General features: G+C 40.9%; 1 protein-coding gene across 1 annotated transcript; it reads left to right on the top strand.

Moving 5' to 3' along the window:
* The first annotated feature begins 24,699 nt into the window (after positions 1-24,699).
* On the top strand, positions 24,700-35,780 carry LOC121860704. The gene is made up of 3 exons (XM_042358003.1): positions 24,700-24,844; positions 24,963-25,077; positions 35,296-35,780. Exons 1-3 carry the CDS (start codon positions 24,734-24,736, stop codon positions 35,778-35,780), a joined length of 711 nt encoding a protein of 236 aa, XP_042213937.1. The 5' UTR covers positions 24,700-24,733.
* Positions 35,781-52,984: the final 17,204 nt, after the last annotated feature.

Here is a 52,984-nt window from a genome sequence, read left to right as displayed (position 1 = left end):
ATCAAGCTTTCGTTCGGTGCGTATTGCTGGTGAGGTAAGCGAATCGCTGAAGCCTGGTAGGTCTGACCGTATGAACTGTGCACCACGTGTTGAGGAGAGCTAAACTGGGCTCCGCTAGAACCATAGTAGACAAGATGGGTGATGGATGTGACTCTTTGGAGAGTGAGAATCAATTAAATTTACCTTGATGACAATTAGATTGCTCACCCATGTCAACACCTTCATGTTTGAGCCTTACTAGGGAACTTCCATAAAAACATCAAGGCTACCCACTTCCTATACTCTTTAAGTGCACCAAAACACGCGTGACCATAGTTTTTCAGCGAGGTGCCTGAGATTAATCAAAGAATAGATAATACCCTACTGGACTTAGCAATGCTAAAATCATATTTGCTGATGACATTTTTTCTTGTAAATACAAAAACTTCTCTTGAATTTTGATGGCAGATAGAACAGTTCTCGAATTTCAGCAATTAAGTTGACTTAGACCTGATTTTGCCACCAACAAGTCATAATTAAGTACATTACACACCAGAGGGTTAAACACCACCATACAATGTGGAGATAATGGCAGAAAGGATATCACGGGTTATGTCAACAGCTGAGTACTCGTACAAACCTTCACACAAACTTTTTAATGGCCCCTGAGGGTGGATGCCACGACAACGCCAAACCAGCCAAAAGTATCAAAACAGAGGTCATCAAAATCATCAATTGCATATCCTAAAAAAGAACCGCAGACCGCCTCTAGATGTAATGAATTATGGAACTACCAATCTTGACAAGCTCTCTCTGGGGAACCCACGGAGATAAAAGACCTTGCATCCACTGATACAAGAGCTCGATGACTACAAACTAAATTGGTACACAATGACACAGCAATACCCTCCAGAGAGTCGACGATGGGATCGCGAGAAGTCATAAGTCGGGTAAACATGCCACTGGTGACCCGTTCTAGTGCGCCCGTGTAATCACGGTACCCTCACGGGTCTATAGTGTATGAGGGTTCTCACCCAAACCCGGCACCCCTCTCATAAACTCCTTCTTCATTTTAAAAATTCCTTATGGATTTTCCTGTCTAGTCGGTTCCCGCAAGGAAGACACCCAATAAATTTTCTTACCAAAGGCATCAAAACAGTCTTCATGACACACGAGAGCTTTATCTCTGTCAATCATCTCTAAAGCAAAAAGAAAACAACATATCAAAAATAATCTGATGTATGTAATCTTGGCTGGTGTATATCCACCACTCAGTCATTCCACAGCACTGTCACGATGGTGCGCCAACCGCCCTTGGATTAGTATCATCAAACCACCTAACACACTGCGCTGTACCTCGCTTCCACACGAAATTGGCGTGAAGAGCCCTGGCATGGCCGAAAGTGCAGAGACGCTAGTTCTGGTGGGAAGCGTGTCCCAACCATGCCTCCAGCTCTCAAATAAAAGCATCTGTATGTTGCTTCACGCAGAGAATGTACACCCATGCTGGAAGTGCCCTTCCCTCGTCCCAGAGTCTCAGTGTCAGCATCCCAACGTGGACGACTGGCTGTCTGTTAGAATGATAAAATTTTCATTAATTAAAATTTACAGAACTGTAACAAACACACACAACTTCCTGTACAAAAATTATTTACTGTAGACTGCTCTGGTCACCCACCAGGTACAGCTCCTTCTAGTGCCTGAATTTACGCTACTTGTCGGTGGTGTTGGGGCAATGATCCACCTGGTGTGGCTGGTTCTTCACCAGAGTGAGGAATGAGTGGCCTCTACATCCCAAGTTCATTCCCAACTTTTTCGTTCACTTTAATTAATCTTCAGGTGAAAAAGGTTTGGCATCCATTAACTCTATCTGTTACCTTTGAACAACCATGTACATTGTCTCCGTGCTTTGTGTGCCACCTAGAGCTAGTGACTGGCCAGAAAAACAAAGCCTTGGACATTAAACACAACGTTGGAAAGATTAAGAATGTACAAGCACAACATTAAAATAAGAACATAGAATGTGAGGACATTATATGAGACTGATAAGTATACAAATGTTTAGAAAAATGAAAAGATTACAGCAGAACATTCTAGGATTATAGTAGCATCAGTGGTGGAGATTTTTACTATACCTTCAGGTGGTGAAAACATAAAGCCCGCCCACACATAATCGAGCAGGTGCCAGTGGGCTTTGCCCGACACCGGGCAAAGCCTGTGTGTTGTTATAATACACGGTGGTTGGAAGCAGTCATAGTCGGGCGCCGTAGCTAGTAGGTGGTCGACAGTGGCGGTGGTACAATCACCATGGTGTGTCGCAGGAATAATCACGGACAGTTAAAGTGAAGAGCATAGCGTTGTGTACTATAATAATTGCTGCTATGTGCAAAAAAGAAGAACCAAATGCAGAAAAGGAATGGTGCAAAGAGTGGTTAGGTCGAAGAAAAGTATTGGGGAATATAAGGGCCTGTGCCTTATACCAATTTTCTTTTAATACTACAACCATTGGTAGCGTGACGAGAGGAGGCTTGTAGGTATATGTAAGATAGTATCAAGTAATAGGGAAGAAATAACGGTTGATACTGTAGGTAAATAATAGACACAATATACAAATATGGAGGTAGGAGAAGAATATATGTACCAACAGACGAAACCGGATACTATGCCCCTCAGGTTCAACATACTCACACCACTACTGGGTGGACATACTCAACATAAACTCTTATAGTAACTTAGCACCATTAAGACCAGGGCAACTGCCACTACAACACTCAGTCGCAGGAGTGATACTCAAGCAACCGCCATGGGGTCCTGCCACCAGTACTTTCCAACAAACTCTGAAGATCCCCAGTGGAATAACACAACCACACCATAGCCCTACTGAGTTAGACACTCATCCACCAATGATGGGGCTGGTAGTTGTGTGTGGCAGTGATCCGGGGTCACCTCGCCGGGCGAGCCGTTAGGGCCAGACGGCCAGCTATGGGCCCATAGGTGTACTGAAGTGTCTGACGGCTCTCACGAAGATAACTGATCCCTACTGGACCTCGGACATCTCTCCAGACATAGTGGATACAACATCACGCTACAGACACGCTCAGGCTGCGTTAGGGACCTGTATGGGTGAATGGCGGCACTTGCTAACTGTGACAACGACATCACGCTTCAGGACGCAAAGGCGTAAATATGACTTCACTCAGAGCATATCAACTACGTTACTGCAACACTTGCACAATCAACTATTAATTGGGTCAAATCACTTAAAGAAGGGCGAATTACAACACAGAGTGGAACGACCTACCTGTATGGGTGAATGGGCAAGCACTTACTAACGGTTGAAAATGCCTCATGCACCCTCACTCAAAATATGTCAGAGCCCACCTACTTCTATTTCGATGAATTATTTTACTGTACACCCTGGACGTTGAAACTGAGACTATGAACTCAGTTTCATTCCCCATTATCTTCACTAACAATGCTCTGACTCAGCTATCAAAAGCCAAAATTAAATTGATTACAAGGTTGGATGGCAACAGGTCCAGAACATACAGCGCCTTGCTACGAAAACCGCAGATTATATTCCAAAGTTTCCTTCAGACAAAGACGGCTCGATGACATCATCAGGAAACAGAAAACGGGGACGCTTCCACTGGGGACTCAGAAGGTTTTGTGGACGTTGAGCGTAATATGAATCCTATGTTTTTAGGTTAGTCATCAACGCATCATGACAGGAAGTCATGCCACGATTTCGCGAACTGCAAGATGGACATGAGCAAGACTTCACCAATTACATGAGAATGGACCCCAACACCTTTACAAACGTCGAGCGAAAGTGGAACCATTTATAAAAAACAGGATACCAATATGAGGAAGAGTATATCTGCAGAGGCTCGCTCAGAGGCACGCTCATATATCTTTCAACTGGGTGCACCTACGCGTCACTTCAGTATAGAACGAGGATATCAAAACAAAGTTTGTCTCAGATAATACCTGCAACTTGTCAAGCCTTGTATGAAGTACTCAAGGAAGATTACTTGCAGGTGAGATTTGTAGTACATAAAATTCATTGAATAATGTTAGAATTATGATATGCATAGACAGGAAGCTATGGGACTAGAGTGAGGAGCGCAGAACGAACAACAACACACACGAATGGCCTCATATACACAATACATAAACAATCCCCGTTTATTGTCCGCCAATAATGTACATTGCATAAGCTTCTTTGGTTATACGCTGGACATTGACCGAGCGGGGAACATACCGTATCACATTTGGAGTACGTACTTTAAGTCGTCGCTCCATATCGGGCAGCAAACCACCAGGCAGGCGGACCATGTACGCTCAACGACGGGCATGGGCACTCCGGCTTTGCCAGCCAATTTTGCCCGATAACAGGCATTTAACGGTGCCTGCCGGGCACTGCTCTCATCATGTGGACGGCCTTAAGAGAGATGGTATTGTTGTCAACCACAAGTTGAGCAGCAAAGGATACTGGGCAGTGTCAGATAGAGTTTTGTTACTCAACGAATTTTAAATGACCTTTGTGATGATAACAAAAAGTGATAATTGTACAGTCGAGGTCAAAAGTTTGCTCCCTCCCAAAATGAAGCAGTATTGACCCCAAGTGAGATAAAACAGCACACCCACACCAGATAACAGTCAGGGTAAGTAAGTCGAGACCTCCCGTGATTCAGTTTCACCACAGAGAGCGAGCTTTTGTCCACGACTATATACACATGGTTTGAACAACACCCTAAGCATCTCTATACATTGGTCTCGCCCAGTACAATGTAAACAACATAGTCAGGAATATAATAGATTACATTTTAATTCAGGAAAGATTCAGAAATTCAATAACCTCAACCAAGACCTATCCAGGGCAGAGTGTAGGTCAGATCACATGCCAGAACTTGGAACTAAATCAAGATGGGATTTTGGGAAGCTCAAAACAGGGCAGGACAGATTATGATATTGAAACTCAAAATAGATTTTCACTATTGCTGGAGGGTCAATTTAATTATCCTTGTAATATTTGCACCTTGGTCTGGTGTTGTTGTCGTGAACCAAGTAACAGTTAAATCTGATGGACAACATTACATGGTGACTGTTAACGCAGACAGGTGTTCCAGCTGGCCACCATACCCTCCTCGATAGTCGGTGAGGTCCAGTGGCTCACTTTAGATTAATAAATATATACCTGCAGTGCACTCGGTAACCAACAACAGAGAATAAACGCCCAGCCAGAACGACCATGTGCTTGTCATTCTCCCATTAAATAACGCAAGATACTACACTGGCGACGAGGATGGGATTCACAAAGTGTTGGTGAAGTCTTTGAAGAGAAGATAGTGACCACTGAAGGGAAGGCTACTCTGAACCTGGAGAATTTAAGTGAAGAGAGCAACCATGGCTGGCGTCAGTGGATACATCGGACGATTGGGGGAGTATGATGCAGACAAGGAAGATTTCACATCATATTGTGAGAGAATGGACTTCTTCTTTCTGGCAAATGAATTAATGGACGACGGTGGGATGCTCAGAAGAAGAAAGCCCTTCAAGAGAAAAGAAAGCAATCTTTTTGACAGAGGTAGGAGCTAATGTTTATTCTACTCTGGTCAATCTGCTTACTCCAGACAAACCCAAGACTCCTCACTGATTCAGATTACCAAGATTCTGAAGCAACATTTTGATCCTGCTCCACTTGAGATCGCTGAAAGTTACAGATTTGGCACCAGAGATAGAGGTAAAGATGAATCAGTAAGTAATTATATAGTAGCTTTGAAGAAGTTATCCATTCACTGTAACTTTGGACAGTTCTTGAACCGAGCTCTAAGAGACAGGTTTGTAATAGGCCTGAATTATGAAAAAATACAGAATAAGTTAATGAACACCACTAACTTAACTTTTGAAAGTGCATGTCAGATAGCTACAAGCATGGAATTGGCCGAGAAAAACACCAGAGAATTTGTTCCCAATGCTGGTAGTGAAACAGTTAGCAGTAGTGGCTCAGTGTGTAAAGTAACTGTAGCTAAAAGGAATAAGTATACCACAAAACAAGGAACACATGCTGATTTAAAATGTAAGAGGTGCCGAGGGAAACATGAAAGCTTTCAGTGTAAGTTCAAGAATTCAAAATGTTACAATTGTCAACGTATTGGACATATTGCTCCTGCCTGTAGAAGTGATAAAGGTAGAGTATATGCTGTTGAAGGTGGAGAGAAGGAAATGAAAAACAGTATTGAGTGTTAGTAATTTTGGATCTGATAATGATGAGAGTGCCCATATGTTTACTATTTACACCAGTCGTGAAGAGAAAGTTAAACATAGGTATAATGTGGACTTGTGTATTAATGACACACCTGTAACCATGGAAATGGATACTGCAGCTGATTTCTCCATAACGAGTAAACATATGTATGAGAAACTATTTGCGCATGTGCCTTTAGAAGACTCAGGTGTCAAGTTGAGAACTTATACTGGAGAGATTTTGAACACAGAAGGTAAATTAGAGTGTGAGGTAAAGTACAAAAATCAGAATTCAAAGTTGCCATTAATTATAGCTAGTTATGTGAATAGACCAACTTTGTTAGGTAAGAACTGGTTGTGTGAACTTGAGATGGACTGGAAGGAGATTTTTAGTGTTAGAATGTGTAACAGTATTCCAGGTCTTGAGAAATTGCTTGAAAAATACAAGATTTTATTTGTAAAGGGACAGGATGGTATAAAGCAGGGGTTCTCAACCAGGGGGGAATTCCCCCCAGGGGGGGAATTCAGGTTTTCAGGGGGGGGGGGAAACTGATTCGGGAGCAAGAGATATGTTCGATGAGAAATCAATCACAGAATTTTGGCCCTTGATGTGCGATTCCTACCCAAAAGTGGCAGAAAGAGCTATCCGTGCATTGCTTCCGTTTGTGTCGACATATCTTTGTGAGTCAGACTTTTAAACTCTGTTGCAAATTAAAACGAAGCAACGTAGTAGATTAGAGGTAGAAAATGACCTGCGTTGTGCCCTTTCAAGCACTCCTCCGCGTATCCCAGAATTGGCGAAGAAAAAACAATCACAGGTTTCTCATTGACTGTAATCTTCATCTGAATAAAATTAATTATAAATTTACAATATCCTGGTATTCTATTGAACTTTTTGTTTATTGCATTATGCTTCAGTTTGGTCTGTTAAGTAATTCATTATAAAAAAAAAAAAACTATTTTACTTTTATTCAAGTTTTATAAATCCATCAACATTTTCAATTGGCATTTAATTTGTAAAACTCCACTATAAAAATAATCCATGTAAAATTGTAAATGTATATGTACTAATATGGAAAAAATAAAGGATTTTCAGTATTATATGCATATTATTTGGAATGCACTTTTTGAGGCAGACAATCTTGGAAAGGAGGGGGGAATGACATTTTGACATACGGTGAAAGGGGTGCATGGGGCAAACAAGGTTGAGAACCACTGGTATAAAGGGTTATGAAGCTCCGATCACCATTGACAAAGATGTTACACCCATATATGCTAAGTCCAGACCTGTTCCTTAGAAAGGTGAGGCTGAGAAAAAATTAGACAGACTTGTGAGTGAGGGAATTATTGTGAAAACCGCCAAGAGCAATTGGGCTGCTCCAATAGTAATTGTACCTAAAGCTGATAAATCTGTTAGACTATGTGGTGATTATAAAGTCACCATTAATCAAGCTGTTGAGGATGAGCAATATCCCTTACCCACATCTCAAGATTTGTTTGCTGCGCTAACAGGTGGAACCATTTTCACTAAGTTAGACTTGTCCCAAGCATATGCTCAGGTCTCTGTTGATGCTGAAAGTCAACAGTACCGTACTATCAACACTCATAAAGGATTGTATAAGTTCAAAAAGTTGCCTTATGGTGTTAAAGGTGCACCAAAGTTATTTCAGTGCATCATGGACAAAATTCTTGTGGGTCTTCCCAATGTGTTATGTTTTCAGGATGATGTCCTTATTGTTGACAGTGACATCCAAAATCATGTCAAAACCCTAGCCAGAGTATTCGAAAGATTGTTGGCACACAATGTCAGGCTCAACAAGAGCAAATGTTCATTCCTAGCTAAAGAAGTAACTTATCTTGGCTACAAAGTGAATGAAGAAGGGCTGAGACCTGTAGAAGATAAAGTAGGAGCCATAGTAAATTTACCTGCTCCAAAAAATGTCAGTGAATTGAAAGCTTTCCTAGGTGTGATTCAGTATTATTCAAGATTCTTGAGTGGACTTTCATCAGTTTTAGCCCCTCTGCATGAACTATTAAAGAAAGGGATACCATGGAAATGGAACAGTGCAACTCAGAAGTCATTTGAAGATTGTAAAGCTGCTCTGTCTAGTACTGATTTTTTGGTCCACTATGATACCAGTAGAACACTAAAGCTTGCTTGTGATGCATCGGGCTATGGATTAGGTGCTGTCATAAGTCAAATAATGGATGACGGTGAAGAAAGACCCATTGCATATGACTCGAGAACTCTTACCCAAAGCGAGAAAAATTATGCACAAATAGAGAAAGAGGCTTTGTCTATCATATTTGGAGTATTGAAATTTCACCAGTATCTATATGGGAGGAATTTTGTTTTAATAACTGATCACAAGCCTCTCTTGGCAATTTTGGGTCCTAAATCACCTGTTTCTACACTTGCTGCAGCAAGAATGCAGAGATTGGCTTTGATATTGTCGGCATATGACTATGAGATACAGTACAGACGTTCAGATGATCATTCCAATGCAGATGCTTTGTCAAGGTTGCCATGTAGTGGATCAAATGATGGAGTAGAGCCTAAGGTTTATGCTGTAACCATGATAGCAGAAGATTTTCCTGTCACCTCCGGAATGATTGCTCATGATTGATTGATTGATACGTTTATTGAGATACAAAAAAACATTAATACATCTCAAAGGGATGAAGTGACATAAGTCATCCTCACCCCAGTCCAGGAATGTCCCTCTCAGGACTCACATAAATCCCTAATATTTCATATAATTAGTTATAATACATAGTTATATTCTAGATGCAAAATTTCTATATTTCTTTAATATTTCATCTATTTTCCCATTTCCAAACATCCACTCTATTTGCATGGGGACATTATTTATATGGGCATTTCTATATACATTAAGCAATGGGCATTCCAGTATATAATGTGGCAGGGTATGGGATCTGGATGTTCTACAAACTCTACATTCTTTATCCTGTTCACTTCTCTCAGCTCCAAGTTCCCAATAATATTTATATCCTAATCTTAACCTCATATACACTGAATCTTTCCACCTACTCCTATCTTTCCCATATGTAAATTTTGTGTTCATGAGAACATGATGGTAATGTTTCATTGTTTCACTTTTCTCGTATATTTCATTCCTTTTGAAATTATCTTCTATTGATTGTATTTTCCGTAATTTGCTCCTGAATTGCTTCAAGGTTTTAGTACATATTATGTTGATCTCGGCCTTTTCCGTGGCTCTTTTTGCTATTATATCTACTGCTTCATTAAGACCAATCCCCACATGTGAAGGGACCCATACAAATTGAACATTATGGCCATTTTTCCTTATTGTATTTACTAATTTTCTACATGAACCAATAATGTGTCCAAAGACTGGACTCCCACTGTTCAAAGAATCCAAAGCTGCCCTACTATCAACAAAAAAATATGCATCTTTATACCTCTTTACAACATTTTCCAATCCTACTAACATTGCATATAACTCAGCTTGTGTTGATGAAATAAAACTGCTCAACCGAAGTCCAATTTTGATGTCATCATTTCCTTGTTCTGTGTACTGTCTTATAAGGATCCCGCACCCTGCCCTGCCACTTGACATAACTGAACCGTCACAATATACATGCAATGTGTTTATTTTAGGCAAATTACTAATCTTATTCCCATATAAAGCCCTTAACTGTCCTGGTTCATGTAATGATTTCTTCATTGTGAGAGGCACTATGTCTAACTCTACTTCTCGTTCTTCCCAGGGTGGATTCATACAACTTTTCTGAACAGCTGTACACCAGTCTGCCAGATTACATTTTTTAATAATATTTACTAATCCATTCATGTATCCTCTCTTGCCTTGCCTGCAGAAGGTCCTTTTATTTTTTAAACCATCATTTATATCTTGTACAAATTTACCCCCACTGTTCCCTCTCATTAATCGAACTGCTGCAACTGTATTAATTTCATTGACCCTCTGTGAAATGCTCTGTAACCTTAGTTCCATTTTCATTATCTCAATCATTGCATTCTTTTGACACCCTAAAATTATTCTCATTGCTTCATTTTGCATGATCTCAAGCTTCCGTAGCCTTCCTTCACCAGTACAAGAGAGGACAGGTGCTGCATAGTCTAATAGTTTTTGGAGTCCCAGAGAGCCAGGCAGAGGGAACTGTGAGTAAGGAAACACACGACAAGGTGCTGTTTCAAAATATTTGCACAGAGGTTCTGAAGATTCCAGCAACCCCTCAGGATGTGAGGAGACTGGGACAAAAGCAGGGGGCTAAGCCTCGCCCCCTCAGGATCACACTAGGGAGTGAGGAGGAAAAATGGCAAGTTATTCGGCAGGCAAAAAACTTAGCAAGGAGCGAGGAATTTCGGGATGTATTTATTCACCCAGACCGCACGGTAATGCAGAGGGAACAGCACAAGAAGCTCCTGCAGGACTTGAAGCAGAAGAGGGAGGAGTCGAGGAGGAACGGGGACAGGTGCACATGGGTTATACTCAGGGGGAGGGTAGTGGAAACAAGTGTGCCGACACAGGGCCAGGGGGCAGCAGTGCACCCTCCACCCACTCAACCCCCCACCCGGGAGGCGGCACCAGCTCAGCCTACCGGACAGGAGGGAACGAGCGCCGTGTAAACAATGACATTTTTAACCACACCCTGCAAAATACAGTGTACTTAGCAAATGCTGCAGCTTCTGAGAATGTGGGTGGAGCGGGTTTATTACTAAGAGCAGAGACGTTACCGAGAACAAATTCTGGCTTGAATGTCATGTACACTAATACTGACACGTTCCTTGATAAGAGAGAGGAGTTTGAAACACTACTAAGAGTACACCAACCAGATATTGTAGGAGTTGTAGAACTGTTGTACAAGAACAGGAGAATCGACCCAGAGGAATGTGAGTTCAGTATTGCTGGATATGACTCATTTACGAACCTAACTCAAGAATCCTGCAGGAGGGGTGTGGTTATCTACGCTAGGCAAGACCTTAGAGCCAGCCAGGCGAGGGTACAGGGAGAGGATGTTTTTGAAGAGTCCAAGTGGTGTAAAATTAAATTAAAGGGAGGGGACTTACTTATCGTCGGGTGTATCTACAGATCCCCGAACTGTGGCCCACTAAATCAAAGGAACTTAAGAACCTTAATAAACAATGCGGCGATGCTCAACCCCAGCCACCTCCTTATCATGGGGGACTTTAACTATGGCGACATCGACTGGAGAAACGAGTCCACCCCGAATGACTTGAATAATCCTGCTACTCTTTTTGTAGAAACTCTGAGAGATAATTTTCTGTTCCAGCATGTGAGAGACCCGACACATTACAGAGGGGAGCAAACACCCAAGCCACTTGACCTCATCATAACAAACGAGGAGGGTATGGTGGCCAAACTGGAACACCTTGCCCCAGTTGGCACCAGTCACCATACAGTGTTGTCATTCAGATTTAACTGTTACCTAGTTCAAGATAAGGCCAGGCCAAGGTGCAAATATTACAAGGGAAATTACAATGGGATGAGGGAAGAGATGAGGGGTATCAACTGGCCTGACTTATTAAGGTACAAGAACGCAGACACTACGCTGAATATCATAACTAGTAAAATGACCCATTTGATCGATAAATATATACCCAAGACCAAACCCAGTGCTTCTAGGAATACGAGGGGATCCCTACACATGAACCATGCGGCGGTCGACAAAATTAAGAAGAAAACCCAGAAATTCAAGACGTGGGTTGGGTCAAACGATGAGCAAGACAGGAGGATGTATGCAAGAGCCAGAAACCAAGCAAAGATAGAGTGTAGGAGGGCTGAAAAGGAGTTCCAAAGGCTGGTTGCACGCGAGGTCAAGTCAAACCCAAAGGCGTTTTACCGCTATGCAAAGTCGAAATTGAAAACGCGAGTAGGAGTATCAGACCTGAGGCTTGAAGATGGTAGTTACGCAGATTCTGACCAGGATAAAGCTGAGGCATTGAACAGCTTCTTTTCCTCAGTGTTCACAAGAGAGGATGCAACTAACCTTCCTGCGTTTGAGGACAGACGGTTCGACACAGCACTGACCCACATTGTGTTCACAGAAGAGGGTATTAGAAATAAACTGTCCAGGCTAAAGGTCCATAAGAGTCCTGGACCTGACATGGTGCATCCTAGAGTGCTAAGGGAGCTGTGCAACGAGCTTGCAGAGCCCCTGAAGATTCTGTTTTGTAAATGCCTGGATGAACAAATGGTCCCCAGTGAATGGAAAGTGGCTTATGTGAGTCCTATCTTCAAGAAGGGCGATAGTCACTCCACGAACAACTATAGACCGGTGAGCCTGACCAGCATAATATGTAAAGTACTTGAGAGTATTATCAGAGATGCAGCGATGGAACATCTACTACGAAACAACCTTGTAAAAGATTGCCAACACGGTTTTATGCCGGGGCGCTCTTGCTTGACACAATTGCTCAAGGTATTGGATATTTGGACCCATATTCTAGAACGGGGTGGTAATATCGACAATATTTACCTAGATTTTGCCAAGGCTTTCGACAGTGTACCCCACGAAAGGCTGAAAATCAAACTGGAAGGGTACGGAATTCGGGGAAATGTCCTAGCGTGGATAGAAGACTTTCTACATGACCGCAAGCAATGTGTGGTGATTAATGGCACGAAATCGTCATCTGTACCTGTAACAAGTGGGGTACCGCAGGGTAGTGTATTGGGCCCGCTGTTGTTTGTTTGTTTCATAAATGATATGCCTGACGTTGTACACTCCTCCATACAAATGTTTGCCGATGACGCCAAGTTATTTCGGGAAATTAAGAACCAAGCGGACTGTGAAGAGCTGCAGAAGGACCTCTGTGGGCTCCAGGAATGGTCGAAGGAATGGCTGCTGAGATTCAATGTCACGAAGTGTAAGAGGATGCACCTGGGGCGTACCAACGGTAAGGAGGCGTACCATATGTCCCAACGGGATGAAGAAAATGTACTAGTTGAGACTGTGTGTGAGAAGGACCTAGGTGTGTATGTTGACAATGAGCTGAAGTTCTCGGGCCATTGTGAGAAGAAGGTAAATCAGGCAAATAAATTATTGGGTCTTATAAGAAGGTCGTTCAGATATCTAGACGGTCCGTCCCTCGTGACGATCTTCAGGAGTGAAGTGCTTCCCCATCTGGAGTACTGTCACCCCATCTGGTCCCCGAGATATGCTAGGGACTGTCAGTTGGTTGAAAATGTTCAAAGGAGGGCCACCAAACTGGTGCCTGCACTTCGGCACCTCAGCTACCCTGAGAGATTGGAGCGCCTGAACTTGCCTAGCTTATACTACAGACGGGCAAGGGGGGACCTAGTTGAGGTTTATAAGCATCTCAGGGGGCACTACTCAGTTGAGTGTCCTTACTTGGAGCTGGCGGACGCTCGCCCCACAAGGGGTCACAGCTCAAGATTGAAGAAGCCGCAAGTCCAGAAAACCGTGAGGGCAAACTTTTTCGGAGTGAGGGTTGTAAACTCTTGGAACAATCTACCAGAGAGTGTTGTGACGGCACCGAGTGTGAGCTCTTTCAAGAGAAGACTTGACCAACACTGGAGCGGGTTCAGGTACATTCAGGAGCCGGTGCATGCCCAGTATTTGCCAACAGTGCGTGACAGAGACGTGACCGATCGCCCGGGCGGCTAGCGAGCCGACCTTTTGGTGAAGAATATAAAGGAAAAGAGACGTGACCGATCGCCCAAGCGGCTAACAAGCCGATCAGTGGCGAAGAGGATAAAAGTATAAGTGATCTGATGGTAGAAATATACATCATTCTCAGTATGGGTACCCCAGCACCTTTACCACAACATGCTAGAGCCTTCAAGGGCTGTAATCTTGCTCTACATTGAGTGAGGACATGATATATTTCTGCCTCTTTACTTTCACTAGTAAAGCCAATATACATTCCTAAATATTTATACTTTGACACTTTCTCAACAATTTTTCCATTTAGAAAAACGGATTCAGTTCCTCTTCCTTTACATTCACACTTGGTTTTTTCTTCATTGATAACTAAGCCCATCTTTTGAGAAAGAACACTAAAATTATTTAATGCAATCTGCAAATTTTTTACAGAGTTTCCTTGAAATAAGATGTCATCTGCATAAATGATGGTTACAACTCCTTTGGGATATTTGTGTGAGGCTATCTTGTTCATTAACACATTAAATAACATTGGACTCAATACTCCCCCTTGGGGAGTGCCTAGTTCAAGTGCTCTTTCCTCAGACAAACATCCCTGATACCATACACAGATTCTCCTTCCATGCAAGTAGTCACCTATCCAGTGTAACAACTTTCCTGATACCCCTAGAGCAGCCAGTTCATTCATAACTACTTCACTGTGAGCTTTATCAAATGCTCCTTGTAAATCCACAAAAACTCTACATCTGTCTGCATCATTTGATAAACATTTTATAACACAGTCTGAAGTACATTTCCCTTCCAAAAAACCAAATAAATTACAAGATAGATTTTCCCCCACAATATATACAAGCCTATTTAATAATACTCTCTCCATCATCTTGGAAAAACAAGATGTTAAAGACACTGGCCTGTATCCACCAGTTGCCTTAGGGAAAGGAATAACTATCGCTTTCTTCCATTCTGATGGTAATCTGCCCTCTGCATAGCTCATGTTGAATAAATCTAATAATGGACTATTTTCCATACCAACTAAGCAGTTCAAAATTTCATATGTCACACCGTCTTCGCCTGGTGCTGTAGGTTTTCCTTTTTTAACAGCATTTAATAACTCATCTTGAGTAATATCTACACATGTTACATCACAAATATTTAGAGCTGATGAAATAAATCTTCTTCTTTCATTTTGCCACTCTTCTAATGCTTTTATTGTCCTGTTAGGCAGGGAGGCAACACTAGCAGCTTTAGCCCATTTGTCAACCAGTTTATTAGCTTCTTCCTCTGGATGAGGATGGCTAATAAAATTACTCCTTTTTCCTCTAATTTTGTTAATATCCTGCCATATTTCTTTGAGATTTTTACTCTCCCCAATGTGCTGTGAAAAATCTTGCCAATATTTCTCCCCTGCCTCCTTCCTAGCCTGCCCACATATTTTGGCTATATCCATGAAGATTTCCCTATCTTCTTCTCTTCTACCATTCTTTACCCAATCTTTATGTGCTGCCCTTAACATTTGTGTCCATCCCTTCAACATTTTGTCATTGGTATAGCAGTGTTTCCTAGCCCCATGTCTCTTATCATTTATTTTTTTCTGTGTTGACTTAGTTAAATATCTTTCTATCTCCCCAACTAAGTCATTATAAAAGCTATCCATACAGACTGGTGTATAATTTCTGTACCATTTCTCTATATTTTGGGTAAACACTTCTGTGTCATCCTTGTTTAGTTTCAATCTCTTCCTCCTATATCTCACCTGTCTCTTCCCTAATGGTAATTGAACATACACAACAAAATGGTCACTGACTAGCTCCCTTATTATCTCACATTCTCCCTGGACTCCCTGACTGCTTATCATGCAAGCATAGTCTAACCTTCCTCCTTTAATATGAGTCACTTCCTTATTTCCTAACAAGTAAGCATCTGGGTGATCTTGTAAAAATTGCCAAAATTTTATACCATTACTATTAATTCTCCCCATTGTTTCGAGTCTTGGATGTCGAGCATTAAAATCGCCTACAGCCAAAGTTGAGTCCAAAAACATGCAATCTGGTAAGAAGTTGAGGTCAAAACAGCCTCCAGAAATATACAAATTTGCTATGTTCAATTCTCCTTCCTTCAAATATAACTTTATACAGACACTTTCTATTCCTTGTACTCTACTTGGGCTTCCAACTAGTTCTGCTGGTATGGAATTCTTAATGTATGTTGAGACCCCTCTTATACCTTCACCCGAATAGAGATGAAATCCCTTATATCCAGACAGTTTAAGCAGGTCGCCTTTCCTGTCCCCAGTCTCTTGAAGGGTAATTATATCAATATTATTTTTAAGGGTAAAGTAATGTACATCTGTCACTCTATTTTGTAGACCATTAACATTCCAGGACATTATCTTAAGGCTAGCTAGATCCAGGATTAATATTTACACATTTTATATCCTTTCCAATCAGATTCTTTAAGAAGGCCCAATCCTCCTGCACAGATTCCCATTTCCTCAAAAGTTTTTCTTTATCAGCATCTTTACACTTTACCAACACCTTTTTAAAACTTTCAGTTGTTGCTCCCTGCACTACACAATCCTTTATTTTCCTCTCCTTCCCTTTAATACTTATTTTAAGCACTGAATTTTTCAAAGGCTTGAGCTCTTCACTTTCCTCTTTCCCTTTTAATTCTACATTATTCACAGCTTTGTTTTCCCTTTCTTTATTTATCACTGTATCAAGTCTTTTCTCTATCACTTCTATTTTCTGACCTAACTTTTGCAAAAGCTGAAACATCTTAAGCACCTCTTCTCCCAGAATTTCTTGCACAGTTTTATCACTAACCTGGAGGGCTGCACCACTACTCTCACTTGCTACTTGTTTATTTCTCTGTTTGTTCCTGGCATCAACAACGCTTCCGGCCGCAAGCGCAGTCCTGATCCTTCTTGAATCTTCATGCCAGGCATTCTCAGGAATCACTGTCTCCACTGCCTGTGTGTTCTCCTGCTGTCTTGTCACTGTCAAACCACAGCGTACTTCTTCAGTGTTCTCTGAATAATTCCTTTGTTGGTCACTTCTCATACGTGGCCTCATCTCGCATGCAATTGAACTAGCATTGTGAGTTTTACCACAATTACAACAACAAGGCTTCACTTTCTCTCCTGCTTTGATCTTGTCCTTACAGTTGCTAGATTCGTGCCTCTTCCCACAGAATCTACAACGTGGGTCCAGTTGACAGCTCCAGGCCTTATGTCCCCATCTGCAACACTTGAGACACATTATTGGTCCCTCCACATATAGTGCCACCTTCCTATACCCTGCTCCTGTGATGAACACTTTCTCTGGAACCTTTCCTCTCATTAGAGCAATAACCTGGCTTCTCTCTTCGCCCCTTATTAAATGCCTCTTGACCCAAACAAATCTTTCGTCATCCAATAAGTATTCTGGATCTAGTATTACAGGGTACCTGAAGATTATTACCTTTGTAAGTAGTATGTCGCTCTCCTCTGGCAAAACCATCAGTAATCCCTTGTACCCAACAGTTGTCAACATTTCCACAGCCTCCATGGTCCCCACTGTAAGATAAGGCTTGTGTGTGCCTTCTTTCAAAAGAGGCTCAAAGCTGCGATGCTCCCGTCCTAGTTGTACTGCCCATTTTATTTTTTCAAGGAAGGTCATCGGGCATGACTGTGGAAAAATTAATCTCTTCCTGACACGACCAACTTCACCTTGTGTGTGTTCTTGTCTGCTTCCTTCAAATTCCATACTTTGCTCTGTTCTTGATCCATTCTCCACTATCTCCTTTCTGTTATTTCCATTATTATTACCACCCACACACGTTTTTTGTCCTAGATGTTTTTGTCTCTTCTCCTCTCTCACTTCTTTGCTTTCACTGTCCTCATGCCAGCTTGTCTCCCTCATTCTTTTAGAAATTTCTTTCTTTTTCACTACCTCTTGTTGTAGCTGTATTTTCTCACTTTCGAATTTCCCTTGTGCTTCATCACTCGTATTAGACTCATCACTACTCAACTCAAGGTCTTCAAGAACTTCGTCCAATATTTTCTTTTCTTTACTCTTCCATGTAGAGTTCTTAAGCGAAAATTCACTTTCCATGGGGCAATGTTGACATCCCACAACACCCAGCCAGGAGTGATGGGACCCCGAGCAGTTATTTTCGTAAGGTAAACAGTAAGTTCCCAACACCAAAGTTGCTTGACGATACTTATCTTATCCTCAGGTCCTTATACACAAGTAGGTAAGTCTATATATCCTTCAGATAATGTAATAGGCTCGAAAACATCCCAAATTTGGGAGCTAGCACTCACAGCTGTGTTTACCAGACGAAAAAAATGGCCGCTCTGCACAGTGATATTGTAGTGGATTTTTCCCCTACAAACGCTGTTTGTCGCTGAGTAGCCGACCCCGCAAATTCCCCAGTGTATGCCTCGTGGTCTAGGTCAACCAGCGCCGCCTACGGAGCAGGGGTCAACTATCTACCCACACCTACCTCCGCTATAAAAGATCTGACCTCGTGGTGCCCTCCCTCTTCTTCTAGCTACAGCCGCAGCAAGCAACACCTCCTCCTCCTCGCCTCTGCCTGGCGGCCCTCGCTCCCGCCGGCGAGCATGACGACCCACAAGCTGTCCTCGTCTGAGCACCCTCACCACCAGCTCTCTCTACATCACGCTTGTAACCACGCTGCCACTTCCCAGCACCAAGCTGCATTGTACATCCAATACAACATGTACAGTATACAGAGAGCACATTGTGAGTTTCCTTTCTCCATCCCATCCTGAGTGTGAACCCAAATAACTCGTACCGAACAATATAACTCCGGTGATGATAAACAAATTAAATTTTAATTTTAAAGTACATTAATGTTATGTTAAATTTTCTGATTATTATTTTACATATGATTATTTTCTGCCAATGGCATTTCCCGGTGTCTGGTTCGAATCATGGCAGAATCAGTTTTATAAATAATTTATCAAAAATTAGTCGTCTTGGGAAAACTCTTAATTGATCAAAAAATTAATAGCCTTAGGTAAAGTATCTGTGACCTTGAGTGAACACAATATAAACTGCTCAGTAATATTCCTAGGTCGGGTTGAAAATGTTCAAAGGAGGGCCACCAGACTGGTGCCTGCACTTCGGTACCTCAGCTACCCTGAGAGATTGGAGCGCCTAAACTTGCCTAGCTTATATTACAGACAGGCAAGGGGTGACCTAGTTGAGGTGTTTAAGAATCTCAGGGGGAACAACTCAGTTGAGTGTCCTTACTTGGAGGTCACAGCTCAAGATTGAAGAAGCCGCAAGTCCAGAAAATCGTGAGGGCAAACTTTTTTGGAGTGAGGGTTGTAAACTCTTGGAACAATCTACCAGAGAGTGTTGTGACGGCACCGAGTGTGAGCTTTTTCAAGACAAGACTTGACCAACACTGGAGCGGGTTTAGGTACATTCAGGAGCCGGTGCATGCCCAGTACTTGCCAACAGTGTGTAACAGAGCCAGTACATGCTCAGTACTTGCCGACAGTGTGTAACTGAGCCAGTACTTGCCAACAGTGTGTAACAGAGCCAGTACTTGCCGACAGTGTGTAACACGTTACTGGGCAAGTACTGGCTCTCTGTTACACACTGCTACTGGGCAAGTATTGGATCTCTGTTACACACTGTTACTGGGCAAGTACTGGATCTCTGTTACACACTGTTACTGGGCAAGTACTGGCTCTCTGTTACACACTGTTACTGGGCAAGTACTGGCTCTCTGTTACACACTGTTACTGGGCCAGTACTGGCTCTCTGTTACACACTGTTACTATGTACTGCGCACCTCATTGTCATTCCTAAAAACCCGTTTTAATTCATATTACGCTACATAATATTCAAATCCACCGCGCTTGTAGAATCTCAGGAGAGACGTGTATTTCCCATCTGTTTTACCCTCAGGATCACTCTCAGTAAGCCCCGCCTTCGAACACAGTTGTCACTGCGTTTATTGTACTTTCTACTGGCAAACGCAACCTTGAATTAGTCTGTTTAAATCAACTTTAGTAATTCGCCAGACCTTTGTCAACTGAGGGTCATCTTTGAATGAGTAACAGTTAGTTTGTTTGTGATTATTGTCATTGCGTGAGTAGCGATCACTGGCAACTCAGGGGTATATAAACTCAAGATGGCTAGGGAGCGCGTCCCCTGACGCTGCCCCGTTTGTCTCCAGGTATGTTCTGGGTTCCCTAGCCATTCAGTTAATTCAGTCAATTGTAGTGAATATCCGTGTTCACCAGTGTTCATGATTTAACAGTTGAATTGTCATTCACCCAGTGTAGAAGTAATATAACGTAAATACGTCTTATCGTCTAGACAAGAGAGTTTGTTGGTGTTGTCATGTTTCTCAGTCCCCTGACGCTGCCCCGTTTGTCTCCAGGTCGAGGGTGGGCTTAATTGAAACCCACCGGTCGCTCGGAGCCGGTGGATACCCAGCAGTGGTCAATATAGGAGTGATGGCGCTGATTCGACATGATTAATCGGCTCTACTCTACCTCGTGGGCCGAGGACCCCAAACCCACCTCGGGTCGGAGTGTAACCGACCACAACAGCAGTTGTTAGAGGCGCCAGTGCTATACCCTGGGACAGGCCTTGGAATTATGGTCCACAGTGTGGTTGTATGTGGTTTTTACCAGTATGTTTTATAAGAAATAAATCAACTAAGACATGTTATGGTTTCACCCTTCTTTACCCTTATCGATCTGGTCAATGGAAAACCTAACCCAATGCCTAGTCCACTCTGCCCGCTACCTAACGAGCTACATGCTGTCCAGAGGGGGTCTGGTGGCAGCGACCCTTAGAAATTAAGATTAGAGTTAAGTTATCCCCTTAGATTTAGTGACCCCAGAATCTGGCAGTATAAATTGGTGGTAGGGGTGGGATGGTTTTTAATCATTGATCAAATCCGAGGGAATTGAAGCTGTGATTTAAGTTGCAGAAAAAGAACAATAATGGAGAAGTAAGGTAAGGGTGGTGTAGGTGTTGGAAAAAAACCCGCCCCCTTACACAGGTGGCACGGAAGTGATGTAATTTACATGGTATCAGATCATGAGGAATAAATGTGATGCTGTGGATATTTTTTTTTGTGGTTTTAAGGAGAAATTGAAAACAGTTCACGGCAAATACCTTACTCGAAGTTAGGTTAGAACAATTGCATCCAGAAAATTAGAAATCTGTTTTAAAGTAGAGTGTGCATTGAAGTGTTTAAGATTGAAAAGTTCAGTGTTGAAAAATGTCTGAGAATCAGAGTTTAGCTACCTAACTATTTTTTTTGCAGTCTTTTGTGAAATCTCAGAAAAGTGTTGGTTGTATGCCAAGGTAAATTTTTTTTGGGTGCCTTTCTGCACTGGTACCATAGCAATTGTTGTGATCACTCGAGTTAATACTTTGTTATTTACAGACAATGAGGGACATTGAACATGTGCCGTGTTACGAGTGTTGTGGACAGTGTCGATTTCTGAGTGTACCGGAAGGCCATAATTATATTAAGGTTATGTAACAGTGTTATTTGTAATTGACATAATATGGGTGTAGTTGTTTTAATTTTAATTGGAAGTGTTTTAGTTATAAGTTGAGGTCAGAATTGGGGCAAGTGAATTTATTTGTATAACCTGTGTTGTGTTAGATACCCGAGTATTTGGTATTTTTTGTATTGTTTCTATTAGTATGATTTTTAGTGCATAGAGCATTAGTTTCTAGCAGTGTAGACTTACAGGCAATGTCATTAAGTGTGTTTTATGTTTATTTGAGATCTAATACATGTATAATTTCAGCAATTGCTTTGATGAGTTGAGGACTCTATTGTGATATGGACATCTGTAAAAGAACGCAATCTTTGAAAATTGATTGGTGAAAGTACATGTAAGGACCCCCCATTTGTGAGTACAACAGAGTACATTGTGAAGTGATAAGTGTTGAAATCATTGCAATTGAAAAGACAGTGAACATTTGTTGAGTACTGAGGGGACAGTCTCGTAAAGTATTACCATATTACCACTGATTCTTTTTTGTGTGCGTGACTCAGTAATGGAAATGTCTATGTTTTTGTTTAAGTTGATTTGTTTAATTATAATCTTTTGGTAGGGGGGGGGGGAAGACAGTTACTCAGATGGTTTTTGAGGATGCTTTTTGAAGATCAGCTATTAGTAGTGGTATCTATATTGTCTGAAAAGGTTTTTTTTTGGGTTGTTGACTTCGTCAGTCGTACTGAAGTCACCCCAACATTATAAACCCCAGTTCTTACGAACTGAAGTCCGGAGATCCAGTTGCTGCCTATGTTGTCGAAAGGAAAAATCTCAGTTTATGTGTGTCGGAAGTTTTTTTTTGGGGGTTGTTGACTCACTCCAAGTGAGGGAGTCACCCCGACTTTGAAATACCAGTTCTTCTGAACTGTGAGATGGAAAATACGTGTTTTGTGTTATGAGCCCCATTGTGTACTTATAGAACCACGGTTTTGTGTTGAAAAGGTGAATTATTATTGAAACGATGCAGTAATCGGAGGATGTGTCTGATGTAACTAATGCCCCATTCATAGACAGGAATTTAAATTCCTTAGTATATGTAATTTCATGCAGAGTACTTTGTTGTATATGTAATGTCAGAGTCACTGTTTATGTGCTGGTGCCAAAAGTAGGTTGAGGTATTATGCTGATGAACTGTTAGGGGAATGTTCCCTATACTATATTGTACGGAAATAAGAATTAAGTTGTTGCAGGCATAGGTAGCGGAGACTCGAGTATGAAACGTTTAAGTCTCCTTAGGTTTTGTTTTATGTATTAAGGTACTATAATCACGAACGGTTAAGATTTGTCGAATTGTACGTGCACTACCGCGTTAGTGCTTTTGCCTATTATTCCGCCTAATATGAATCTTTGGAAGGGGAAGGCTATGTACTGCGCACCTCATTGTCATTCCTAAAAACCCGTTTTAATTCATATTACGCTACATAATATTCAAATCCACCGCGCTTGTAGAATCTCAGGAGAGACGTGTATTTCCCATCTGTTTTACCCTCAGGATCACTCTCAGTAAGCCCCGCCTTCGAACACAGTTGTTACTGCGTTTATTGCACTCTCTACTGGCAAACGCAACTTGAATTAGTCTGTTTAAATCAACTTTAGTAATTCGCCAGACCTTTGTCAACTGAGAGTCATCTTTGAATGAGTAACAGTTAGTTTGTTTGTGATTATTGTCATTGCGTGAGTAGCGATCACTGGCAACTCAGGGGTATATAAACTCAAGATGGCCAGGGAGCGCGTCCTAGGGGCGCTTGTAGTAGAAGCGGTACCGCTCTTACCTCGCAAAAGATGTCACGGGTTCGATTCCCAGGCAAGCGGAAGTTGTTTGGACACTCTTCTAGCCCCTTGGTCCCTGTTCACCTAGCAGTAAAGTAGGTACCTGTTGTAAATCGAAAGGTTGCGAATTCGTATTCAGGGAAAGTTGTTGGAGCTTCTAAACTTGAACTGACACAATCCGGAGGAGTGGTGACGAGGATCACACCCAACACAGACAAAACTAAATACGTGCGCTATGCGCTAACCAAATAAACGCAGTCGTTAAAGCCACGGCACTATCTCTCCCACTACAATTCCTTCCTAATCCCCTGCTCCTTCCTCTGTCATCTTCCTCTGACTTTCGCTACCAACAACTTTTTTGGAGCTTCTAAACTTGAAAAGCGCGTCCCTGACGCTGCCCGTTGTCTCCTCAGGTATGTTCTGGGTTCAGCCATTCAGTTAATTCAGTCAATTGTAGTGAATATCCGTGTTCACCAGTGTTCATGATTTAACAGTTGAATTATCATTCACCCAGTGTAGAAGTAATATAACGTAAATACGTCTGTCGTCTAGACAAGAGAGTTTGTTGGTGTTGTCATGTTTCTCAGTCCCCTGACGCTGCCCCCGTTTGTCTCCAGGTCGGGTGGGCAATTGAAACCCACCGGTCGCTCGGAGCCGGTGGATCACAGCAGTGGTCAATATAGGAGTGATGGCGCTGATTCGACATGATTAATCGGCTCACTCTACCTCGTGGGCGAGGGACCCCAAACCCTCCTGGGTCGGGTGTAACCGACCACAACAGCAGTTGTTAGAGGCGCCAGTGCTATACCCTGGGACAGGCCTTGGAATTATGGTCCACAGTGTGGTTGTATGTGTTTTTTACCAGTATGTTTTATAAGAAATAAATCAACTAAGACATGTTATGGTTTCACCCTTCTTTACCCTTATCGATCTGGTCAATGGAAAACCTAACCCAATGCCTAGTCCACTCTGCCCGCTACCTAACGAGCTACATGCTGTCCGGAGGGGGTCTGGTGGCAGCGACCCTTAGAAATTAAGATTAGAGTTAAGTTATCCCCTTAGATTTAGTGACCCCAGAATCTGGCAGTATAACTGGGCAAGTACTGGATCTCTGTTACCTACCGTTACTGGGCAAGTACTGGCTCTCTGTTACACACTGTTACTGGGCAAGTACTGGCTCTCCATTACACACTGTTATTGGGCAAGTACTGGCTCTCTGTTACACACTGTTACTGGGCCAGTACTGGCTCTCTGTTACACACTGTTACTGGGCAAGTACTGGATCTCTGTTACACACTGTTACTGGGCAAGTACTGGCTCTCTGTTACACATTGTTACTGGGCAAGTACTGGCTCTCTGTTCCACACTGTTATTGGGCAAGTACTGGCTCTCTCATAAATGCCATTAACAATTTAACTCGATTGGTCGTAAAGGAAAGTAGAATGGAAGAAAACGGAGTTAGTTATTTAAGGACAAACTTGTTTATTTTTTTACCCCATTGCTATTGTCGCAAGTATTTATTTTCGTCTTTCAGGAATCATGTGTGGGCGGCAGGCATGGGTGGGTGTATCGTGGGCGTGTGTGCTATGGGCGTGGTTGGCTACGGACCTGTCAGCGGCTCCAGCAACTAAAAGTAAAGGGAATTCTACAGTAAGTTAAATTGTCTGTTTAATTTGGTAGTCTCTCTCAATTGATTGATTTTTAGTGCCTTCAAAACTATGTATGTATGTATGTATATGTATCTATCTATCTATCTATCTCCCAACAGATGGTAACAGTGCCGTCAGACTTGCTGGTACAGTTACTGGACGTCAGCAGGTCGTTACAGAAATTACTACCAGCTGACATCCCCATCCTCCTGCTTGATGTCAGCCCCGAGGAAGGTAAGGGGACTGTTTTGTTGTTCTGGGGTCCATTTAACCTCATTTAGCATAGTGTTAACTGTAATGATCGTGATGACGGCTAACCTGAAAACCTTAAGGATTCATATTACGCTCAAACGTCCACAAAACCCTCTTGAGTCCCCCAGTGGAAACATCCCCCGTTTTCTCTGTTTCCCCGTCTTTGTCTTATGGGAACTTTGAATATAATCCACAGATTTAGTAGCAGACGCTGTATGCTGGGACCTGTTGCCATCCAACCCTTTGTAATCAATTTAATTTTGCTTTTGATAGCTGAGTCAGAGCATTGTTAGTGAAGATAATAGTAGGGAATGAAACTGAGTTCATAGTCTCAGTTTCAACGTCAGAGTGTACAGTAAATTAATTCATCGGAATAGAAGTAGGTGGGCTCCCTGGTCTGGTTTGAGTGAGGGCGCCGCGGGCATTTCTACCGTTAGTGAGTGCCCGTTCCTTCATCCATACAGGTATGCCATTCCACTCTGTGTTGTAATTCGCCCTTCTTTAAGTGATTTGACCCAATTAATAGTTGATTGTGCAAGTGTTACAGTAACGTAGTCGATATGCTCTGAGTGAAGTCATATTTACGTCTTTAGCGTCCCCTGAAACGTGATGTTGTTGTCACCGTTAGTGAGTGCCCGTCCCTTCATCCATACAGGTCCCTAACGCAGCCTAGGCCGTGTCTGTAGCGTGGATGTCGTATCCACTATGTATGGGGAGATGTCCGAGATCCAGTAGGATCAGTTACCTTCGTGAGACCCGGCCGTCAGACACTTCAGACTACCTATAGCCCCCATAGCTGGCTCGTCTGGCCCTAACGCTCGGTCTGCGAGGTGACCCCGGATCACCACGCCACACACCACTACCAGCCCCCATCATTGGTGGATGAGTGTCTAACTCAGTAGGGCTATTTGTGTGGTGGAATTAACCCACTGGGATCTCCAGAGTTCGTCGGAAAGTACTCCATGGTGGCTGGACCCCATGGCTGTTGCTTAAGTATCACTCCTGACGACTGAGTGGTGTAGTGGCAGTTGCCCTGGTCTTTATGGTGCTAAGTGACTATAATAGTTGTGTTATTGAGTATGTCCACCCAGTAGGGTTGGAAGTGTTATTGAATATGTCCACCCAGTAATGGTGTGAGTATGTTGAGCCTGAGGGCCTAGTACTAGATTTCGTCTGTTGGTACAAATAAATTCTTTCTTCTAATTTCATATTCATGTTTAAATAAACTTTGTATTTGTATAATTGTGTCTATTATTTACCTACAGTATTTACCGTTATTTCTTCCCGATTGCTTGATACTATCATTACACCTACCGACGAGCCTCCTATCGTCACACTACCAATGGTAATAAGTATGAGAGTACAAGGAATTGTTACTGGCACACAGAGGCCCTCATAAATGGGGGAAGCTCAGGCCCTCATAAATGGTGGCAGTCCAGGCCCTCATAAATGGTGGCAGCGGTGGGATGTAATGAACATAGTATCGAGTTGGGAGGAATGACTGTGATACTGTAGTTTTAACTGAGTTATAACCATTTCTCTGTACGGGTATTTAATAACCATTCCACTGTAACTAATGAGTATTTCAGATTGCTAATGATTTTGTTCCATATTTTTCTGAGGTACAGCTTTTTGTGGTGGTTTGCAGAGAAAGTGAAATATGTTCAAAGAAATACCTTGGAGTTAGGTTAAAAAAAGTCTGTTTAAATAAATGATACCTGCAACAATAACTTGAGTGTAGTGTGAATAAGGTTCATTAATATTGGAAGAATTTTGATGTGTAACAATCTGCCAAATTTTTTTTTTCCGTTGTTAACTCAGTATTACTTACAGACAGTGAATACATGTTTGGGCCGTGGCACTAGTGTGAAATGTTTCCATCGTAGGATTGCCCAGTGTTTTCATTCTGAGTTGCTAACAGAAGCATTGCACTATATGCAAAGGTTAAGTGGATGCTAAATTCTGTACTTGTAATATTCTTTAGTTGATGTGTTAGGTAAGATATATATTCCATTTACTTAATATCTCGGGGCATTTTACAGTTCCTCATATTAATATTTCTGTGTATATGCTATAATTTTAAAATTTATTTTAATCAGGTGCTAACGGGTCATTATTTGGTGAAACGTATGTTATGTGAACTCTAATGCCAGTATACTTTCAGAATACAGTATTATATATGTGAGGACCTTATGGTGATACGGTATATGGAAAATGTTATACAAGTGTATGGACCCAGAATTGTGAGTACAGAAATTCGTGAAGTGTTCACACAGTGTTGCACCATACTGAGTTTGTGAATGGCAAAGTGTCTCAGGGAATTTTTCATGCAATAATATTATCTTTTGGGAGATTAATAATCTGAACAGAATTTTGAATTGTTGATGCATGGAATGTTTAGTGGTATTGCAGAAAATTAGTATCAGTCCTTGGGTCTTGAGTGAGCACTGTGCATGTATTGTATTTACAGTGGGGTATACCTGTAGTATTGATTTGTTGTAACACAATGGCAGATGCTAACGCAAATAAGGGGACCATGACGGCCAAAGCCGCTGTTGATTTAGCAACAGAAGTCCAAGCTCTTCGGGCTAAACTCGCTGAGTCTATGGATACGATAAGGAGACAACAAGCTTTGCTTGATGAATGGAGGGAAGAACCGGCTGTACCTACTCTCCCTGCCGTGGTTCCACTTTTGCCCCCTCCTAACGATATACCCAGCCGACCTCCTGGCCCCCATTACCACCAATACATTCAGAGGGTGTCCTTTGACGACCTCGTTGGTCTTAACGCAGACACCATCTTAACTAAATTCTGTAAGAGAGTAGAGTATTACGCAGTTAGCTCAAGGGATAGATGGTATGTAGCTACCGACCGCATGGACCAGCAAGTTGAAGCCATGGTCCAAGTAGAACTTGGTACCGATGAGGAAGATTGGGATAAACTTAAAGCAACCTTGCGGAAATTGTTTGTGAAACCAATCCCTCTGGAAGTTGCCTGGCAGGAATTTGCGCGGTTAGAGTACAATTTGGAAGATGATCCCCGGCGCTTCTTGGGCCAAATTAAATCAACTCTCACAACCATTTTCCGCCGGTATGGGCCCATGGAAGGTAAAGAACAAACGTTGAAAGATAAATTGTACAAACACCTGCCAGAACAGTTGAAAGAGGAGTTGACGTTTTACTATTCCCCTTGTTGTCCAGTAGACACGTTGGCCGAACAATTGGAGAAACTCCGACATAGCTATCTGAAAAGTAACAGAACTGGGTATCCTAGTATCCGGCCAGTTCACAAGCATGCGAACCAAGAACTTCCAATAAAGAATGAAAGACCCAGTAGGGCAGAATGTAACGTAACAGGAGGAGCTTGGGGTACCAGTAGTAAGCGAGATCAACCCGCTGTAGCCTTATTTGAAAGTCCTCGTAAAAAGTTAGTTGGAAAGCGACAGGGACCTTACTGTCCATATTGCCGAACACCGAGTCATGATACTTCTACTTGCCCCTTAAATCCACCCCCACGTTCCTGTTGGGATTGCTTAGAAGTAGGATGTCGGAGAAACAGTCAACGCTGCCCCGGACGCTCCAGTCGTCGGCATTATCCAAAATATTGACATAAGCGGGTTCCTTCCAATGTGTCTCCTTGCATTTGGTTTACTGTAAATGAACGTGTCTGTCTTGCTTTAATAGATATAGGTAGTGAAGCCACCTTAATTCAGGAGAGTCTAGTAAAAACTTTGAATTTGCAACCCATCAAACCTTGTAAAGATAGATACCAGGGTGTTACGGGAGATGAGCTAAAAATTAAAGGTAAAGTAGTCATAACAGTACAAGTAACACCACAGTTGAAAGTCAGACACCATGCCATTGTGGTGGATGATAAATACTTTAATGCAGAATTACTATTCGGAGCAGATCTCCTTGGCAGATTTAGAGTAACCTGGGAACGTAAAAGGAAACTTTTCATTTGGGCAGGCCAGTCACATGAATATGGGAGAGTAGTAATGAGAGATCACATGCAAGGAATCAAATGCGTCAATAGATTGTCATTAAAGCCCGATGTACCTTGTCCACCACAGTTGAAGAGTCTCCATATTGATAGGAAGACTATTGTACGAGGCCACCATGCACCGATCTTATCCATCAAAGTGAAAGTAGAGATAGGTCAAATTCTGAGCGTACGATTCACTCATAAAAGTTTCAACCAACAACCAGAGATATGTGTTAGAGTACAGCCAGATTCACGCATATATTTGCCAGTAAGTAATTGTACCGATAAATCAGTGTATTTGAGAGCTGGCACTGTCATTGGCGAATATGAGTTAATCCCGGAGGAGATAATCTCGTATGTTGACACTAAAGGAAATCACTTAGGACATATTCAACAGGTCTATGACAAATTGTGTAAAGTAAAGTCTTCAACTGAATTATCCCTTTGTGCACCTCATCACCTAGCCATTCAAACAGAAGGGAAGAGGAGATCCTCAAACCAATTAAAAGTAAATGTAGGTGATGATCAGAGAGTACCATCCTTTGACTGTGTAATTTGTGCCGGAATTCCCAACGGTCCAGTAAAGAAGGTAAGACATGTCCAAGAGATTTCCAACAGTATGATACCGGAATGTGACGAAGTAAAAGGCGGAACCACTAGACAAGAGAAGTTGAACGAGCTAATTAGAAACCAACCGTGGAACCATCTAGACCGAGAAATGTGTAAACATTTGCGGAAAGTAATTCTAGCTCATGATTCCTTGTTTGTTTTAGGACCACATGAAATAGGGTCAATTGCTGGTATACCCGCTAACATTCAGCTCGCCAACCACAATCCTGTCCGAGGACCACAGTATAGACACCCCGAGAAAGCAAAAGAGATAATTAAAGAAATGATAACAGACATGAGGGATCGTAATATCATTGAACCATCGACTGCCGCCTGGTTATCCCCCATTGTTCTGGTAACAAAACCCAACGGTTCAAAGCGTATGTGCTTAGATTTTCGAGCGGTCAATAAGCATTTGAAGGTCGACATACAACCCTTGCCACGAATTGACGAATTAGTGGAGAAAGCTGCGGGAAATATATATTATGCCACATTAGATTTGAAGGATGCATATTATCAGGTCATCCTTAACGACAGTAGCCGAGATCTAACTACTTTTAGCGATGGGTACAATCTATGGAGATTCACACGCCTTCCGTTTGGGCTCTCAGCTAGTCCTGCCGTTTTCACTCGAGAAGTAAACCGAGTATTAGCTCCATTAGCAGTTGAAGACTGGGTACGAAACTATCTTGATGATGTAATAGTATGGGCTCCTGACTTCCCCACCTTGTTGCAAAGACTCACCAGAGTATTTGAGAGATTTGAAGAAATGGGTATTAAACTAAATTTGTCTAAGTGTCAATTTGGCCATAAGCAAGTTAAATTCTGAGGACATGTAGTTTCAGAGAGAGGCATTGAGCCTGACCCAGAAAATGTCCAAGCTTTGACTGAGTGTAAACCCCCAACTAATGTTAAACAAGTCCGCCAATTTTTGGGTATGTGTGGATTTTACCGTAAACATGTTCCCGAGTTTGCCAAAGTAGCTTACCCCCTCACTGAGTTAACGAAACAGACTGTTGATTTTGCATGGTCTAATGAGTGTCAAGAAGCATTTCAGAAGTTAAAGCAAGCACTAGCTTCATACCCAGTCCTAGTCAAGGCAGATATTTATAAACCATTCGAACTGCATAGTGATGCCAGCAATTTCTGTGTAGGCGCTTCCCTTAATCAGGTACAAGAAGATGGCTCTTTGCGACCAGTGGGTTATTTTTCTAGAAAGTTAAAGCCGGCAGAAACTCGTTATTCCACCACCGATAAAGAAGCGTTAGGAATTGTACTAGCGTGCAGGTTCTTCCATCATTTTCTTTGGGGTACGCAGTTTACAATTAAGACAGATCACCAACCTCTAACCTCCATATTTAGAAAGAAAACCAAAAGTCAGCGAATGAACCGTTGGATCTTAGAAATGAAAGATTACGCTTATAACATTGACTACAAACCCGGTAGAGCTAATGTAGTGGCTGATGCATTAAGTCGACCAGTCAGAACCTTGAGAAAAGTCATGCACGACCATGTTGCCGCTCAATTTCCCACACTAGAAGGTTTCACACAGGCAGACTTGGTAAAGAACAACAAAAAGAACCAAGGTGGCAAGAGTTAAAACAGTATTTAGCAGGAGGTAAAATTCCACAACATAAGTACCCAAAGGCCACCGTTGATAGCTTTGAAGTAATAAATGGAGTATTGTATCTAGTAAAAGAACAACTCGACAAAGCATTGAAGTATTGTCTAGTAATCCCTCAACATTTACGTAAAGCCGCATTAGAGTTGGTACATGACAATGCCGCCTCAGGTCATTTAGGACAGTGGAAGACCATCACCCGAGTAGCAAATTTGTTTTATTGGCCTAACTACCGTAAAGATTGTGTTGATTATGTAGCATCATGCGAGACGTGTCAAAGGTTCAAGGGAACTAAGGGACTTACGCAACTTTGTCAAGAATTACCAGTCGTAAGCAAACCACTGGAACGAATTTCGGTGGATTTAACCGACATGCATTCCGGGATCAATGATTACCGATATGTGTTAACGATCATAGATCATTACTCAAGGTTCGTTAACTTCTATCCATTGCGCACGAAGACCACGCAAGAAGTTACCCGTGAATTTGAAAAGTTTGTTAATGTCTTCGGTAGTCCTAAAGTAGTGATTGCGGATAATGGAGGAGAATTTACTGCCGCACAATTCAGGGAGCTCTGTCGATTAACTAACATTAAAGTGTATTTTACCTTGCCTTACCACCCCCGAGGTAACAGTATCACGGAGAGAATGCACCGAACTTTTAAGAACATTTTGTCAATAATGTGTGAAGATAACCCGCGTCGCTGGCCACGATTCTTGGGTCCGACCCAATATGCGTTGAACACTTCTGTTCACACAACGACTGGAGTGCAGCCACACTTCGCATTCTTCTCCCGGCATGCACAGAGACAAGTGGGAATTGAGTTACCAATAATAGAAAACGAGAGTACTGAGGGGTTGAGAGAAGCTCACAGAGTAATTAAAGAAACTTCTGAACGAATGTCTAGAGAATTCCGGAACGTAGCAAACCGAGATAGAGTCAATCAGACGTACTGTCTGATTGACTAGGGGAAACTGTTTGGGTGAGAGATGAAGCTCCTATCCCAGGTACCAGTAGGAAATTAAATGCTAAGTGGAAGGGCCCATATACAGTAACTGAAGTAATACGAAATGGTGCAGCGTATGAGTTAACCCACCTTTCAGATGAGACAGAAGTAATTCGACGAGCGGCAGAAAAGGTGAAAAGATGTATCAACAGAGATATGTTTGTCCATGTAAATGACATCCAGGTTCCCCCTAATGATTCTTCCTCAGAATCAGAGCCTGATGAGAGAGATGCTATACGGGATGAGGAGAGAACAGTAGTTGCTCCTGCTCCCCGATTTCCCTTAAGGATGAGAAAACCAGTGGTGAGACTGGATCTTTAAAAGCAGTGAGCTTTTAAGTGACCCTCATTGGTTGATAATGAAGTGTGCAATCAGTTATAAGTAACTTGTGGTAAAGGGAGAGGTAAAGAATTGATGATTTTTTTTTATTAAAAGTATTTTGCAGAGGAATGGTCAATTTGCAGTAAAGACAGAGATTGGAAGATGGATTGGCAGTTATGCAATCATCTGAAGGGTATCTGTTACTAGTATGAGTAAAGATACCAGTGGTGAATTCTCAAGTTCCGGTTGGTAAGTCCTACGTAGGCTGGGTGTTGTTGGTATATAGGTGTAGAGTTCGTGACTTTCAGGGAGTATTCTGGCATATAAATATGGTGCTATTACTTCTACATGGCAAATGCCATAAGTACAGACAGTTTTTGGTTTGGTAGTGTTCTCATGAGGACCGTTTCGTTAGCATTGAATTCTTGGGAATACCCGCCCGTTCGGAGTCCCTTGAATGGTGCTGCCTCTCGCGAGTGCGACATAACTCTTTAGATTAAGGGCAACAAATCATTCCTTCGACTTGATGGGGTCCGTTCGTCTATGTCCTAGCTTGAGAAATCTATGTTAAATCTCAGTGTGTCCTGTAAGCATTTGACCAATCGCATAAAAGAAACTTTCATGATCTATGAACATTGAAATTTGAGTTCTGCAAGGAAATTTTGAGTGTGCACTTATCTACCGATGTGAGGGTGTATTTTGTAACATGTAACCCCATTTATTATTATTATTATATGATATGAGGTATCTAACTCAATTCATTATTATTCTATGATGATGTACTTAACCCCATTTATTATTATATGATATGATGTATGTAACACCATTTATTATTATTATGATATGATATGATGTATTTACCGCCATTCAGTATTATTATGACATGATGTACCTAACCCCATGTGCTATTATTTTTGGTGCTATTTTGTAATATGTATCCCAATATATTTTTTCATGAAGGTGTGTCACATTCTAGTTGTATGTTAACAGATTTCCATTTCTTTTACCCAATCCTGACCACCGGTAGGGAATTATTTTTCTATTTTTATTGATATAATTTGTGCAATGTTTTGTATGAGGATTTATACTTTATATTAATGATTTAATGTGTATGTCACTACTTACGTGTTTTCTGAACGTTACCGCATAATATAAATCTTGGGGAAGGGGGAAGCTTTGTAATGATCGTGATGACGGCTAACCTGAAAACCTTAAGGATTCATATTACGCTCAAACGTCCACAAAACCCTCTTGAGTCCCCCAGTGGAAACATCCCCCGTTTTCTCTGTTTCCCCGTCTTTGTCTTATGGGAACTTTGAATATAATCCACGGATTTAGTAGCAGACGCTGTATGCTGGGACCTGTTGCCATCCAACCCTTTGTAATCAATTTAATTTTGCTTTTGATAGCTGAGTCAGAGCATTGTTAGTGAAGATAATAGTAGGGAATGAAACTGAGTTCATAGTCTCAGTTTCAACGTCAGAGTGTACAGTAAATTAATTCATCGGAATAGAAGTAGGTGGGCTCCCTGGTCTGGTTTGAGTGAGGGCGCCGCGGGCATTTCTACCGTTAGTGAGTGCCCGTCCCTTCATCCATACAGGTATGCCATTCCACTCTGTGTTGTAATTCGCCCTTCTTTAAGTGATTTGACCCAATTAATAGTTGATTGTGCAAGTGTTACAGTAACGTAGTTGATATGCTCTGAGTGAAGTCATATTTACGTCTTTAGCGTCCCCTGAAACGTGGTGTTGTTGTCACCGTTAGTGAGTGCCCTAAAGCTCGATCTGCGAGGTGACCCCGGATCACCACGCCACACACCACTACCAGCCCCCATCATTGGTGGATGAGTGTCTAACTCAGTAGGGCTATTTGTGTGGTGGAATTAATCCACTGGGATCTCCAGAGTTCGTCGGAAAGTACTCCATGGTGGCTGGACCCCATGGCTGTTGCTTAAGTATCACTCCTGACGACTGAGTGGTGTAGTGGCAGTTGCCCTGGTCTTTATGGTGCTAAGTGACTATAATAGTTGTGTTATTGAGTATGTCCACCCAGTAGGGTTGGAAGTGTTATTGAATATGTCCACCCAGTAATGGTGTGAGTATGTTGAGCCTGAGGGCCTAGTACTAGATTTCGTCTGTTGGTACAAATAAATTCTTTCTTCTAATTTCATATTCATGTTTAAATAAACTTTGTATATGTATAATTGTGTCTATTATTTACCTACAGTATTTACCGTTATTTCTTCCCGATTGCTTGATACTATCATTACACCTACCCACGAGCCTCCTATCGTCACGCTACCAATGGTAATAAGTATGAGAGTACAAGGAATTGTTACTGGCACACAGAGGCCCTCATAAATGGGGGAAGCTCAGGCCCTCATAAATGGTGGCAGTCCAGGCCCTCATATAACTACCCTAACATAGTTTAGCCGTACTTAATCTAACCTATCTTAACGTAATCTAACCTAAACAAACCTTAACTACCCTAATTAAGCCTTACTAATCTTAAACTAAACTAACCTAACCCTAATTAAACCTTATTAATCTTAAACTAAAATCAATATTAAGCTAACCTACCCACACCTAAGCTAACCTACCCACACCTAAGCTAACCTACACACACCTAAGCTAACCCTACCCTCCATGTTTGTTGACAGTACTGGCTCGGGTTAACGACGAAGGACCAAACTCACTGTTAACTCTGGCTCTACGTCACCACGCTCTACTGCAACAACGTAACGAAGATTTACTCACCCAACAAGGTCGTTGTACTGCCCAGATCGAGGCTCCACAGGAGGATAAACAAGAACTCCGTCTACACCTACAGGATTGCAAGAAGAAACTACAGTACCTTCAGAGAGGCCTTACAGATATCCTACCTCCTACAGACAGCGCCAAACCTACAGATACTACAGAGGATGTTAAAAAAGGCGTTAAAATAGATGATTTATGTCCTTGCAGAGAGAATTTAACGGAAGCACAGTTGGAAGAGAGGAATTTTGTAGGATTGGATTGTGTCTGTGAGAAAGTGACCATACTTCCCAAGACCACACCTGCTCTTGTGTTGTTGGGTACTGGGTCAAGGTGGGTGTGTCTGTGTCTGTCTGTCTGTCTTCATCTCTATCCTTTCCCAATAGAATGAAGGACTCTCTCTCTCTGTCTCTCTCTCGTATAAAGTCAATCTCTCTCTATCTCTCTCTCTCCCCCCCCCTGCCCCCTCTCTCTCTCTCTCTCTCTCTATCTCTCTCCCCCCTGCCCCCTCTCTCTCTCTATTTCTCTCTTTCTCTCCTCAACAGAGTGAAGGAGTGCGCCGGTCATCAGACTGAAGGGGCGACCGAGAGTGGAATGTATGAAATTTACCCATCAGAGTAAGTATCACATCCTTACACCCTCCTACACATCCCTATCCATCCTTACACACCTTCGGCATCCCCTTTACACCCTCCTACACATCCCTATCCATCCTTACACACCTTCAGCACACTCTTTACACCCTCCTACACATCTCTACACCCTCCTACACATTTAAAGAATTTTTAAAACTGGCTGTAAATGATTGTTTGTTTTTATTTAATAACAAAGCTTATAAACAATGTGATGGTGTTGCTATGGGTTCACTTTTAGGTCCCACGTTGGCCAACGCTTTCCTCTGTCACCACGAGAAGCTTTGGCTTACCGAATGTCCCCCCCAATTTAAGCCTTTGTTCTATCGTCGGTATGTTGATGACACTTTTTTAATTTTCAGATCACTGATCACGTCCCTGTTCCTAAATTATTTAAATTCGAAACATGGCAACATCAAATTTACTTGTGAATTGGAAAAGGAAAATATTCTTCCATTCCTTGATGTTAATATCCACCGTCTTCAAAATAGTTTCGAGACAGCCTTATACAGAAAACCAACTTTCACTGGTTTGAGTTCAAAATTTTCATCTTTTATTCCTCTTAATTACAAACGTAATCTAGTACGTACTCTTACCAACAGAGCCTTCAATATATGTTCAAGCTATTTCCACTTGGATATTGAACTAAAATACATAAATGAACTACTCTTTAATAATGGCTTCCCTAAGAGATTTACAGACACTTATATTGGCAAAACGCTTAATAGGTTTTTTAGTCCCACACAACCTCAAATCCACACTGTCCCTAAATATTTTATCTTTCTCACCATCCCGTACACAGGCCCACTCAGTTTCACCATTAGAAATAAACTTAAGAAGCTTTTCAATGAATTCTATCAACAAATTTCTCTTAGACTAATCTTTAAAACCCAGATTTCAATTAAGAAATTCTATAAAATTAAAGACACCATACCCACACACCTGCAATCCTCAGTTGTTTATCAATTTACGTGTGCTAGCTGTAGGGCAGCATATATAGGTAAAACTACATTTGATAACTCGCATCCATGAACACTTGGGCCGTTCCGTTCGAACAGGCCATTTAATCACACAACCACCACATTCAACTATTCGTAACCGCGCCCACCAACATGACCACCCGTTTTCAGAGTTGCCAACTTAGCGACTTTGTAGCTAGATCTAGAGCTTTTAGTTTTGTTCTAGCGACATTTTAGAGCGATTTGCGACTTGTCGCAAATCTAGAGATATCCACAGAAATCTAGCGACTTTCTGGATACTTTTGGACTGTCCATGAAAACTCAGTTTTCCTAATTTCGAGCCATAATATATAGCAACGGGGTTACAGGGACAATAAATAATAAGAAAAGTTTAATACATTTGAACGGGTCGTGGTACAGAAGGAGGGACACGTCTATTTCCTGATCACTTGATGTCAGCCCGTCCATGGCTAATGTTGCCGTGTCGTCATTTATTTGTCTATTACCTTCGCCTTTGTAGCACCTGGGTAACTTACCTTTTTGTCAGATATGCAATATGAATTTCATTAATACGCTAAATTTTAAAGAATATTAGCAAAACATCTTATAGAATTAATTCTATCAAGCCTGCGTGGTTCCAAACTTCTCATCCGCGTCCACCATGGGTGACCCATAGACTCCATACAGTTGCCCCGACACTGTTCACCCGCTTTGCCAAAAACCATCAAGGAAAGTTTCCGCTTGTTTGCATGCTGTTTATTAATTTGAACCCTTCATAGTCCCAATAGAAAATGGGTAAGCCACAGTATTCGCAGCGATTTAGGAAGGAATGGCTCAGAGATGACAGATACAAAAATTGGCTTCTGGAGGTGCCAGGAGATAATAAAAAAGGATTTTGTAAATTTTGCAAGTGTACTTTGTCTGCTAAGTTGTGCGACATTGAAAAACACAAAAACACTAAAAAACACAAGAAAGCAGAAGAGCGGTTTAGTGCAGAAAGACAGACAATTTTACCATTCAAGAAACTTGGGAATAATAGCTAGCAACTTTCCATGGAAGATTTAGCGACATTTAGCTACTTTTAGGTACCAGCCTAGCGACATTTGAAAATCCGAGTTGGCAACACTGCCCGTTTTTGCCGTCTGATTTCTCAGTTCTTGGCAAGAGCGACTGTGATACAGACCTCCTCATTATGGAGGCATACACCAGTATGAAGAAAAGCCGTCGCTTTGTGATATGGCCTCTAGTGAATTGTTATGTTTTTCACACTAAGGCTTGTCTGAATTAAGGTAATACCCCCTTTATATTTTATTTCATACTTTTTATTTCTTGATTTTAGCTTTGTATGTAGGTCTCTTGTCATTTTTGTCGGTTTTGAATTGGATTGCTCTTTTTAAATTTTTGAAATTTATCGAAGGTAAATTTTCGTGTAATATTATGTTTTTATTGTATATCACCTGTAATTTTAAACTTTTTCAAATCTTTTTAGGCTCTGATGATGGAAAAGGATTATTTCAGAAACGTTAGCAATTAAAAGAAGCCCTACCCTGGTTCTCCTCTTAGTAGGACCAGAACAGTTTTTTGTCATATTCCATAATTTCCAGGTAGTAGTTGTGGCACTTAAAGACAGGCCAGCAAATTGCTTCCCGGAACACAGTTATCTATGGCTCTCCTGTTACAAATATTAGGTGTATTTTACTGAGTATTTCTGGAGTATTGGTACTTTTGTTATTGTCTGGTATGTTTTATATTTTTTCATGATTATAATAAAAATAGATTAATGATGATACCCTTATTAAATGACGTAATAATGATACTTGCAATAATACTAATACAGTAATAATAATGATTATATCGTTTAATGCTGTATTCTACATAGAATTTTCGTGATAATAAGGCGGTGTTTGATAACTGTTAATTACTGTATATAAAAAATGATAGAAACGACTAATGATAATAATAACCTCAATGCAATGCATTATTAAGGATGCTTTCGGGTGAGGTGAGGCTGAGGTGATATTTATCGATCCTGAAATCAACAGCTCGTTAATATGCAGCCCAGTACAGTATATAACACGTGATGGTATGTGTCTTACCGTTCTCGAGCCATGCAACTGACATTAATGCCTCGATAATAAATAGTTACTCAGTATTGATAATGATGATCGTTCAGTATTTCTTATTATATGAGACGGGTGTAGGGGTATCGAGATATTAATGTTGTCTAGCACTCAGGATGGAAGGAAACTCTAATGTGGTTTTCTTATATAATATAAGTTATATGATAGACAGTCTGGTGCTAGAGGTGCCGTGTGGTGAGGAGCTGCTCAGTAGAGACGTTCGGTGAGTAGCGTGTTGAAGGAGGTAGATGTGCAGGAGCTTCGTTAGAGAAGATGTTGCCTGTTGCTGGCCTCATGGTTGAATGAATGCTGACAGCGTGGAGCTTGCTGGAGGAGGTGTTGCTTGTTCAGGAAGATGGGCAGAATGAATCTCAATGGAGAGACAGAGCTTATATACCCAGCAGCAGCCGCCAGTCCTCTATGAATCATGTTGGGAAAACCCAGAAAGTCGCCGGTGACTAGTTTCGTTGCTAGGCTACCGTACCATCTGGCGTCAGCTCTCGCTTGGTTGCTAGGAGACGGCAGCGCGTCGGAATGCGATACGCAGTTGTAAGGGAGACGTCCACTACACGGGAACTTCACTGACATGTTTACTTTGATGCAAAATATATTGAATTTGGTGAATTGAAATCCAACTAATGAAGTAGATCTCAAAAACGAACTAAACTAAGATACTTGTCTACTTTTGGTACTTTTGGATATGTTTAGAATTGCCTCTTAAGCAGTTTTCATGATTTTTTTTTGTCCATCACCATATTTGTATTTTATTCATCAAAGGAAATATACTGTTGAATAAAGAGAAGAAAACAGCGATATATGCCTCTTGGGTGAGACTCGATAGTGACTGAGTTAATACATTACATTGTTTAATACATCAATAAAATTGTTTGTTAGCCTTACCACTACCTCGGCAACCACAACATGATACATATTAATGCCATTATAATTGTTTTGTAATCCTTATTATGTAGAGATGTTAAATGTCATTATTATTATCATTATTATTATTATTTTTTTTTAATTTGAGTTTCTAGAGAGTATTGCAGGTCCATAAACCACATATTTGTGATTTGTTGACCCGTGAGCCTTGATGTGTCAGGGGAGGATATTAGATGTTCTCTGTAGTGTACTAACACCTGCCCCGCCAGTGCTGGAAACGTATAACGGTTCCAACTTCAGGCAGTGAGACACACTGAGGCTTATTACAGTAAAATGTTCAGCTTTAGGGATCAGTTCTACTAACAAGGTCTGTGTTGTGTTGTAGTCGACACAGATGAGTAGTATTTTTATGTCACTTTACCTCAAGATGCAAAGAAGACAAAGTGAAGAAACAGCAACAAAGTTTGATGATGGTGAAGAAAAGGACTGAGACTCTACCTCCGCCTAACACACATAAGGTAAACTATTTGTTTTGTATTTACATAACTGAAGGCTGAAGCATTATATTCACTTAATAGCTTGAGAATCTCAACAGTCAACCAACTTGATAGTTCTCACCTCAAGTCTCACCATAATTCACTCCATCAAAAACTGTCTCTAACATTTTATTAAGTGGAACAATGTTGTCAGTCTTTCAGTGAGTTTTATATATACATTACAGTACTCTACATATCATTTTCTTTATCAATTAAGTCAACTCAACCTTAAATGCACTATTTTTTAAAGATTTTTTTTATTGCTGGGAAGGTTGATTTTTTCTATGTAAAGTCTCTAAAAGTAGAAAATAAATATTCTACAGTATATTAGTCACAGCCATACTGTCTGTGGGTACAGTCAGGGTCATAAGTTCACTCCCGTCCAAAATGAAGCAGCATCGACCCGAAATGAGATGAAACAGTCAGGGTAAGTCAGTTCGGAGACTCATTCCCGTGACTCAGTTTCACCACATGGAGCGAACTCATGTCCCCGTCTGTACAGAACAGGTGTACGGTGCAATGTGTTCCGCCCAGAGCTTGTTTAGTTGTACTGTACCGTTAAACCTTTGTGTCCACTATTGTATTATAAGAAATTGATTACAGTATTCTTAATTCGCCTCGGTGCGAAAGGTTTCTATTTCCCAGGATCAATTTTGTCATTTTCTGAATGTTTCTATTGTATGGTGACCAAAACTGGACGCAAGACAGTCGTGAAATAATACTGCTGCTGCTGATACTTACGCTAACTGTATATACACCCTATAGTTTTGTTAGTCTAGATGTTTGGTCCCTTGTATTTTACGGGGAATAGCCCATCCGAGCAAGGGTCATCGACCCACAACGGGGCCTAGGGGCGAAAAAATAAGGTTCAACTGATAGATAGGTGGTTCTGTTTTCTTAGAATTTTATGTTACCACATAAGTTTATAATTTACCTCAGTAAAACCTATATGCTTTATTACATGACACCAGAATTATATTACCGATGTATAATAGACATAATACAAGGTTTCTACTCATTTTTTTTACTGATTGGCTCTCGAGCCAATTAGTTTTGTCAACATCAGTGGCGTATCCAGAAATTTTCCAGGAGGGGGGGGGGGCTAACTTTCAACTAAACATACACACCCAATCACTATCGCTCATACAGTATATCCGTCCAACCTATATTTGAAGCTACTCAGCGTGTTCGAGTTAATCGTGAAGTTCGGTAATTTGTTCCACTAATCCACTCCCTATTTCCAAATTAGTGTTTACCTATCGCGTTTAAATCTAAATTTGTCTAATTTAAAACCATTGCTGCGAGTTTGCCCCTGGGTGGATAGTTTAAGTGCGTTCGTGATGAGCTTACCGTTCAATTAAATATGATTAACTAGCTACTGTTAGTGAGTGATGCTATTATTTTTATTTCGTTATCAAGGGGAGGGGAGCAATCAACACCGACTGTAGCTTCAGCAACTGGTGTGTCGAGCGAGTGAGGGAGTCAGACCCAGACAATCGAGTCACAGCCAGTGCTGCCGTTTTGAGGAATACTGTCTGCTAACGAGGAAAACATATGACAGTTGGTGACGTCATGAGGAGAGGCCGTCCACATTCTATGTCAGAGACGCCATGAGGAATATATTCCTCATTGTTCAAGAAATGCATATAAAATGTAAAGGACTTAATAATTTTTTCTTCAGTAATATATATGACTTTTTTGTCAACTCCTTTAGTATATATCAACAGATAATGTATAGTATAAATGGACTGTGGGTAATAAATGACGTGGAAAATCAACATGGGACCCTCGATTGATGTGGAAACCACACTTTGTTCTCGTCCGTGGATATGGTAAGAGGTCTCATCATCAGCCAAGTATCATCAGCTAGACGTACTCACAGAACTCTATCTACAAGCCGGTAAGGATATATTTATTTATGTAATTGGCATGTAATTAATCACAGCTTTCATCACCTATGTAGCAGTTACTTATACCTTAACCGTTTTCTTTTATCAGTGTATCAACAGAAATGATTAGATAAATGAAATCCTTACACCCTGTTCATTTGTTGCTTTTATTTTTCCAAAGGGCCAAATATACATTATTTTCCTGTGCACTTATAAAGGACTATACAAGTAGCCTAGAACGATCATGGAAATTATTCACTGATTTAGTTACTCTTGTGGGTTTGCAGGGGAGACTACACAAAGTTGATCAAATCTCCTATTGCAGGTGGTGATGGCTGCGAAGTGGAGCTTCAGAGATGCATGGCTGAACAATGAAGATTTCCAGCCCTGGTTGTCCCATGTTGAGGACAATCCATCTAGGGCCTTATGCAAGAGGGAAGTGAGTGCAGAGTTGAAAGCCATCAAACGTCACAAAACGACAAAGATGCATGCAGTTTATGAGGCCTCGGAACAACAGGAGGTCCAGCAGGAGAGGATCCCGGTCCACCATGGGAATTATGCAGCAAATGGAGTAGCCGTAGCAACAACTAATTTTGCTTGCCTTATAGCCGAGCACAACTTGTCATTTACCACTGCAGATCATTTAGTACACCTCATGAAGAGGATGTTTCCTGATTCTGCAATTGCTCAAGGCATGAACATGAAAAAAAAAAATTCCACAGAGGTTGTGAGGACGTTAGGACGGTGTGTCACCGAGGATTTAGTAAACAAACTTAGAGAACGTAAATTTTCCATTATTGTTGACGAAACAAGACATTAGTACGATGAAAGCATCCTCTGTTCTTGTAAGATTTTGGGATTCAACCACAAACAGCATTAAATCTGGCTTATTATAAGTGATCAATGTATATGGTGATGAATCATCTACAGGGTCAACAGGGGAAAATTTTTATAATTTAATTATGAAAACATTAGAAACACACGGAATTCCACATGAGAACCTGATTGGCTTTGCTGCTGACGGCGCTAGTAACATTATGGGAGAACACAATTCTGTAAGCAGCAGACTACGTATCACTATTCCTGGTATAACCATATTGAAATGTATTTGTCATTCTATTCACTTATAATAATAATAATAATAATAATAATAATAATAATAATAATAATAATAATAATAATAAACGGTTTATTAATAGAGTTGCAGCAGGTGGCTGAAAATATACAGACTTACATTTGATTTAGACATAATGATATAATATGCATTGTATACATTCACAGGGCTGTACAGTACATAAATCAGGAGTTGTTTATTATTTTAACGATAGATGGGATGGTACTGTTCTTATATCTATCGGTGCGGGCTCTTATGGGCTGAATTTTGTTGTAGTGGCGGACTGCGCGAGTTGGGTGGGGGGTGCAGGTGGCAGGAGGTGGCAATGACGAGGGTGGTGCAGTAGTCCATTGCCAAACCCTTCCAGTGCTTGGTGGTGGAGGTCACTGAGGGATGGCATTTCCAGGGTGGAGAGAGCGTTGGTGTAGCCAGAGTATTCTGCGCCGAGCATGATTCTGCAGGCCCTTTTCTGTACCTTCTCTAGCTGACGTTGTTGGGTGGAGTTGAGAGAAGACGACCAGGCTGGTGACGCTACCACGGCGTTGTGAAGACATGATCAGACTTATATATACCTATTTTTCCCATAGTGCTAAACGACAACATGAATTTAAGGAATTTCAGTCATTCTGTACTGTCCAACCACACAAAGTTCTGCATGTTAATCAGACCCGCTGGTTATCATTCCACCAGGCAGTTGAAAGAGTATTAGAGCAGTGGCAGCCCCTAAAAATGTTTTTTACTTTAAAAGAATCAGAGGAAATATTGGTGGCCGTACAACAAATAGCAGAGAGTCTTGGGGACCCTTCACTTTTATTGTACTACAATTTTCTTAATTTCACATTGCCCAAATGTAACAAGTTAAATCTACTGTTTCAGAGAGTCACCAACTATAAATTTTGTTCCACGATAGTATTTGTCAGCTTTACAGGAATTTTTTGGGATATTTTTATCGTCATGAAGTTTTTCAAACGGGTAATCTTGATGCAGTTGATCCCAGAAATGAAGAAAATCACCTCCCAATAGGCCAACTATACTTGGGAGCAACAATACGTGGCCTACTGCAAAGTGAACAATATAGAGAACTCCCTAATATGGTCAAGGATGTACAATTCAGATGTCGTCTCTTCATGATAAACCTTTGTGTGCAATTATGTCAAAGATTTGAGTTTGGCAGCAAGTTTTTATGAATGTGTTCATTTCTGTCATCAAATAGGGTATTGATAAAAAATCCAGGTAGGAGATGCCATCCTTTACGACTTTGTGAAGGCGCCCCCCCCCTCATATACAGTGGCAGTATACAAGTTTTAAATGATCAATGGAGAGACTTAGATGTGATTGCTATACCACCCGAGATTAAGGACAGCAGTGACATAGTGGACGTTTATACAAACTAGGGGAACTTAAGGACGGTGTAGGTGTTTCCCAATTTAAGGACCTTTGTACATTTGCTTTGCAGGTATTGTCTCTTCCAACATCCAATGCAGATGCAGAGAGACAATTTTCTAAATTGAACTTAATGAAAACAAAATCCAGAAACGCTCTGCAAACTCCCTCTATTAATTTATTAATAGCCTCGTCTGAGGCTGTGAAATCCCAGGGTGGATGTGCAAATTTTTCACCAAATCAGAGGATGCTAACTTCTATATGATATTTTTTGTTCAATTAGTGTTTAATGTTCCCATGTTATGTTAAAATATTATATGCTTGTAGGGTTTTTGTATGTGTATGTTTATATTTTGCCAAGACATTACAATAGTTATACCTAAAATTCATGCTTTTTAATGTCCATTAATACCCAATGAAAACGTGAGGAAAAATGACGTCATAGAGTTGAGGACTAAACGGCAGCGCTGGTCACAGCCAGGGTTGCCAGATGGCCGTTTCCACGGCCAAATTTCTCTAATTAGGCCGTAAAAAAAAACTTCGCCTGGCCGTGAAAAAACGGATGGCCACGGCCAAGGTATTTAGCCGTATTTTGGCCGAATTTTGTGAAACACTTATTAATTCCTCTAGTGGATTTTGAAGAAAAGTCTAGCAGATTTAAAAATTTCACAATGAAAATGCTGGCTCAGTGACCTCACCTTGTCATAACCTCACCTAATGAGTGACCTCACCTCTTCACTTGTTTACGTGACCTACTGAGCTGACTGATCTTTCTAGTTACTACCTTAGTTGTTAGTTCTCATATTTGAGTTGTTCAGGCTGAACGTGTCCAGCATATGGGTTAAGCTTCAGAGCTTACAAAGCCATCTGGGTTACTTTCTGAAATTCCGAGTGCTAGTTTTCAAAATGTCCACTAGTAAATGGAAAGGATCCCACGACAGTGGTAGAAAATATAACAAACCGGGGGACGATGACGAACTAGACGTTTTTGCTTACGCCAACTAGTGTTATCAAGTTCTCCACCATTATCATGCTCCACCACCATTTCAGATTAAGGTAAATCTTCACTGTAGATTATAGATATTATGTTTATGTAATTATTGGGCTCTCAATTCTAAGTGAAAATTTGGTTTTATTACGACATTTTCAGTGGATATTGTAGGCCAGGGGTGGCCAACCTTTTACATACCATGCGTCAATTTGTTCACACACTAGATCAGATGCGCCATACAACTCTTGTACCCCCGTATACTTCTTGTAAAAATGTTTATATATATAATTAGCATTTTTACATAAAATTGTTAAATATAAAACAATATCTGATAAAGCAGATAAACATTACTTACCTTTAATGAGACTTTTGAGTCTGTTTTCATTTCGCCAGTCTTTCAATATTCGGGGTCAAATTTGTTACTGGGAGCAGCAAAGAATTCTTCAAATTTGAATCAGTCAGTCGCGACCTCGTTTTGCTTTTAATCAATTTCATGGATGAAAATGCTTGTTCACATCCGTATGTCGTTCCGAAACGAAATATATAACTGGGCAAATTTTCTTAGTTCTGGGAAATTTTCACTGGGTAATGATCGCCAGAAATTAATTATGTCAGAAGCATTTGGGACTGAGGAAAGCTCATCAAATTTCATTTTCAATAATGAATTTGTTTTCAAGTCAATAAGTTCCCTTTGTATGTCACTAGGCATCTTCATTACTTTTTGTTCACTAAGTGAAAATGGGTTTATAAATGCGAGTATGCAGTCTTCTTCTTTAGCAAAATCACGAAAACGACTTTCAAATGACTTGCAATAACTTGATTTTTTCAGTATATTTTGTCAAATTGCCATTATCAGCAGCACATTCATTCTGCTTTTTTAAGTGCGGAAACTGGCTCAAATCCCCATTTTCTAACTGAGAGATGAACAGTTTTAACTTCATCTTGAATGCATTGATGTCATTTACTAAGCTAGGAAACAATTTGTTCTTGCCCTGCAGTTTCAAATTTAGATCATTGAGATGCCTGGTAACATCAACTAAAAATGCCAAATCAAATAGCCAGTTTTTATCACATAAAAGGCTCTTTCCTCAGGTAGCTCATTTTTCTCTTCTAGAAAATTATGAACAGTATTTTTCAGTTTCCAAAACCTACTCAGAACCTGTCCTCTAGAAAGCCAGCGCACCTCACAATGAAGGACAAGGTCGCCATATTCCAAATCTAACATTTCACAATATTTTCTGAATTCTCGTCTGTTTAATGCTCTTGCTCTAATTTTATTCACATATTTCACAACTGGTAACATAACATGCTGCAAATTTAAAGTTTTTCCGCACAGTGACTCTTGGTGTATAATGCAGTGATATTTTAGTAGAGGGCGATTTAAAAAGTTTTCAAGCATAGTTGTAGTCCCGGCGACGTTACCTATCATTGACGGCGCTCCGTCAGTACACACGGTGATGAGTTTACTAGAATGTAATTGTAGTTTTCTAGGCATGATTTTACTTCAAATACATGTCTGATCCTCTTGTTTTTCCATGAAGCGACTCAAGACTGACAAGTTCTTCAAAGACGCTAAAATGATCATCAATTCCTCTTATTAAAATGCTTAACTGGGCTACATCACATATGTCAGTTGATTCGTCCAAAGCTAAAGAAAATAAAGTACAAGAATGGACAAGGTCTTTCAGTTGCTGAGATACATCATTAGAGAGCGTCAGTTGTAAACTGGCAAGAACCTGTGACTCACTGCTGGGGCAGACGCCTGGACCCTCACGGTCACACAAGTATTAAACGCGCATTGAACATGTTACAGGATGATTGCAGAACAAAAGTCTATCTTTTCTAGTTTGATTCATTAAGCATATTTTTAACTGAAAACAGATTAATGTGAAAGAAGATAACACTCGCTAAAAAGGATGTGCACGAAATAATAAAATCGCTAAAAATAATGAGTAGGCTTGTAGTGGACGTCTCCCCTACAAACTGCGTAGCTGCCACCACCTGCTACCGCCTCCCTAGCAACCAACCAGATGTTACCGTTGCTTAGCAACGAAACTAGTCACCGGCGACTTTCTGGGTTTTCCCAACATGATTCATAGAGGACTGGCGGCTGCTGCTGGGTATATAAGCTCTGTCTCTCCATTGAGATTCATTCAGACCATTCTTCTTGAACAAGCAACACCTCCTCCTCCGCCGCTGCCTGGCTGCCTTAGCTCCTCCTCGCCTGCCTGGCGGTCCTCGCTCCTGCCAGCGAGCATGGCTACCCACCAGCTGTCCTTCTCTGAGCTTCCTAACCAACCAACTCTCATTCTGCCCATCTTCCTGAACAAGCAACACCTCCAGCAAGCTCCATGCTGGCACCTCCAGCACCAGACTGTCTATCATATAACTTATATTATACAAGAAAACCACATTAGAGTTTCCTTCCATCCTGAGTGCTAGACAACATTAATATCTCGATACCCCTACAGGCTTACTGCCTTACTTTATTATTATCACAGGGATGCAATGCACCACTTCTTATCATCCAATGCGCCACGTTTGGCGCGTGCGCCGGAAGTTGGCCATCCCTGTTGTAGGGGATACTTTTATTTTGTGTGGATTGCAAAAATAGCCTTGTGCTTCCCATCCAAAAAGTTTTGGCCGTAAGATGGCGTGAAGTTGGCCGTGAAGCTTGTCGTACATCTGGCAACCCTGGACTCACAACTCAGTCAGTGCGCTCTGAGCAAGTGTTGAAGTTGGGTGTGCTGCTGCTCCCCTATGTCCATCGTTTGTGAACACAATCTGTAGAAGACTTTCTCGTGTCCCTCTGTTTATGATGTGCACGTAAACTAATTTGTAGCGCCTACCTCGTACTATTGATGAAGGACAAGAACTTAAATTAGCGGTATTCATCAATAGTGAAAAGTTGATGACAGAAATATACTTCAACTCTTGCTAGCGCAGGCATAAGAACATAAGAAAATGAGTCTGCAATAGGCCGGTTGGCCTGTGCATGGCAGCTCCTGTCGAGAGTTACTTCCACACTCTATCATCCATGAATCTATCCAGCCTCCTTTGGAAACTTTCCAGAGTTCCAGCACTTACTACAAAGTTGGTAAGCTTGTGCCACTCGTCCATCACCCTATTTATGAACCAGTTTCTTCCTATCTCCCTCCTAAACTTATCCAACTTAAATCCGTTGCTCCGAGTCCTATCCTGCTCGGATATTATAAGAACTTTATCTATATCCCCTTTATTGATTCCTTTCACCCACTTAAATACTTCTATCATATCTCCCCTCACTCTTCGTCTTTCTAGGGAATGCAAGTTAAGTTTCTTTAACCTATCTTGATATGGAAGGTTTCTAAGTCCCGGAATCATTTTCGTCATTCTTCGCTGCACCGACTCCAGTGAATTGATATCCATTCTATAATAAGGGCACCAGAACTGAACCGCATAATCGAGGTGCGGCCTGACTAGCGCAAGATATAGTTGCAATAAGATCTCTGCACTCTTACTACTTACACTTCTAGGTTGATGTTGTACACTTCTAGGTTGATGTTGTTAAGGCTGTATTCATTGTCAGTATTTGTTCTTCCAATATTAAGTACGCTGCACTTGCTGGTGTTGAATTTCATTTGTCATTTATCAGGGATCGTGAACAAGGCAGTCGGTGTGCGTTATGCCTGTGTGCGTGTTGTACCCCCATGAATGATTCGGGGGGAAAGGGACAAAAGAGTTCCTTTTTTAGTTTTATTTTGTTGTGTAGCATTTAATCGACAAGTGTACTCGCAAGCGAGTTCATGCATGGTGTGAGTGGCGGGTTGAATATTTTGTGAGGAATTATGAGCGGGTATTGCTATGGATGTCTCCTGTGGTGGACGACGACATTCATCATCATGGTGAGTGAGTGGCCTGCCAGGCGCCTGTCATTTGTTTACTGTATCATGCTAATGGTGTAGGTAACGGTGGACACCATTTATCTTTACCAAATATAATTTATAATATTTTCATGTAGTGATGTACAGGACACTACTGTAGCTCAGTATGTCAAGATTTTGTTAATTTATTAATGAGTTTAGATCTATTTAACGGTATATTTATCATCATCACGAAAACTGTTCTTCTCATTGTTGAGTGTGAGGCAGTACGTTACGGGCGAGTATAATACCACTGAATATATAATAAAGTTGAATTAAATATAAGCGAAATAGTCTTGATGATAACCAGCGTTCGTACAGTAACAATACACCGCACTATGTATCCTACACACCCTGTTCACACACCTTGTTCATCTTGAGACACCGGACAACCACTAGGCAGATTCAAAAATAAAAAAATAATACTAATATAAAAAATCCACTGGAGCTACTCGTTTAACTCTCTTGCCTTGTAGAGTAAAAAATTATCCCAATCCGCGTTTAACGATAACATCAGGCTTCGTGGTTGTCCTGTGTTGTGACAAGCTGAATGTGACGTGAGGGGGGAGTGACTCGCCCGCTAGATAAACTTTTATATATATATATTTTTTTTACTTTTACTAACAAAGATCTTCCTACCTCGTGTGTAAAATGTTTAAATTCGAAAACCAACGTAGCTTAACATTAATATTTAAGTTTTGAAGTTTTATATCAAAGTATTGGTGATGGACGATTGGGCTCACTTGTTTTATTAATTTATTAAGTCATTGCTGTAGTTCTGTATCTACAGGTGACTTTTGTAAATCCAGATCTTCTTCACGTTACTGTTTCTCGGCCTTCGATGCCTGAGACAGACAAAACATGATTGAATATGGCTGATTTTAACATGAACTACGGAACGGGACAGCATACAGCGCTCACTAGTTCTTTGTTATTCCATAGAGCAGCGGTTCTTAACCAGGGGGCCTGAGTAATTTCCAGGAGGGGGGGGGCGAACCCAGAGCAAAAATAAGGAATGGCTTTAACAGGTGTGTGTGTGTCCTTACTTGGATTTTCGCTCCTCACAGATACTTCAAAAAGTCGTAAATGGTAACGACGTCAATCAAAATGTAAAATAGAGTAATAATGTCGGGAACTGTACGTCAAGCTGTTTGGGTTCCGACGATGTTTGGATCTACGTGTCTTTGTGAGGCTACATTTTCTGCACTTGTTTGCTGTCAAGACCAAATACAGAAAGAAGCTGAACGTTGAAGGGGACTTAGACTGTGATCTCCCTGGCACGCGGCACGTATTCAGGATCTGGTCGTTCAGAAGCAGTGTAAAAGATCTCACTAAATGTGTTCTCAGTAAATATGTTGTGTTTTAGCGAGTTGCTTATTCAGACTCTTTTAAATAATTTAAGTAACCAATGAAAAACTAGTTTATCAATTTTCCTATTTAATTCAGGAGGAAATTTTTTAGAATTTTTAGATTTGGAATTTTATATGAAAAGAAGAAAGAGAGGATGAGGACCATCTGCTATAGGGGTGCGACCTAAGAGGTTAAGATCCAAAGCATAGTGCTAAAATAAGCTTACTTTTATTTTTGAGTTAGTAGTTTATCGTGCGGACACATCTCGTCTCGTTGTCTCACGATGGCCGATAATTGAATGTGTCTCGAAACCCTATATAACCCCCGAAGGCAATTTCTCGGCATCACGAGAAAATCAGTTGTCTGCACGATTTACTCGAAAAACGGATATAGAAACAAGTCGAATTGGTAGAGAGGAGGTCTGTATTTGGTGTCATGCCTTAAATGACGTGAGTATGCTCTGTTGATTAAACCCTAACCCTAGCAATCAACTTAATCGAATCACAAACCTAAACAAACCTAATCAACTTAACCGAATCTAACCAGCCTAATATTTTAATCAGGGAAGTGACTCAGCTTACTTACAGCAGGTATATATACAGTATATATATATATATATATATATATATATATATATATATATATATATATATATATATATATATATATATATATATATATATATATATATATATATATATATATATATATATATATATATATATATATATATATATATATATATATATATATATACTGTGAAAAAATAAATCGCTCTACACCGCTTATTAGATTGACGCTCATAAAACCTCACGTTATTAAATACTGTATTATGGTATTATTTTCCCCTTGTTGAAATTGATAGATTAACGATAAAATTACACACGGAAATAAACACTGGAATTAACGCCGATTTAATCTCATAAGCCCCGGTGAATTTTGTGTATAATTTCGTTTGGATGAATAATGTAGTTTAAATAAAAACAAATCTTTATTTATATGGTGTATAGTAGAGGTGTGTATGGATGCATTATTGTATTCTACACTGCCGTAAATGTATTGTCAGTCGGATACAATTTCATACAGTTTGTGGGGACAGCGAAGGTTTGGGTGTGCCATATGCACGAGATAACTTAAGATCTGTACATTGAATTATTTGGTATAATATATAACCTTCATCTTATTTCATATTCTGAATCTTTTTGGTGTGAGTGAAGAGTTGAAACGGGTAACTGACCATGGTAAATCGCCTGTCAACGAGGAATAAGAGGAGAAAGAGTGAAATTGTGAGCCAGTGTTGGATGAAATTCTTGAGGTGACTGTGTAAGACTGTAAGGTGGGTGATCCCCCAAGAAGCTGGTGACAGTGTTGGAATGCATGCTTAATTATATCGAGTAAACATCGCCTGTATAAATGGAAGTCAGAGCTAAACAAAGGGGGCAGAACAAAGGTACTCAAACTATCCAACCAAGAGCGAACTCATAACAATGGTTTTAAATTAAATAAATTTAGATTTAGGCGCGAAATAGGTAAACACTGTTTTGGAAATAGAGGAGTGGACGAGTGGAACAAGTTACCAAATATCATCATTAACTCAATACGGTGGATAGCTTCAAACATTCAGTAGGTTGGATGAGTATACAGTATAGGGGCTGGGTGTAAACAGGACTGCCCGTTAATCACATATAAGGCAATTGTTGCCATTTTTTGTTTTTGTCCCTGTGCTGCCGTTAATCGCATATCAGGCAATTGTTGCCTTTTTTTGGTTTTCGCCCCACTGCTACCATTAATCTCATATAAGGCAATTGTTGCCATTTTTGTTTTCGCTCCACTGCTGCCA

Source organism: Homarus americanus, unplaced genomic scaffold, assembly GCF_018991925.1.
Source record: "Homarus americanus isolate GMGI-L3 unplaced genomic scaffold, GMGI_Hamer_2.0 scaffold40507, whole genome shotgun sequence".
NCBI classification, from domain to species: Eukaryota; Metazoa; Arthropoda; class Malacostraca; order Decapoda; family Nephropidae; genus Homarus; species Homarus americanus.
The sequence above is the reverse complement of the archived record's forward strand: the minus strand, read 5'-3'. Positions and strand labels throughout refer to the sequence as shown.

Excerpts from the sequence above, each read along its gene's own strand:
- LOC121860704 (XM_042358003.1), top strand. The coding sequence starts at position 24,734 with ATGTGTGGGCGGCAGGCATGGGTGGGTGTATCGTGGGCGTGTGTGCTA. Across the intron at positions 24,845-24,962 it reads AAAGTAAAGGGAATTCTACA|ATGGTAACAGTGCCGTCAGA; the intron begins GTAAGTTAAATT and ends ATCTCCCAACAG. Across the intron at positions 25,078-35,295 it reads TGATGTCAGCCCCGAGGAAG|TACTGGCTCGGGTTAACGAC; the intron begins GTAAGGGGACTG and ends GTTTGTTGACAG.